The sequence below is a fragment of the Protobothrops mucrosquamatus genome, unplaced genomic scaffold (assembly GCF_001527695.2).
Source record: "Protobothrops mucrosquamatus isolate PMUCROS unplaced genomic scaffold, P.Mucros_1.0 scaffold79, whole genome shotgun sequence".
Taxonomy (NCBI): domain Eukaryota; kingdom Metazoa; phylum Chordata; class Lepidosauria; order Squamata; family Viperidae; genus Protobothrops; species Protobothrops mucrosquamatus.
This window is the reverse complement of record NW_015386456.1, coordinates 1,255,966-1,328,054: the sequence shown is the minus strand read 5'-3', so window position 1 is coordinate 1,328,054 and position 72,089 is coordinate 1,255,966. Positions and strand designations below refer to the sequence as shown.

The window sequence follows — 72,089 nt, the reverse complement described above, 5'->3', positions numbered from 1 at the left end:
GTGTTCCAATATCTCAGGGGCTGCCACAAAGAAGAGGGAGTCAAGCTATTCTCCAAAGCCCCTGAAGGCAGGACAAGAAGCAACAGATGGAAACTAAACAAGGAGAGAAGCAACCTAGAACTAAGGAGAAACTTCCTGACAATTAGAACAATTAATCAGTGGAACAACCTGCCTCCAGAAGCGGTGAATGCTCCAACACTGGAAGTTTTTAAGAAGAGACTGGACAGCCATTTGTCTGAAATGGTATAGGGTTACCTGCCTGAGCAGGGGGTTGGACGATGACCTCCAAGATCCCTTCCAACTTTATTATTATTATTATTATTATTATTATTATTATTATTATTATTATTGTTGTTGTTGTTGTTGTTGTTGTTATTATTATTGTTATTATTATTATTATTATTATTATTATTGTCAAGAACTATGACCACAGAAATCGGAGTCAGAAATAATATATAATTTGCAACTGCTACATTTCATTTAAGAAAAATGAAGAAAAATTTCATGATAATAAGACATCAGGGGAATATCATACTTAGAGCGATTGTGGGTTTTCCATATCCCTCTCCATTTAAGAGAGGCTGGACAACCACCACTCATGGATGATTTAACTGATTCTCCTGCACACTGCAGAAAGTTAGACCAAATTATCTTCGTGGTGTCTTCTAATTCTATAGTTCCATGATTCTGTGATTAACAATATTTTCCAAAGAATGAGTCCTTTTGTGTTGCCTGAACCTGATGGGCTGCAATTTTAGGAATTGTGAAAAGTGGACTTCTTAATTTACAATGACCTTTAGTATCACGTTTTGAGTTCCATGAACTTCAAATGCTGATAACTAGAACTGGGATATTTTCTATGATTAAAAATCTGCCTACATATGACAGACTGTACTCTCTGTACTCTTTCTAGAGTCTCAACATCTTTTTTACATCGTGGTGACCAAAACTGGATGCAGTATTCCTAGTGTGGCCTTACCAAGGCATTGTAAAGTGGTATTAATACTTCACGTGATCTTGATTCTATCCCTCTGTTAATGCAGCCCAGCACTGTGTTAGCTTTTTTGGCAGCTGCAGCACACTGCTGGCTCATATTTAAGTGATTGTCCACTAGGATTCCGAGATCCCTCTCACAGTTACTACTATTGAGCAAAGTACCCCCTATACTATACTATACCTGTACATTTGGTTTTTCTTGCCTAAATGTAGAACCTTCCTTGTAGCTTCCCTCATTGGATCAGAATAAAGCTATAATGCCTCCCTTCAGTTTTTATTTCCTCAGACTGAACATCTCAAATTCCTCAAAGGTTATGCTTTCTAGTCCAGCAGTCCCTAATCTTTCTGACTCCACAGACCAGCAATGGTGGTGGTTGGAGGGGAGGGGATGGTTTTGCACATGCAACCTAATCCCGCGCATGCAGAGATGGAACTTCGTGCACTTGATCACCACTTGCGTGGCCCGATTCCCAATGGGCTGCAGACCGGTACCAGTCTGCAAACCCGGGATTGGGGACTCCTGCTCTAGTCCTCGATTATCTGCACTGCTCTCCTTGGAACCCTCACTAAAATGTCAATAACCTTTTTAAAATGTAATGTCCAGAATTGTACACAATATTTCAGATGTGATCTCACTAGTGCCATATAAAAAGAAATAAAATGACTTCATATGTCTATGATACATGGTTTCTTCTAATCCTGCCCAAAACAGCATTAGCCCTTCCACCAGCTAACTGAAATTAATGACACATGTTTGTTGTTAGCTTGTCAATTATCACATCCAAAGCCTTCTCAGATGTGTGTCTCTGAGTCATGGAGTTTTATTCCTGTATGCATATCTTATATTTTGTGGCTAGCTAGCCAATTTTAGATCCATCTTATTGTAATGCTATCCAAACCACACTTTAACTGCTTATCATGTGTAACTTGGTTAATATCAAAGTAGATTATCTGCAGTGTTTACTTTCTTCACTAGAATGGTTACCCTGTCCCAGAAGGTGACAAAATTTGCCTCGTGTTCTATTTTTGCCAAAGACATGTTGACTCTTAGCAATCAGGTTATTTTAAGATAGCCTGGTCTAATATCATCCCAGATATCTATATCAGGCTGACTGAGCTATAATTACTGGGAATTTCTTTTATGAGGGGTCAGTATTTGCTGTTCTCTACATGTGTGTGTGTGTGTGTGTGTGTGTTTATATACATGTATGTATACATACATACATACATACATACATACATACATAAACAGGCATTGATGCTCCTAGGGCCCTCTATTGCAGTTGTTTCTCATATATGACAGTCAGCCAGAGGAAACAGGAAGGGTAAGGAGTTAAGAAATGTCATTCTTCTTCATTTCAATTGTAAACATGATGAGCCATGGTCCCAAAGAATTGCTGAAATATAAATGTGAGCAGAATCAATCAGTATGCCAAATGATAACAGAGGCTAAGCCCTGTTATTTAGCAACATCTGGATCACCTGTCATCACTCTGGGAAATGAAGTTGCCTTTTAAAATAAACCACTTCCCTTGTCTATCATCAACCCAATCCCACCTCTTTCTCCTTCTCTTTCTTCTTCTTTTTTCTAAATAACTTCTGAGACTTGTTAGTTTTGATGGGTCTACCTTTCTTTTTTGTATGACTGGAATCATTATCTCTTTCTCGTGGAACTGAAAAGAAATCCCTCAAATATAGTGTTCTCTCAGATGAAGCTTTTATGATAGAATTACACTGTCTTATACACAAAATTGTGTAGGGGAGCCAAATAAAATCTTACTTTATTTATAACACTCCCTTGTTTTCCAATTAATACTTCTGATTTAACATAGTCTGGCTGTACAATATGTGTCAGTAAAAGTTTTCCATCTGGAAATACCCTTTCAATTTTTATTTTTATACATTCAAAAAGAAGGAAGAAAGTAATCTTTGCAAGCCAACCAACAAAGTGTGTCATTTTAAATATCATAACATTACCTTGGACTTCACTTGCTAACATTCTTACACAGCCTGTTTTGTTTCCCTTGCCAATCCATAGATGATATTTTTCATTCTCATGAACAATGTCTGTTTACAGCCCAGTATTTTCTGGGCATGTACAGTTAAATTTTCAATCTAGCCTCAGTACAACCTATTCACACTGAAGTCCTAAATTGATGTTTTCAGGGCTTGCAAAGATTTTGATTCTATGATTATCTGAGAACATTTGCTGCAGCAAGCAACATCTGAAAAAGTGGTTTTTAAAGGTCGTTAGCTGCCTGTACATCAAAACAAATAAACAAACAAACTTGAATATTGAATACAATATATTAAATATTGAAAAAGCCTTCACATATTTGAGGCATTTAAATTGACCTAATATCGTCATTGCCTCTAATGGTTTTGGGAAAGCTTATTTTTAAGTAGCTTATATTTTTAAATAGTTAATGTTCACGGGTTGACATAATGTACCCTTTTTTAAAAAAACAAAATCTCACTTAAATTTGAATGGTGATATTTTTAAAAATGTTGTAAATGTTGAAGATTTAATTTTATCAGAACCATTTTAATAATCTGATTCTCATGTAAAACCTGTAAATATATTGAATTGGATCTTATCACTATTTGTTTAACAGTTAAAATTCTATTTGGAGTTATGTTTCCTAATATTACTCTTTTGTAGAGTTGGTTTGTGTAGTTAGTAAATTATAGTGTGTCATTTACATGACAGCTATGTTTTTTTAACAATACACATTAAAATAGAAATCTGTCTGTTTTTAGAGTTAGCAATTCGCCCACTAGGTGGAGAACTTGCATTAAGTTACATCCAACACATGTAATATAATGATATTAAATAGTTTACATAACAAATGAATTTTCTCAGATTTTTTTTTAATCTGTGTATCAGAGTTGTAATGAGATTCTGGTACTTGCTAAACTTAATTACTGAATAGTATATTATTCATTAAAAATAACATCTATTAACTGGAAAGAGTAAGCAATATCCAGTTAATATAAAACTTTTTAAATATTATTGATTTAAATGAAACTTTTTAACCTATATTTAACATTCATATTGTAATAAGTGGACTTAAAAATTCTTTGCTTTGACTAGATCATATCAATTGTTTGTAGGTGATCAATTAGCAGAATTCTAATTATGAAGCATTCTTCTACTAGTCTCCTCCATTTTAATATTCAGATTTAGTACCAAATATTTTTAAGAGTTCGCAAATAATTTTATGATCTTCCATATAACATTTTTCATGTGCTAGAATCTTTGGACTATATCAGTTAGCATACACTTGTTTCCATTTTAGCCTGTTGGCTGTTGCAGAATCTGAATCATCTAAAAAAATAATTCTGAGGGTACCTAGTTTGCCCCATGTCCTTAGACCAATTAGTAATAGAAGACAACACCATAGGCTTTCTCTGAAGTGAGATAGTCTCACCCAGGTTCTTCCTACAATGATATGAGCATGCAACCCAAAGGATATCAGAATTATGCCCTAAAGACCTAAAGCATGTAAATGTCATACACAATAAAGCAAAATGAAACAAGAAAGAGTTTTGATCTTTTGATAAAAGCCCCTTTGAATGACATTTATGCTAATAAGAATCTCTGTCATGGATAAATTATGTATCGTCAGCACTGGTCTTGGGTGAAAGCTTTCTTAAACCTTGTATGTTGAAATTTCAATTTCTACAATTTGCTAATTGGTTGAAAATTCTGAGAAATGTATTCTGAAATCACTTGGAAAAATAGGAGAAGAAAATTGACAAGATTTTTTTTTGTTTACTAGGTTTTTTGTTGTTTTAAAAGGAATACGTTTTAACAGATAAGACTGAGACTTAATTAAATGTGGATTTAAAAATAACAGGTTATAAGAATGATTTGGAAAAAAGATTCTACACTCTGTACAAATGAAACTGGCTGATGCTTTAACAATTATAGTAAAAGGAATAATACAAATAATAAATCAAAAAAGTGACTTGGATAACTTTTCTATATTGGATTTACCAAAAGAAACTTCTTAAAATTCTGAAAGCTTTTGTGAACAGGGACAATGAAAAAATAAAAAGAAATCAAATTACAAATGAAGACCAATATATGTGTCTCAGGATAATGATACAAAGTTGAATCTGGGTCAGTCATCGGGACCAGAGATTTACTCTTCCGAGCTTTCAGTTTTTGAGAAATTAAATTCTAGGATATTATTTGAAGGGATTAAAGATTAAGATTGTTAAAATTAAAAGGAAGGGATATAAAATTGGTTTATTTGATCAAGATTAAAATAGATATGCAGTTATCTCTGGCAATCACTCTCAACATTCAATCCTTAATCCCTAGATGGAGGGAAGTGGGTTTCCACAAGGTCCTGTTTTGGCTCCAGTGTTCTTCAACATATTCATAAGTGACCTAGATCAGGGGGTTGAAGGGGCACTCATCAAATTTGCAAATGACACAAAGCTGGGGGAATTGCTAATACTTCAGTAGACTCAAGTTTTATAAGGATCTTGACAGATTTGAGCATTGGGCCCTATCTGACAAAATATAGTTTAGTGGCAAGAAACATAAGGTCCTATATTATCTACAGAAAAAACAAACAAACAAAACAGATGCACTGGTATGGGATAGGCATTCCTGGCTCAAAAGTAGTGCCTATGTGAAACATGTAGATATCCTAGTAAACCACTGCTTAAATATGAGTCAGCAGTGTGCTGCAGTTGCCAAAACAAAAAACAAAAACCAATGCAGTGCTGGGCTGCATCAATGGTGGGATAATATCATGTTCAGGTTAAATGATAATACTGCTATATGCTACACTGGAAAGACCACATTTGGAACACTACATCCAGTTGTAGTCATCACAATACAAAAAGGATGCTGAGGCCCTGGAAAGAGTGCAGAGAAGAGCAACAAACATGATAAGGGTCTGGAGGCTAAATCCTATGAAAATGGCTAAAGGAACTAGGTATGTTTAGCTTAATGAAGAGAAGAGTGAGGGGAAATATGATAGCATCTAATATTTAAAAGGAATGCTATAGGGAAGAGAGCATCAATTTATTCTCCAAAACAGCTGAGAGTAGGACTAGAAGCAATGAGTGTATACTTGTCAGAGGAAAATCTAACCTGAAAATAAAGAGGAATTTCCTAACAATGAGAACTGTTAAGTGGAATAGCTTGCCTCCTGGAATTGTGAGTGCTCCATCATTGATCCAATATGGTATGAGGACTCCTGCCTTGGGTAGAGGATTGTACTAGAAGATATGCACGTCCCTTCCAACCCTATGATTCTATGATCCCTTAATGGACTTTTGTTGATGAAAGATGAGCCTTTAAGGATTTCTAGATAGATGAGAAATGTGATATGGGTTGTATTTTAACAGATGGTCATAAGTTACTAAAATTGTTTACAGGCTGGCTTATGACTAGTTACTTAGCAACCATTATGAAGTGTCATAATGGGAGTACGTATGACCTGGTTCCAAAGTGCTGATGGCAACCGTCCCATGGTCACATGACCACATTTGAAGCACTTGGCAACTGGCCTGATTTTATGGCTGTTTGAAGAGTCCTATGGTCATGTAACCATATTTTGCCAAAAATTGCATTTACTTCCAGTTTTCAGCAAAACCAGCCTATAGTGAACCATTGCAGCTTAACAACTATCATGACTTATCGCCATGATGGGGAGGTTTCATTATGACTGTAAGTTGAGGACTACCAATATACTTGTGATGAAAAGTCATTTTTATATATTTCTTTTTTTTTACCATATAATCTTTCGTTTCTATTTTCCTTTCTACTTTTCTTCTTTTCTGCATTATTTTTTTCTTTTTCTTTTATTTTTTAGTTTGTATTAATTCTTATTTTTTAATTATAATGTTTAATAAAATTATCATACAAAAAAGATTTGCAGTTTGTTTTTGAGCATCATACCTATATGTTTTTCTTGATGGTTTGGCAGGTTCTGTATATTGCTACTTTTACAATTTAGTCTACATTTTAAAACTAGCTTCTCTTAGCATCACCAATTTGATTAACTTGTATTTCTGTACAGTTGGAATTATTTTAACGTGCAGTGCAATTCCTTCTCCCTTTCTATTTTTTTGTAGTCTTTTGAACAAGTTATCTCATTAAAGTGCTTTATTCCAGTCATGAGAATCACCTTAACAGTCAACTCGGTTTCATATAAAAGAATTATGACTTAATTCCTTTCTTTCTGATACTTTGAGCATTAGAATACAGACATCGGAGGTTATAGCCCTCATTAAAATTCTTCCTAATTTTTTTGAGTGTTTTAATAGGGTCCAATTCAATTATTCTCTTTTGAAATGCATAAGGCCCTCTCTGAAATTTTAATTTCTGGATTTCTGTCTTCAGCTTCCACACATTTCAACCTGAAGCCCTCCTGACTGAGATCAGAGTGCTGTAGCACAACATACTATTTTCAGTTTGTGAAAGTTTGTGAGAGATAATATCAGAAGAGTAAACGATGGCTTAATTAGGTAATTTGTTCTTTTTGGTAATGCAAGAAATGTTAACAATGGAGAAGGCTGTTACAGAATGTAGCAATCTAGTCCTAGAATTTAAACATTACATTTTACACAATAATTGAAACAGAGCCTTCCAAATTATGTCATAAATATAGGGTTTGGTCTGAGATGACACGCTGAGGACAGGCAATGGTTTCAGAAGATCAGTCAAATAAACAGATGGACTATCTTAGCAGTGGAGGGAAGGTCATGGTAAGAGATAAAATTAGCCATTTTAAAGAAAGGTCAGTTTTATCAGAATGCATCTATGCCTATGATCTGCTACACTACACTACCAATAAAGTCCAAAGAAATTGTTTTTCAAAGCCACTGTAGGGAGTTGATGCAGCAGTCATGGATGCTGGATAGTCAGAAAATATGTGTAGCAACACATATGTCTGCTTTTACACAAGGCCAGGAAGTGGGTTGTTTTAAATTACGGATAGTCCTCGAGAGACGCCAGGTCACTTAACAATGGTACAAAGTTACAACTGATACCTCAAAACTACATACGACTGACTCTGTTTCAAAGTTCTAACAGCTGCAGTGGTCCCACAGCCTCCTAAGCATCCCTCTCAATGTGGATTCCCTATTTTGTGCTTGCTTACTCTCTTGTAATCTTTCCCTCCAGTGAATATAAACACTATTTTTCCTTTATCAATAATCCCAGAATCGAGGTGGAATTCCAAAGAGTGGTGAAGTAGCGAAAAAGGGTTATAAAATTCATTCCTTTTTCCCAGCTTCTCATGAGTTATGTTCTGGAAATCTTCCCCACAATTTGGAACCCTAGCTCTTTTGGAGTTGTATTCTTCCTATGCAGCAAGTACTATATGTTCAGGGGAAATTTCTTAATGTTTTTCAAGATTTAGTTCCATACTGGCATATCCCTTAATGTTCTTGTATTTGATATTTGTCCTGCAAATTCTAAATTAACCATCAATGCACAGTTTAAAGGCAACATGCTCACATTCGGAACCTCTCATTACCGTTGATTCTTTTTCATTTTTTATCATAAATATTTTAGATTTGTATTCAGTCTTTATTTTATTGATTAAATTTTTACGCTGCCCATCTCCCCTACAAGGTGACATGATGCTCATGTGAATACCCTTATACTTAAACCTCATATTCTTTTTTATAAAGAGATATTCATTTTTGCATCTCCAAATGGCCAAATTGTTTTTTCTATACTCTCTTGCCTTATTCCTGCCGATCCATTCATGTTATTTAATATAATTTTCCCCCTAAAACATATTCATTTAGAATTCATGCACAATTTCCCCCACAACTAATTTATGGTTATTCCATTATCACTGTTCACTGAGGCATAACTGAAGAATGAATTTCCAGCTTTACAAGATTTAAAGAACTGTTACATAAACAACCATTTGCAAACTTCACCATCTTTGAAAAGATAAACCCCTCAGAAATTCATGAAAAAAATAGTTTAAAAAGAACCAGAAAATCTCTGCTGTAATGTATAAGGAAATATAATAGTTCTGAACTGAAACTAGTTCAGTTGCTGGAACGCTTTTCAATCCTTTTGTTCGTAATTACATTTTCATTCTTCTCTCAGCTGGTACTAGGATTAGAAGCCCTGCAGGCAGTGATTCAAAGACATAACTAGGTAAGCTAAGTTTACTGAAAACAAGGAAAGCTGCAAAGAAGAAATCCAGTAATTACTGAATGTAAAATGCAAGCCATATTTATCGTGAAAACAGCATGCAAACTGTCCACTCTTCCATACTTGTATTATAGTGAGCTAAATGCTTTGGAGCATTTGTTTCTTTTCATTCATTCATTCATGCATTCATTCATTCATTCATTCATTGTTATTGTCCTGTTCCAATCTGGTAGACTTGAAATTTAGGACATAAACCAAAAGCATTACAAAGATGAACATGATATTCGCTACCTAATGGTCATGTTGAGTTATGGATGTTTTCCATGATAATTTCTTCCTTATCTTTCAACTAACTCTGTGCAAAGATTTTTGCTCTTTTAATTCATCAAACACTTGTTTAAATGAAAATAGTAGTGTTGTTTTTCTTGGACTCATATTTTGCACAAAATGTTCTTCCATTGCAATTGTGTTTGTGTGTGTATTCAAAAACAAGTCAATTTGATAAGGTGCACAATATGAGAATTACATTTTGTATTTTGTATATCTATCCAAGGAAATCCTCTTTATATTCACATATGAATGTTTTTATGGGATGGAGAATGGCACTGCATGTAAACTATTCCTCCAATTGTTCTCTTGACTGTGCAAGGAATAGACTTATAAAAACTTTTTCAAAGATAATCTAAAGCTAAATATGCTAAAGATATGCCTCAAATAAAGATCTAACTGTAATACAGCTTTGGGGTTATTGTGGAATAGCCATTTCTGTCAAATGGAGATAGGAAATCACAATCCTTGGATATTAGCCTTTCATCTTTCTTCTGAAGGATCAGATATTTTTATTTGTTCATTATCCTTTAGAGGCCATTGTAGCCCTATGCAATCACATCTCCTTTAATTGGTTCTTTGCACATTCCTCAACATGTTACAGGTTATAGCGACATCATTTATAAGGAGACTTTATGCCTTCTATTCATGACCTGTATTTGTTTGCCTACAGCACTTGCTATGCTCCAGCCAAGTTCCCTTTGCTGCCCCATTACAGTCTTGTGAGGTGAAGGATGAGTGATTCTTTTGTAATGTTGCTCCAAAAAAAAAAAGTCTCAATGTCAACTGTGTGCATGATGTTTGTACTCAAACAATTCTAAGCACAAATATTTAAATAAGCAATATAAACTGAGTTGGCATGACATTTTATGGAACAATATTCCTGAATAGGAATTTTACCAGAGAGTTTACATGTGGGAAAGACAGAAAGACTGACGGATAGACAGACAGACAGATCTCAGATGTGCCAATCTATATCTATATATCTCAAATGTAAATGCACAGAGATATGTGTGCATGCAATCATATACATGTACACAACACATGCCCCAATCACACATCTTCTTAAGTACGAGACTTAATCTCATACTTTCCATTTCATTCTTTTCTAAATATACTGGGCTGTAATAATTTTTATTCAAGCATTGCACGTCTTTCTTGATTCTGCAGTTTCTCTCATATATGTACAATTTTTCAAAGGTAACAACAATTAAAGTCAAATGAGTGAATTAATTTCCCCAATTTTTCAGGAATCCCATCTGGTCTTTGAATTAATTCAATTAGGTTGATGATCTTCCATTGTCTCATGATGACAGTTTCATTTTGGTAAATCTTGATTTATTTATGTTTTTCCGTTTTACCTTCCTCTATAATTTGTTCTCCTACCCTATAAAGATATTGTTTTGTAGACCTTCTGTCACTTCATATCTTTCATTATTGTCCTTTACATCATTGATTCAGCATTCTGAGGATCTCATCACTTTTGGTCTTTTCTTTCTTTTTTTTAAAAAACAGTCCTATCTCACTATATCTCTTGCCAAAATAAATTTGCCATAATGATGCCTTTGGGTTTTTTTCCCCCTTCCATCCATATATATATATGTCTTTGTTTGAGTTTCAAATTGCACCAAGAAAGACTTCATCACTATTTACAAATGTATTAATGGAAAGTATTAAAGAAAAGTATCTGGGTTAACGTTAAGACCTGGCCCTGCCAACTTGCATGGGGATTGAAAAGTGATATACAATCTAGGGGATAGTTGGTGATGTGTGGATGTTCTCTCCCCTCTTTTTAAAGTCTTTAACTTTTAATATTTCAACCCTAATCTTTTTTAATTTGGTTTTTAACTTTGTTCTTATTTATGTTTTTACATTATATTTTCTTAATTGTAAACTGCCCAGAATCACTTAGATGAGAGGGTGGTGTAGAAATGTTATGAATAAATAAAAAATAAAGACTACAGTTTGATTTTTACATGAAAGCACTGCTCCTGCTTGCAATGGATAGGAGTTGAGGTTGCTACTATGTTAGGGATGAACCAGATTAGCACATTGTAATTACACTAGATTGTGTTAGCTCACTTTATGACTTTCTTGGTCTTGTGCAAGTTTGAAAACATGCCTATAGTGAAATGACTGGAAAAAGGCCTAAATAAAAATATTTTCTCCCAAAAGTTATTGATTGTGTGATTCAGATCCCTGTGTGGATCCTTTTTTAAATACATACATAAATAAATAAACACCTTTTACCAAATTTGCGTCTTGACAGAATGGATAGGACAGGGGCACCACAGCCATCATTAGCTGGATGGGATCATGTTAGAGAGAGAGAAAGTTCCAAAGCCAGACAATTAAACCAATTGTTTTGCCTTTTTGCAGCGACTGAGAGAAGATACAATAGAAAAAAGGATAGAGAATGCTGATATTTTTTTATGACGACTCAGGGATGAACAGATAGCACTTCTATGAAGTATTGGTAGTCCTTGTTTAGTCACAATTAGAACTGGCAACCTGGTCATTAGCAAAGCATTCACTAAGTGAAAAATCACATGACTGCAACTGCTTACAATTTTATTTTAGTTTTCCTTTCCTTTATAGCAGGGGTGTCAAACAGGCGGCCTGAGGGCCAGATGTGTCATGCATAGGGTACGCCCACCCCAGCTCCGCAAAGGCAAAAAATGTCACGATACATCACGATACGTCACATGATGCGATCGACTTTGACAGCCGTGCTTTATAGCTTCCGAAGGCTATGACACCAAACAGTCTGGTGAGCCCAGTGTGAAAGGTCTCTGGAATTTTACTCCTGAGGAAGCCAGATAAAAGGATAATTCTAGTAGTCCTTCTCCCCCCTCCTTGGCCACCCTTGGGAATGCTCAACCTGGTTTTGGTGATAATTAGTACAGGTAGTCTTTGACTTGTGACCATAATTGAGCCCATAATTTCTGTTGTTGTGAGATAGTTTTGCCCCATTTTATGACTTTTCTTGCCATAGTTGTTAAGAGAAACACTTTAGGTGTTAAATTAGTAACACAGTTAAGTGAATCTGGCTTCCCCATTGACTTTGCTTGTCAGAAGGTTACAAAAGATGATCACATGCCTTTGGGACACCGCAACCGTTATAAATATGAACCAATTGCCAAGCATCTGAATTTTGATCATGTAACCATGGGGATGCTGCAATGGTCGTAAGTGTGAAAAATGGTCATAAGCCACTTTTTCAGTGCCATTGTAACTTCGAACAGTCACTAAACAGATCTTACAGGTCAACGATTACCTGTAAGAAGAGAATTGTTGTTTTATATTCATTGGAAAGGAAGGTATTATAAGAGGAGCAAGCAGGCACACAATGGGGGAACACACATGGAAAGGAATATATTAGCGCCAGATGTTTACATAGCAAGTGGTTTGGAAGACAAAAACCTTTAGTATGAAATTGATTAGGGTCTTGTCAGTGTCAGGCAGATGTGCCAGTTGGCTGGAGGATTCTAATCAAGTCATTAAGTCATAGAACTGAGTTTGTTAACTTGGAATAGCATATTAGGGAGGAAGGCAATTCAGGATGAGCTAGGTCAGTGATGGAGAACCTTTTAGAGACCGAGTGCCCAAAAACTGGCCCTGCCACTGCTCCACCCCCTGCCCTGCCCCCACCCCGCTTGCCTGCAGGGCCACTCACTGCCTCCAGGCCTACCACAGATTGCCCAGGCAGCCCAGCAGTGCCATGGTGGCCACACCCTCTGCCTGTGCCCCGCAGCATCAACTGTGTGTGATGGGGCATGAGGGCAGTCTTGTCTATGCTGCCTGGCTGCCATGTCCTTGGCTGTGCTGCTCCACATGGGCCACACTTGGGAGCGACTCTCCTCCAGGGGGGCTGTTGGTGAGGAGGGGGCCGCGGGGGAAGGCAAGGCTGGGGCAACAGCATGTGTGCCCACAGAGAGGGCTCCAAGTGCCGCCTCTGGCACCCATGCTATAGGTTCGCCACCACTGAGATAGGTTGTTTAGGTAATCTTTCCACTCAGAGAGGTATGGGGGGGGGCAGAAGAAAAAAAATCAGGTCAGGAACAGGAATATGTGGTGATAGAAAATTTATACTTTTCGCATAAATATGAAAAACAAAATTTGTGATTCATAGCTTTCATTATTAGACAGGATTTATGGCTTTGATTAGTAGAATAGATTATAGACAGAAATTATGATGTACCTTTAAAGAGAGAGTTAAAATATAATTGTACTTATAACTGCTGTTTTATAATCTCTTTGTATCTTTTTTCTTTTCTATTTTTCTTCACATTTTTTCTTGCACTTTTTGCTTCTCATATGCACATTCTTTAGTTAACTTTTGCACAAGAGTGGAATGTTTGGGGACAACATATTTTAAAATCCTCTTCAAATTCAGTTCCTGGACTGTGTGTGAGAGCAACAGTATGTTTCTCAGCTTAAAAATATATCAGCTCCATTCAATAAACCATGCTTAATCTTATTCAATTAGTCCATTGTCCTGGTTTAGATGACACACTGCTATGTGCTGGATTAGCATAAAATTATTAAAATAAGGTTGGCTAGCTACTAGTAGTTTATGTTGTGAACACAACCTTTAGGATCTTTATAAGTATATAGGTAACAAACTGCATAGAAAAGCCTTTGCAGGTCTCAGATGATTATGTACTATCAAGTTGGTGTCGACTTTTAGTGACCTCATAGATGATCTGTCCCTAACTTAGTCTCTCAAGACTTCCAATGGTGCACCTATTGCTACTATAACTGAATTTGTTTGCCTTAATATCAGCCTTATCTTTTTTTCCTTCCACTTTTTCCAGTGCTGGAGCCTTTTCTAGGTAACTAGAATTATGTAACTAACATAATAGTCCAAAGTAGGATAATTTGAGCCCAGTCATTTGTGCCCCAAGTGGGAATTCTGGGTTTAGTTGCACAATGAACCATTTGTTGGCTCTCCTGGTATTCACAGGAGTCTTCTCCAACACCATCCAATGTGGATTAGGTAATCCTAAACATTATTTTGTTAGCAGGGGAAGGGCTCAGATGAAGACATGACAAAAAAAATAATTCTCCTGCATGAAGATAATAATGATGATGATGATGATGATGTTGTTGTTGTTGGAAGGGACCTGGGAGGTCATCTAGTCCAACCCCCTGCTCAGGCAGGAAACCCTATACCATTTCAGACAAATGGCTGTCCAGTCTCTTCTTAAAAACTTCCAGTCTTGGAGCATTCACCGCTTCTGGGGAGACTGATAGAAGCTGGCCGTCAATTTGTGATGAGAATAGGTACTGGCTGCATCTCCATTATACACTGAACTACAAGTACAGATAGTCCTAGATTTATGACCACAATTGACCCAACATTTCTATTGCTAAGCAAGATAGTTGTTAAGTGAGTTTTGCCCCATGCAACCTTTCTTGCCACAGTTAAGTAAAACACTGCAGTTGTTATTTTAATAACACAGTTGTTACATTAATCTGGCTTCCCCATTGACTTTGCCTGTCAGAATTTTGCAAAAGGTGATCATGTGATGCTGGGACACTGCAACCGTCATAAATATGAACCAGTTTCCAAGTGTTGGAATTTTGATCATGTGACCATGGGGATGCTGTAACGGTCATAAGTGTGAAAAACAGTCATAAATCACTTTTTTCAATGCCATTGTAGCTTTGAACAGTCACTAAACAAAAGGTTGTAAGTTACCTGTATCTCAGTTACAAAGAATGAATGTGCTTGAATTTGCTAAGATTTAATGTAGTTTTTGCCAGAGTAATGTTATGCTTAATATGCTTTATTAAGAGTGAATAAGCCACTTTGAAGACAAATTATTTGCAGCAGTTAAATATTACTTTGTATTTTACATTTCATCAAACCCTAGTACTGATTCATCCTTCCTTGTAGCTTGTCAGACAAACCTGATAAAAATTCTTCCATTCTGAAACTTTTAGAAACAAAAAATGAATCTTCCTAGGAGGTTTAAAGGAGGGAAAGTGAGAATAAACATTGATACCAAATGTTGCTTTTCAGTTTATTTGTTTATATAGATCAGTAGTGGCGAACTTATGGCACGGGTGCCAGAGACGGCACTCAGAGCCCTCTCTATGGGCACGCGCGCCATTGCCCCAGTCCTAGGCCTTCAGTGGGTTTTATAAAACCTTTTCACTTTAGGCCTCCGCCGCCATGTGCAAAAAAAAAAGAAAAAAGGTTCAATCAATCAGTCAGTTTCAACTTCTCACGGGAAAAAAAGATCCTGGAAAGTTGGAATTGATTGATTGAACTTTTTAGTCCCACCCAGTCTGCCGTTACCACTGCCCACCCGATTGGCCATACCCAGCCAATGGGCCACACCCACCTGGGCCCCCAGCGATGCATAAGTGGGTTTTGGGTTGCAGTTTGGGCACTCGGTCTCTAAAAGGTTCGCCATCACTGATATAGATGGATAGATAGTCTGGAAAACTGATTTGTCAGTGACATTTTAGATCACTTTTATAATTTTTAATTTACTGTCAGTGTTTAAGTGTATTCATTTAAGCTTCTCAGAAACATCTTGTCAATTCCGCAAAGCAATATAAAAAGAAAACTCCCCTCTAATAAGGCAGTTGTATCTATGTTTTTCCTGCCACTATAAACTCGTTCAGGAATGAGAGGAAGGTGAGGGATTAGGTTAACCACATTTTAGTCTAGAACAGTGTTTCTCAACCTTGACAATTTTAAGGCATGTGGACTTCAACTCCCAGAATTCCACAGCCAGCATTGCTGGCTGTGGAATTCTGGGAGTTGAAGTCCACATGCCTTAAAATTGTCAAGGTTGAGAAACACTAGAATATTGCATAAATCTAGCACGATATGGTTTCTGATATCATGCAAACACATAAATGTGGCTTGAGAAAATAGTGTTAATCATGGCTAAGCAAATGAGCCACAGGGATTGGGAAGCCCAAACTCTGTAAACAAGCTGGTTGTCTGAAACAATATAGCGCAATATTAGATAATTACAGGCCCTTGGCATGAGTATTCCTGACAACTGAAATTAGGATTGAAGATAGTCTATACTTTAAGAGATTGTTGATTTAGAAATAGATGCACATTTAGTAATACAGCGTTTGAAAAAACAACTTTCCTTTATTACAATTTAAGTGTCACTATAAACATTCCTGAAATGGGGTAGACCAAGGGGAAAGCAAGGAGGGTTATAAACTCTAGTTAATTCCCTACTGATCCAGGCCACGCTTCCCAACCTCTTTTTCACCACATTTTCTAGACTGCATCGCCTTACCCTCTCGACCTTCTGACATGGACGTTTCTTTCCTTAACACCGTTAACCTAAGCAACGCAGCTAGTTGCGCACAAGCACAAACCGCCCCGTCTCAAGAGAGGCACCGCCTTCTGAACACGTGTCTCTTTGCAGCCAAGTTGCCTGTCTTCACACAGTCCCAACCTAGCAGTTCGCAAAGAAAGCGCCGGCTCCTATTTTCAGTTCAGGCACACAACCAGGCGGAGAGCAAACTTCCGCGCGGGGTTTTTGCCGGGAGCGCCCGCGAAGCGCGGAAAAAGCTGGCAGCTTCATGGAGGAATCGGGGCAAGTCGCCGAGAGAGAGGAGAGTGTGGATTGGGGCTACGAAGAAGGTAAGCAGGCGGCGGCCGGGGCGGGGGAGGGGGGCTGGGTAGAGTTTGTGAGCTGCGACCAGTCGGAGGAATGGGAGGGAGTGGGAGAAGACGGAAAGTAAAGCCCACGCTGGCTCTTGTCCCCATCAATATGTGCAGGTAATACTTGCCTTGGTTATCAGATTCTGTCTGGGGTGTTCAGTAAAGCAATTTTCTGCCGACGAAAATGAAAGGTTGCCAGGTGAAGCCAGCTGCATCCAAAAGTGAGAGATTTGTTTGGAAGTAAAACAAAAAACAAAAAGCTTCAGAGTCGCTTTAACAACACACTGCCGTGGGGCGTTCAAAACTCTTACACTGAGGAATTGGAGTGACCGAGTCCCTACTTACAACTGCTGTGGCCCCTGGAAGGGATTTTTAATCTCTTGGGGTTTTTCTTTTTTCTTTTTATCACCTGTGGCATTCCTTTCAAGGCAGCATGGAGCCAGAGTTGTAGATGAGATGTTGTGTACACAGTGATCACGTGATCTAGGACTAAGAAAACAAAATTGCAGGTAGTGTGGATTTGTTAGGGACTCAGATTCTTCAGGCTATTAAATGAAAATTAAGTGATATTAAATGAAAAATTGCATGTGCATGCAGGAATGGATGCTGTTCCTGTGTTTGGGGTGAAAAATTAAAAATGTACATTTTCTGAGATGACGGGAAGGAAGCATTATACAAAACTAGAAAAGTTAGATTTTATTTGGTGAAATCAAGACATTAAACATCTATGAAAAGTCTCAATCATCCAGATCATGGATGTCCCAAAAGTTCTTTTCAAAAGGCAACTGGACTTTCTTGGTTTTTTCCTTGAAAAACTGAAGAAGCTTCTTAGATGAGAAGCAAAATATTTTCATGGGGAACCCCCCCCCCAAGAATATCTAGTTGCCTTTTGAAAAACACCTTTGAGAAGATGTTAAACAGGAATTCAATTCTTTCCTTTAACCTAAAAAGAGTTTTAATCAACTTAAAAGTATTCCCTGCTTTGTGATGTTTCATGACCTTTACTCAGGCTAAGCAAACTTTCTCTTAAAATCCTGACTTCCAGTTTTTATACCTGAAGGATATTTTTATGGCTTAAAGATAGTAGGAATTAGTAGCTCATGTGTTATTAAAATGTTAATTTACAGATTCTTTGGCTGTCTTCTGTTTAACATACCTGCTGGAATTTTACTTGTAGATCCCTGTCAGGTTATTGCATGTCAGAAATGACACTGTTCTATAGTTAGTTTATTCTGTGTTCATCAAATGACGATCACTTCAATTCTGTGTTCATCAAATGATGGTCTTGGCAATCTAAAGTAGTCTTTGACTTGTCCTTAAATCAACCTGAATATATATTTTTTTATTTCTGATCAATGATTGTGATAATAGGAATTGAAAATGAGAACAGGAGCTGTTTTGTCACGTAGTTTTATTTTCCCTAAATAAATCATTGGCATTTGTATTTTATATTATGGTACTTTAAATGTTCTTCAGAAGAAATCTTTGGCATGACCTGCTGGCCATGAGAGATTAAATGCATCTTTGCACTTGACAAGCATTTTTGAAAAAGCACCCTCTCAAACATGTGGGTATATATTGTTCATTCCTGGCATTAAGCAGGTGGAAAACACAATCTTTCTAAATGTTGTAGCTCTTATACAAACTATAACTTTGAAGCTGCTATTTGCATACAAAGAAGCAGTCCTCTGGATAAACGTTCATTGAATAGTTAATACTTTGACCCTGTTTTGGTCTTGAAATATGATACATATAAATAATTTTGGTTCATTTTCCTAGGGATTTTTGTCCCACTTCTCTTGATAATGTGAGCTAGAAAAAGCAGAAGCTAGTGGTGCTATTATAAAAGAAATCCAGTGACTGCTATGCTTCAAATGGAAGCCCTGTTAATGAAATCAAGGTTAAATTCTTGTGTTGCTCCCTTTTGCCTCTGTGGCCTAACTAATTTAACTACTCTCAATTGGATGGGGGGGACAGTTTCCACCTGCCTCTTGTTTGGACTAATCTGATGTCAGATTTTTTACTTCTGATCTATCTTCAATAGACTTGGAAAAATGTATAGCAGAACAGGATAAATCTTGTTACAGTCCATTTTTCTAAGAGCATATAGAAAAACTGTTAACTTTCATTTCAATGAAACGTGTTATTCTCTTTTTTCAGGTGTTGAGTGGGGGCTAATCTTTCCTGATGCAAATGGGGAATATCAATCTCCCATTAACTTGAACTCAAGAGAGGCCAAATATGACCCATTGTTACTGGAAGTATGCTTATCACCAAATTATGTTGTATGCCGTGATTGTGAGATCATCAATGATGGACACGTAGTTCAGATCCTCTTAAAGACTAAATCAAGTATGCTTTCTTCACTACTTACTTCCTTTGTTTGCTTTATGATAAGCTAATACCAGCATCCATTGTTTCATTTTAAAATTATGTTACTTATCATTAGTATCAATAGTAGCAACATATTCAGAAATATTCTATTTGAATTGGAGAACTGAATGGGGCTATTTAGGCATTAGGTCCAATCTGCTGCTCATGGTAGTAATTTAAAATAACAAATTTCTGTCAGAGAACTATCTGGGCTTTCCTTGAATCCATCCTAGGAAGTAGAGGACACTCCTGATAATTGGTTCCACTGTCAAATTGTTCTTAACTGGGAGGAAATTTATCCTAACATTCACCCAGTATCTGTTTTTCTTTAACTCAAATGAATTTCATCATCTGCATTCTGAGAGATTGGAGCCTTTGTCTGTACAAAATCCCTTTATGTATATGAACAGTGTCATAAAATTCTCCCTCTGTTTTCTTATTGCTGTAAGGTATACGTTTTTCTCATTTTTTCTTTGTGCTCTTCAGCTTTATTGTTCTCTGAACTTGCTCCAGTTTATCTGAATCCTCTTTCATTTACATTAATTCAATCAATTCAATTCAATAGTACATTTATGAGGAGACTGAGCCAAGGTCTGTGATCTGATGTCTGAACTGAACTGAATCAGAGCTGAAATCTTATGGCTGTGCATTACAAAGTATAAGAGTGAAGGAAAATGATGTTCCATGTATTAAATAACTGGTTGACTAGAGCTTTCTTGATTATCAGAACTCTTAATTTATTTCATTTTAATTCTCACTGTCAAACTGGGGCACAGGAAATGCAGTACTTCAGTTACCCTTCAAATTGATGGCCTCTAAATATTGTTGAACTTAAATCCTTTGATTTTTTTTATCAGTTCAGCTTTTGGACATACTTTTCAGCATCATGAACAATAGTTCAATATATCAGTAGAATGTCTGCTTAGAGAATATTGAATTCCTACTTCTCTGCTTTCATGTACATAAGCTATGTTTGATCAGTATGGAAAAGGCATCCTGTAAACCTCATGGAGACATTAGTTACGTATTGTTGTAACTCAAAGGTCGCTTGGAAAAGCAGATGGCTGATTGCTGGGAGTAAAAGGAATGAGCCCTCACTCCACCAGGAAACATACATGTAATGTGTGTGCAAATAGGAGATATGAATATACAACTCTTATATCTCTTTCAAATAGAAAAGAGCTCAGAAATTACCCTCTCTAGTATACATTTTAAACAAACATTTCCTTTGCCAGCATTCAGAGTTGATTATTTATAATATTCCCGGCAATGTTCTAAATGATATGAGGCAGCTAGGGTTAGACAAAAAGAAATCTCATTATGATTAGAAGAAATACTGCCCTGGTAACTTGCAGCTTTGAGTCAGGAAGGTTTTTAAGTCCACTTTAGATATTCTCCAAAATTACAAACAGAAATCAGGAAAAAAGTATGCCCACCATATCTCACCCAATTGCTAATTGGAGCGAGGCATATGTTGCATACGTACTGATACAGGATTTGTGTCAAAAGTGGGTATGTCTAGCCTACTGCAGCATAGAGATGAAGGCATTTCCCTTAGTTTCTTCCAGAGCAGACACATACTTTGGGGTGGCTTTTTGGCAGGAAAGGAACATTGGAATTTAGGATTTCATCCACCTCCCTGTTTTTTAAAACGTGGCCTTATTATTCTGTATATGCAGTAAAAATGTTGATCTCAAAATTCAGAGTTTCCCTTTTAATTTACCAGTCTGGTTTTTTGTTGTTGTTGTTAAATTATCAAGGGAAAAAGAGCCTTAACTATCTGCCTTATCTGTTTTTATGTACCAGATCCAAGGCTGACTGATGTTTTGCTTTGGCCATGACACTTCTCTTTTGCAGGCTGCAATAAGATTACAAAGTTCAACACTTTCTATCTAAATCTATCAAACAATCTTTCCTTCTCAGACAATTATTTTGTTTTTAGTTATGCAGAATATAATAAGCAAAACTCCACAAGCTTAAAATAAAAAATGCTTATAAATAATGTGTGTGTATGTGTAATCTTCTCAGAAAACTTCAGAATATACTGTTATAATGTCAGTATCATTTTTCATCCACAATATTTCTGAAAAAATGGTTTTAAAAAAATCACTTTCCAAACTTTCAATGAGAACTTGAGCAATGTAATAACTTTCTGAGCCTGGCTGGAAGGAAGTAATTGAAGACTATAATGTATATTTTGTAACATTGGCATGCATTTATTAATGTATAGTTTTAACACAGGAGAAACATACAACTTAAAATTTTCAATATATCCCCCAAATATATTTGTATGAATTGTCTAGGGAGAAAGACATCATCCAAAATGGTTTCTCATTTGCTGGTGTCTTCTAACATCTAACAAACCCATATACAATTTTGTAGAATCTGTGCATCTGAGGTTTACTTGCCTCCTGTTGCTGCTCTCTATCAAATTGTTTTGACTAGCTGATCATTCTTCATTATTACACATTAGCAGGGCTCACACATGGAGCTCAAGTTTTATCTACAGTTAGTTGAATAAGCCTCAATAGCTGAAATCAGACAATATGTGAAGCTGCAGCCAAATAAATCACATTGTGGGTTACAGCAATGTGTGTGTTCAGCCACTGCTTGTTCCTGCTTATTTCTTTCTTGTATTCAAATGGCCAAATATAGTCTCAAGGCAACTGTCACATTGTAAAACATGGACCTCCTATACAGTATAGTTTGTTTTCATAAACACGGCTCAGCATATATTTTTCACTAAGAAACTGTGACATTGCATAAATAAAAGAATGCAACCGAATACTATTTGCATAGTATAACCATGAAGTATACAGTATTGCTCTACCAACGGTGTTAATTGTGAACTCCACTGCAGCTTTCATATTTGACCTTTGCCCAAAGAGAAACAATTTTCCAACTGTTTGTTCAGAGTGGTTTTAGAACATTGCTAGCCATGAATATCACTTGCAATAATTTGTATTGTGCTCTTTTCCAGTGTTAGTGGGAGGCCCATTACCTCGGGGCCATGAATTTGAACTTCACAATGTTCGATTTCACTGGGGCAGAGAAAATCAACGTGGCTCAGAACACACAGTTAATTTTAAGGCATTTCCCATGGAGGTAAGAGTGGTCTCACCTTACATAGCCATAGAATTTATTCTCTTAATGTGAAATCATTACCTCAGTACCAGTTGGTTTCATTTTAACCCAGCATCTTATTGATTTATAGCAACAATTAAAGGCTGTCATTTGAGGTGGGCACTGAGAATTTAAATTTATATGCATAGGATTGTGCCTCTGGTGAAAATTCTGTGTGATTAATTGGTCATAAAATTAACACACAATACTATAAACTTTGGCGTTAATAATATTCTAAAAAAATACCTGCCACAATAGCAATTTCTGGGTCACCTTGAGTAGCAAGTTGTTTTGCTTCCTTTTCTTTAACTGCATTGTTGCCCATCTTGTGGTTTGAGGTGACTCTGATCAGTTTTTAATGTGATAAAACATGCAGATATCAAAATAATTAAGAATATAAAACCTTAAAACTACAAAACATTAAAACAAACTAAAAATAATCACAGGTTTGGAGTAGAGAAGTGGTGATGCCTCCTCTGTTACTGCACCAACCACCTCCTGCTAACAGCTCCTTCCGGGCCTCATGGCAGCCAGCTAGCCAAGCTTTAAGACTTTTCCTGAAGCCTTAAAAAAGATGGGGGCGGATTTCACCTCCTGGGGCAAGGTGTCTCAAAGGGTGGGGGCCGTGGCAGAAAAGGCTTTTACCCTGGATTCCATTAGCTGAAATTCCTTGGCTGATGGGGTTCACACAAGGCCTTCTGCCAGCACAAGCGGGCGGGGCATCAGTTGCATTGCGGAAAGATGGTTCCACAGATATCTTGGACCCATGCCACAGAGGGTTTTAAAAGTGATAACCAATACCTTGAATTGGACCCAGACACAATTCGGTAACCAGTGCAGCTCACATAACAGTGGTGTTATATGTGCCACCCTGTCCGCACTGCTGCATTCTGGACCAGTTGTGGTTTCTGAATACTCTTCAAGCGTATCCCCACGTAGAGTGCATTGCAATAATCCAACACAAGATGACCAGGGCATGGGTGACTGAGTGCCAGACCACACGATCCAGAAAAGGGCAAAGTTGGCACACAACACAATCATGATGCCATCTGAGCAAGAGTCATGAGTATAGGGGAATCCCCAATTGCATACCAGGTGTGTCTGTGGTAGAATCCGGAATTAATGATGATAATGGATCCTGAAGCTCTGCATATCTACAGCCACTTTGTGTTACCAAGAGTCAGATGAAACCTGTTTTCCCTCATCTATGTCCCCACAGCTTCCAGGCATCGTGAGAGGGCAGCCACTGGGAGGGATCTGTAACATTTTTAAAAAAGAAAATAATGCATGCATTTTTTCATAGATGATTTCCAGTTTTTAATGAAATGCAACATCTAGAACAGTGTTTCTTAAAAGTTTTGCTCTCAGGACCGCTTTCCACTTTTTAAACCACAGAGGATCCCAAAAGAGCTTTTTTTAAAAATAAAAAATATATTTATTGATATTCATATTAAAAATTAAAAATAATGCATTCATAGAATATGTATTTTTTGAATCATACATGATATTATTTTAAATTTTGCAAGTATTTTCAATGTCTGGCAAATAATTTTGATTACAGAGACCTCTGATATGGTCTTGGGAGATCCCCAGGGGTTCTATGATCATATATTAAGAAGCCTAGAACTTGCATTGAATCTTCATAGTGCTTTATCTGAGTAGATGGAATATCTCAAGCCTGTGTTTGTCTCTGTGATGCTGGTTGCAATATTTAAGTGTTTCCTCATGCATTTAAGTTGTTTTTTTATATATTTAAAACTCTTTCAGTACATTTTTGTTTGGCTTTAAATATTGTGCTATTTTATTTTCATCCATTTATAAGTTTAAAAACAGCACATTTTTCTTTTTTTATCTATTTTTTGTGGAATATATTATTTTGCTAAAAAAATTCTACTTAGAAATGGCATGATTTGTAAGTTGGGGGTGGGGCTAAATAGTTTAAAATCTTCCTTCCCACACCTAAGATGAGAAATATAGATTTCTTAATTTGATTTATTTTGTTTCATAATAGCTTTCTTCTTGGCATTACTTGGTTGTGTATAGTATGCTGACTGGGTGGGTCAGTTTGTTATCAACAATTAAACTATTAACTATACCAATACATGAATAAACAATATGGAGTATGAAATTTCTGTTTAAAGGTGCAAAACTCTCTGCTTATCTACAGAATTTCTTATCTTAAAAGCTCCCGTATTCCTGGATGCATATCCCTTTCCTTTCTTCTGTTTCCTGTCATTCAATTCTCTTTGTCTTCACACTTTTCTCTTTGGGTTCTCGTAGCTTTCTGCAGGGCGCAGCAAAAAAAAACAAAAACAAGATGGTGGCTGTGACTGAATGATCAAAGATCTGCTTGTATTAAAAGGTGTAACAATATACATTAAAAAGGGGGCAGGTCTTCAATTACATGGCCATATTGACCTTTTGGAAGCCCTCTTGGTTGGCTCTGTGCCAAAATAATTTGGGATCAAATTCATGCTTGCAGAATTAGTTCCACTTTATCCTTAAAAACAAAGAATAGACAGGTAAGAAAAACTGAAACAGGGAAATGCCAATTAGATTCCTTTAAATTTTAAGGACCTTCTTCATCGTTAGTCAACCATATAACAAAAATATACACTGTAATATTAATATTAAAGAAGCTGCTCTACAAGCACCGGTAATATACATGCCGCTGTACAGTCACTGCTTTTATAATGAGTGAATCAGCCTTCCAATAAATCTCTTTGTCTTATTTAGTGTAACAAAGAGTCTACAGTTAAACTATTAAAACCTCTAGCTAAGTGTAGAATCAACAGTATAGCATATTGTTACAATATATTTCTAAAATACATATTTTCTCTTTAGAACCTGGAATATGTTTTAAAGGCTTAATAATAACGTGAGAAAATTTCATGGAGAAGATTAACTATGTGGTAAAAAAAGAGGTTAAAGTAATCTGTGAATGGCCATAAAATGAAAATTTACAGATTTAGTTGATGAACAATGTTAATAAATATTTACATTTTTTGAAAGCAATAAACCAAGAATGAATCCGTGACAATCTGGTTGGCACATTTAGCTTGCTTTTTGCATTTATTATATTTTTCAGATGTTTTCAAACAACTAAAGTATATCTGTACAGAAATCTTTACAAACAGATTTTTGATACTTTTTTAAAAAACACTTTTTAAAGTTCTGTTTTTAAAGGTTTAGTTTTATAGAACATTTGTTCCTTTTGTTACAGGAAGAAACAGCCTCCTGTATTTTAAAACAAGACAATGATTAATGTACACTCCTGGCAAATCTTGAAAATCTTTACTTGAAATGTGTGATTTAGTATTTTAGGATTAGAATCTGAAATGAATACACAGTAGAATTACAGATAGTCCTCATTTAATCAGTTCAGTAACCATTCAAAGTTATGATGGTGCTGAACGAGTGGTACGCATGATTGGTCCTTGCCGTTCCAGTCATCACAGCATCTCTGGCTTGGCAACTGGCTTGCATTTAGAATGGTTGCCGAATCCCATGGTCACACAGTCACCAATTGCAACTTTCCCTGCCAGCTCCCAACAAGTGAAGTTAAAGGGGAAGCTGGCAGGGAAAGTTACAAGTTGTTCTGGTAAGTTGTTTACATTCCAGTGGCTTTTTCTCCTGAGGAGTCTGGCTACCTAAGTCATCCCCTGCCCATGGCAGCTACCTGCATACCCTGAGATGCCTGGCAGCAGTCATGCTGTGGCACCTCCCCCACCCAGCAGCAGCTCCTTACTTACCTGCCAACCTGCTTGCAAGCTGACTGGTTCCCCATTGACTGTAAATTGCACAACCCCTTCAGCCAAGCCCTTACTATATTTCAGGAACAATCAGCAAAACTTAAGGAAAGTTTTTGGCTTAGTTTCCCTTCCCATCAAGCATCACCTGTGGGAGGGAAAACATCTTATGTATTCTGAATTATGATAGAAAAAATACCAACAAATAAGCATATCTGTGCTCTGAATAATGTGATACCTATTGACTGAAATGTGTAAGAGGCTGACTGCAGGTAGGGAAATTCTGCATACTGCATGTCCTCCAGGAAACAGCAGAAGCTGGTCCTCCAGTTTAGATGAGGAATATGACAAGGGCAAGGGGACCATATTCTCTCTCCAATATATAACACCTCATGTATTCAAAAACACAGACCCACAGATTTAGTAACATAATGTCTCGATCCTTAGAACAATAGTGGTTGCTGAATGAGAAAGTGCCCTATAGCAGATATTTTTTTTCAGTTTGAATTAGCTGTTGCTAATATAATATTTGCAGTCTGTACAGATTAGTAAGATTGTTTGCTTTATAAAATTGAAATTTACCATTAACCTTAAGCAACAGAATAAAAAAGAAAAACGTCAACCGATACGATCTTTAAGTACAAAACTGGTACATTAAAGCTTCACAAATGTGGTATTATTTTCCACTGATAAATTGTTGAGAGAATTAGGTTTTAATTTGTCTGGTTTGTTTTACACAAATGTTCTATTCACAGGACCTTGACTGCTTTATATGATGTGCTCTTAGAGATCTTAGTTGTGGTTGGCTATGGCAAGAGCTATGTGTGCTGGCACCATTTTGCTGCCCTCTGGTGTGGCAAAAAATGCTGCCCCTTCCCATTGTTCAAATAAGGTTCAACTAGCACAGGAGTAGGTGGACTAGAGAGAAGCTGCCATTTTGTTCTTTGCCTCAACCCAATGCAGAATAAACTGACCTGCTTTCTGAAAAAGGCAGCTGAGGAAGGGGCCCAGTCCATATAATAGGAAACATTACTAAAAGTATTTAGTATTTATTGCTGTGTAAAAAGTATTTAGAAAGCCATTTTGGCTTGGTAGTTAAGGCATCAGGTTAAAAATGGGGAGAATGTGAGTTCTACTCCTGCCTGAGGGACAGAGTCAACTGAGTGACCTTGGCTTCCTCTCAGCCCTAGGAAGGGGGCAATGTCAAACCACTTCTGAAAAACTGCAGGGATTTGTCCAGGGAGTCTCTGAGAATCAAATATAACTAATAGGAAAAAAATGATTTGGCATTACTGCTAAAAAAGGAGGGAGATATTATCAAAAGCAAGCTAAAGCTTGTTGTAATCTGATGTAAAGTCCTTTGTTCTGCTTATAGGTAAATAAATATATCCTCCACTTTGGAAAACAGTAAGCATAGCTAGCTAGAGACTTCTGAATTTTCCTAGATTATATAGCAAGAATGCAGACTGCACTTTGCATAGAATCAAATAATTGGTTATTGGAGAAGGGACAATAGCTCAGGGGCATAGTACTGATAGTCCTTGACTTACAACAGTTCATTTGGTGACCAAAGTTACAACGGCACTGAAAAAAGTGACTTTTGACCGTTTTTCACACTTACGACCATTGCAGCCTCCCCATGGTTACGTGTTTTACATTTGGATGCTTGACAACTGGTTCTTACTTATGACGGTTGCAGTGTCCCAGGGTCATGTGATCATCTTTTGGGACCTTCTGACAAGCAAAGTCAATGGGGAAGCCAGATTCACTTAACAACCGTGTTATTAACTTAACAATTGCAATGATTCATTTAACAACAGTGGCAAGAAAAGTAAAAAAATAGGGTAAACTCACTTAACAAATGTTTCACTTAGTAATATAAATTTTGGGCTCAATTGTGGTCGTAACTCGAGGACTACCTGTACACCCTTTGCATACAAAAGTTTCCAAACTCATTCTCCAGTTAAAAAAAAGTAAATAACAAATATCATGAAAAACCTCTGCCATGGAAAAGTGTTGCCAACTAGATCAGACAATAAGAACTTAATGGATAAATTACCTAACCAATGATATTGGTTACATGTAAATATCTGATCTCATGAAACATCTCCCTTTGTAGTATATTCTATTCGATAATAAGGTTATTACATGTTGTTAGGATGAATCTTTTTTTTCTTTTTCATAACTTTTCCCCCGAGTGATAAAATCACAGATAAGCTCTTAGTATCGACCCTCAATACAGAGATCCAAATCCATTTAACATGGAAGGAAGTTTCATTGATTTCACAGCCTGGCAGTCTGATTTAATGCTGCCATGTCAGCTGCAACAGTACAAGAAGTACTTTGTCCCATGGCAACCAATGTAGCATTCTATCTAATGTGTTGGGCAGATAGCCATGCAGTTCTTTTTCACTTTTGTCTTAAAAATTCAGTGCTATTATGTCCTTGAATTTGTAAGATGCACAAAAGTTGCCCTGCAACAATTATGTATCATACCTACAAGAATAAAGAAGGCACCTGTAGAAGGCTAATTATCTTTGCTCAGTTATAGAAGTGATTGGCCATTTTAATCCTCAAAAAGTACTTGTGGGGAAGTGTGGGAAACAGACATATAGCACTGTCTGCTCATTTCAAAGCAGCCATGCCCTACTTGCATGATCCCAGGAAAAGATGCAGCTGCTTTAAGATGTTGCAGAGAAGTGCTTCCTTTGTGCTCCCAAGTGTTCTGAAAAACTTTTCAAAATGATCATCACTACATCGGGTGGCGGTGAATTCTATAGTTGAACTATACATTGTGTCCTATCCTTGATGTTGACCCATTACAGTCAGGATAGTGCTTACAAAGGGAAGAATGGGTTTTGCTAAGAATTCCAGGAGTTGGAAGGTTCACACATTTGGAAAGTTGCATTAAGACAAGACAGCTTGAATTATACAGTCTTCTACCACTAGCTACCATATCCAGAAGCTGTCCTATACCTCAGTGCCCATTTCATGGAGAGGTTTTGGAAGGACTTCTGCACAGACACAACTCTCGATTCTCAGAATCTTCCCAGACAAGTCCCCACAGTTTTCTTCACAAGGTGTTTCAGAAGTGATGTGCAATTGTCTCCTTCCTAGGCTGAATGAAAGTGGCTGGCCCAAATTCACCCAACTGGCTTTGTGCCTAAGGAAAGAGTCACAGTCTCTTGGATTCTCACCTGATGCCTTAACTCCTATTGGCTCTCATTTATTTACAATAATCTTCTATTAAACCCATGCTGGTGAGGAGTTCAGGAGAATTTTAAAGTTTGCACATATTTCTGTTAATGTTTGATAGTTGCAAAAAGATTATTGCCCACCCACATGGTGGCATTAGCTTATATTGGCTTATCTCAAAAAAACAAAAAAAACAAAACCCAAGCAGGGTTTGACCTAATAAGTACTTGGATTAGTGACCACCAGGAAATAGTAGGGCTGAAGGCTAGCTTGGGAAGTAAGAAATGGCAAATCTCTTCCACATTTGGGCAAATTATATCTAGGAATCTATAAGGTCAGCGGGAAATGAGCTCAACTTAAATGAGACTTAACTTAAAATAAGAATGCAAAAAAGGAATAGGGTTTGACATTTATCCTAGTAGTATATTTGGTTTTATTTTACTTTGTATTGTATTTATCAAGGTTGCTCTTTGATGGCCAGTGAATGGCTAATACCGGTACCTGCCTTTCTTCCTTTGCTTTGCTATTTAATGCAAAGTCTCTTTGTGTTAGATATTAAGACAAACCAGGAGGTTATTTTCTTAAGGAGCACATACACTAATTCTATAGATGTTTATGCCTTTTTTGATTTTTAGTGGCTTATAGCTGGCATACATTATTTTAAATCACCTTAATTGAGACTGAATATTCCAGTTTCACATCACAAAGTGACTCCCTGTGTAGACATGTAGTAGCTTCATTATCATTTCACTGTTCTTACTTCAGCAGTACTGACTCAAGGGATTTAGAATAAATGTTCAGCTCACTACACAGACTGTAGATAATAGATACCACTTTCATTTGAGAAAAGAGAATACTTCCAACTTAAACTTGGATAAATTGTTAAATTGGTTATAACGGAAGCCAATTCAAATATTTATTAAATGAAATAGCAATGTCTATTTAGAAACAGGAAAAGACTCTTCAAATCATTTTGCTTTAGTACAGTTTTATACTTTCAGGAGGAAATTAAACATTATGCTTATTATATTATATGTAATTTCTATTTTACCTTCCATATTTTTTTCTTTCTTTAGTCATGCAGTAAGAATAATTATTTAGTGTTTGCCTTTGTTTCTAATAAACAATGGGCCTGGAAGGAAAGGTTAGATTTGTCTCTTCTTTGCACTTAGATGTCCTCCATTCAGGTCATGCCATATACTTGCAATCAAGTAAATAAAATCACAATACCTCAAGAGAAATGTGTAAGAAATACTTAAGCGCTTTGAATTGAATTTGAAGAAAAAAATCATTTTAGGGGATTAAAAACTTTTGAAAAGTTGCAAAGCAGATTTCACCATTAGTTCTAGTCATAACAGTCCTCCTAACCACAGGAAATCCATAGGTTTGAAAGACCTGCAGAAATTTCATGTCCCTGAGTGTTCTTTTTGTCTCACTTGTATAGATGATTTTTCCTCCGCTCAGTTTTAAGCCGCTTTTCAGAAGTGTTGCAAGAGGAAACAAACTGTGATTTTGTCACTGGAGCCTTGCTGCATGTAGATTTGTCACAGGGCAGGCTGTTTTCTGAGTGGCAGAAGGAAATGAGAAAGGCGTTGTGTCTGTCCCTGTTCTTTAGAAGGTGTGGTCAGTAAGGCACCTTTAGAGGAAGAAGAGGTTACATGACAATCTTGATTTTGTATAACTGGATGTCTAGGTTCAAGCATGTGACCCAATATAGCATTTCCTGCTTAAATTTCTCCCTGTGTCTGCTGGTAACAGGCTAGAAAGTCTGGCCCCGGGATTTAATATAATGCTTTTGTTTGATGAATTCTCGCCCTTTGGAAACATGGCCGAAAAACAGTAAATTACAAAAATGTTCTTGTAAACAAAGAGTTTTCTAACTTTGTTCTTTAGTTTGAATGAGAAAACTAACTTCCAAATACAAATAAACCTATCAAATACAAACTTCCAAATACAAATAAACCAAATACAAATAAACCTTTTGAGTATCTACGTATTTCTATTTGGAAAAATAGAAATCAGCAGTAGAAGGAAACAGCAGAGCAAAATGTTTTGCAAATTCATCTTCACTTATTTTGGAGTAGTTTTAAAAACAGTGGAATTTATTTTCTAAAAAAAATATGAGCCAGATTAAATTGTACAGCACTAATTTGGGCAAGTTGCATATACAAATTTTGCTCAAATAAGATTTGAAGTCTATAGGAGCTGCCAAAGTCTCATTCCATGCTAATCTATTATGTGTTGATTCACGGAGGGCCTCTTTGAAAAACTAATTTTTGTGGGGAGATGGACCATTTATTTTCTTCCAAATTAATGTTCCTCAAGATGAATCCAAGCACAAGTACCTACATATCTGTTTTTCTCAAATATGATTACGATGTGATATAAAGGTTCTGTATTCATCAAAATGCAATCATCAATGAGTATAATAACTACAGGGCTTTCTATGTGTGTTTTTATTTCATAATGATCATAAATCAAAGTCTTAATATTAAACAATTTGTACAAAGCCTTTAGTTGCTTTCCTGGTACCTTTGGTTTGTTTTAACCGCGTGAATAATGCATGACTAAGTGAAACATAATGGCAATATGTGTTTCATTCTGGGAATATGAGTTTGTTCTTTGAAAGAATATGTATTTCTCAGATCAGTGAGAAATACATATTCACTTTGTTTCACTTACTACCCATCTATATGCTTGCATTGAATCAGAGTTTTATAAAAGTATAGATTTCAAACAAAATTATCTTCATACAGTATGAGGTGACTAAACAACTGATGATTCCATCTTTTTCTCTATTAAGGAATACTAAATATATAGAACAAAGTTAAATATGACTTTAAATAATTCATGAGTTATGCTACTTAAGTTATGAAACAGTATTAATCTCTAATAAGAAGCATTAAGAAGATAATGTTGGTTTATCTCAAGATAATTACTTGAAATATCTCTAAATTGGATATGTATTTCAGAAATAATATGCTAAATATTTAGCAAATTTATATGGCCTCCCATTTCACCAGATGTGATTCTGAGCAGTGTACAACTAACACTTAAACAAGGTCACAACCATTAAAACACTTACAACAATAAACATAAAAATAAATAAAAAGCATGATTACAGGAGAAAAACTATTTGGGCACAATACAACCTACTCATAGGCTGCCCACAGGATCCCCAAAGTTTCTGGATAAACCATGTTCTAAAAACTTTCTGAAAGGCTAATCTCACCTTGGGGTGAATGATGTTCCAAAGAGCAGGAGCCACAGCCAAAAAGGCATGCCATCTGGGTCCTGCCAGATAGAACTCCTTGGTAGATGAGACCCACAGCATACCTCTCCTGCTCAACCTGATGCGATGGGAAGATGTCATTGGGAAGAAGTGGTCCCTTAGATAACGTGGGCTTAAAGGTCAAAAACAGCACCTTGAATTGTATTCAGAAACAAACCAGCAGCCAGTGCAGCTTGTGGAACAAAGGTATTAGTGTGTCATCCTAACATGCACGTAATTGTCCATGCAGCCACACACTGTACCAGTTGATGCTTCCAGATGCTTTTCAAGGGCAGCTCCATGTAGAGCACATTCATACAGTCGGAATGAATGACTATGAGCAGAGCATTGTAGTCCAGGAAGGGGTGCAACTGGCATGCAACACAAAGCTGTGCAAAGGCCTTCCTAACCAAGACTGTCACTTGTTCCTCTTACAGGAGCTGAGTTTAGAAAGGCCCCTAGATTGCACATGGGGTCTGTCTGAAGTAGTGCAACCCTATTCATGCCAAAGGTGGTAAAATCTCAGGTAAAAAAAGCCCCCAAAGCCAAAGCCACTCAGTCTTGTCGAGGTTCAGTTAAAGCCCATTCAGACCCCTGCAGCCTTCAGGCACTTGAACAAGACATTAATATCATTGCTTAGTTCACCAGGGATGGAAATGTATAATTTGGTATTATCAGTGTGATAACTCATCCCATGGCAAGAAATGACGTTACTCATTAACTTCATGTAGATGATAAAATAGGAGCAGAGAGATTACTGAACTTTGCAGCATCCCACATAATAGGAATTGCAGGTGGGACCTCATTCCTGGTCAACACCAACTGGACTGCTCCATAGGAAGGAAGAAAACCAGCCAAATACTGTGCTACTGACTCCCATCCCACAGAACTGATCCAGAAGGATATCATGCTTGATGCTATCAGAGGCCGCTGAAAGCTGAAGGAGAGCAAAGCTAGATAAGCTACCAACCAGAAATCATCTCAAAGTGACCAATTCTGTTTCCATCCCATGCCCAGGTCTGAGTTCTGACTGAAAGGGGTTGCAGTAATCCATTTCATCCAGGGCCCACTGGTCATGCAATTCAGATAGATGTTCATCTGTTGATTCCTTATGTGAGAGTTCAAACTGGAACTAAGTTGGATTTAAAACAGAGATGTGAACTGGAATAGTCCTATAGGATGCAAGAATCACTTGGGCAATTAGGAACTTTTTCTGGAAGCAAAGCCACAATATTTTAGTACAGTGTGGGGTTTAGGGGAGACATAGTCAAGGACATCTTGATCATATTAAATATTTTTTTCAGAGTTGCTCAAGATACTTTATAACTTCATAGAAACCCTATATGTTAGGCTTGGCTGAATTCTAATCCAAGGTTACCTAATGCAGAGGTCACCAACCTTGTGGGCACCAGGGACTAGTTCTGTGGAGAGAGGTTTTTCCGCGGACTGGAATGCGCATGGTCTTGTGTGCTGCCTGCATCCTGTGGATGGGGTTTTGCTTGTTTGTGCGGACCAATTGCTGGCATGCCGCGGACCAGTATTGGTCCACGGACCAGGGGTTGGGGACCCCTGACCTAATGGGTTTTATATATAAGTGGGTATTTGAACTAAGATCTCCCAGGTCAAAGTCTAACATACAAACCATCTGATAATCATCACAATTGACAATGCAACCTTTGCTAGTTTAATAATGGTCCTCATTATGTTCTGTGGTTTACAAGAATACTTAGAGCAGGGGTGTCAAACTGCTGGCCTGCGGGCCAGATGCATCATCCGGAAGCCGCGCCCACCCCATTGCTGGCAATGGCAAAACTGTCCTGATACATTGCACGACGTCACGTGGCGTCACGAGTTTGGCATGTCTGACTTAGAGGAAAGAATAACATGAGAAAGCTATGAATCTTTTGACAGTGAGCTCTATCCCTAAAGAATGTGGCATTGCATAATGCTCCTTTCAGTGGCAGTAACATATGAAGGGACAACAAACTAGCCAGTGTTTCCTCAACCTTGACAATTTTAAGGCATGTGGACTTCAACTCCCAGAATTCCACAGCAAGCAATGCTGGCTGTGGAATTCTGGGAGTTGAAGTCCACATGCCTTAAAATTGTCAAGGTTGAGAAACACTGAACTAGACTGCTGTGATGGAGGAGAAAAGAGGATGCTGGCTCACCTATGATCCAGAACTATAGGAAGTGCTCAAACGCCACACACAGCAGGAAGCAATTGCCAGAATTAGGGAAGCAACTTCTTGAATCTTGGCCAGGTATTGCAAATCCTTCCCAGGATGTAACTTGGCACCAACAGCTGCTGAAAATATACAAGACTATGTTGATTCCTGGACTCATCACATATCCGGAGGTAATTCTAGATCGAGAAGAAAACACAGCTTCATGCCTGATCGGGATTAAAAACTATATAAATGTCTGAAAGGTTCAGTTCTGCAGCCCTTGGGCTACTGAACTAGTCATCATACAGCACTTTTGATTAAGTGAGTATGGGATCTTTGACTTCTATAGAAATAGAACATTTTAAAAACACCAAATGACTTTTCTTGTGCCTGGGTTCATACTACATTAAGTGAAAGTGACTGAGTTCATACATAACCAATCAAAACAGGCCCCATTATGGCTTTCTGTGATACGTGAACCAAGCCACTGCCTCAAAATGTTTCTGATTTAAAATAGAAAAGTCAGAGGGTTGAATAGAGTGAGGGTGGAAATGTTTTTATAAGTTCAGCAGGTAAGCTCACCGGGTTGTGTTTTTTTCTTTAAGAAGTAATCAGAGTGGCCTTGTTTTTTTTATTTTTCTCACCAATATAAATCTACTGTAGTCCATGACTCAGTTAGAACATGGGCTGCAGTCAAAAAGTACTTATTTTTTTTCCTGGAAGTTTCTTGTTTTGAGGAGTAAGTTTCCAAAAGTTTACTGGAAAAACATACATTCATCATGTTTTTTTAGGATAATGGATCTAGTAAAGTATACTTGGGGGTGATTGGGTACCATCAGTCATAAACTGAATCTGAAAAAAATTGTTATGCATTTTGTTTTAAAAATACATTGTAATTCTTGTCTCAATTTGACAAAAATAGCTCTTTTTAAAATAAATACATGACATTTCCCTATTATTAAAAATGAGGTTTTTACTTCACTTTTCCTTTTAATCCTTTACAATTCTTTACAAGCAGTATTTTTCTATTTGAGAGAGAAAAAGATCCTTTGCAGCAATTTACCTCTGTGAATTTGATAATAACTCTCTTCATGGCTTTATCCACTTACATATATAAAATCACCCGTGTAAACTTGACTATTCTCTTTCATGACATTGTTACAACTTTCTTTGCAGTAAAGTATATGTTGACATTAAAAAGATAACGGTTGGAGTCACATAGAGAGCATTGTTTTCATAGTATTTGTGTCTAGACCCTTAACTCTTTAATCAAGAATTTTCTTTCTGTAGATCAGTCTGTAATCAAAGGAAAGAAATAACTTTTTCTTTGTTTTGTTCTCCTTTTTTATTTAATGTGATAGTCATCAGAGAGCACGAGTGCCCTCTAGTGAGGATAATGAGAAATGCTAATCTAATAAAAAAAGTATGCTTAAGACATGATTATTATGGTTTTTTTTACTAGCATAATACTAAAAAGAAATGGAGACTGAAATGTCAACACATGATTTGGTTTTTAAATGAATCATTTAACATTTAGAGAAGGAAAATATTCATAGTTTTAAAATGGACAAATAATTGAAAAGAACGAAGTCAAACAATATATTTTGATTCTTTAAATTCACCAAACACATTAACACATTCTGAATGCCAAGCTGTGATAAGCACCTTCTGAAACATTTTATATTGTGTAATATGAATATTTCTCTTTTATTTCTAAAACTATATTGATGCTATAAGAAACTGTACAATGAATATGACCCAATAATGTTCATTCTCAAACATCCAGCTAGATGGTAGTGAAGATTTTTGAAATAAACATCCCATTCTGAAAGGCTGAATTTTGCAGTTCATTTTTGCTTTTAGAATATGCGTTTGATTAAAATTCTTTTAATATTATTACTTTATTATCTATGCCAGCGTTTCTCAACCTTGACAATTTTAAGGCATGTGGACTTCAACTCCCAGAATTCCACAGCCAGCAATGCTGGCTGTGGAATTCTGGGAGTTGAAGTCCACATGCCTTAAAATTGTCAAGGTTGAGAAACACTGATCTATGCTAACTTGACTTGCAAATTATCGAAGGAGGTTTTTAAATGCATCTGTTAGCAGATGGGGCAGTGTGTTGGCTTAGCTGTTAAGAGGCTAGGCTTGTCAGTTGGAAACCTGATAACCCAAGTTTGAGACCCAACCACCACGTGATAGGGTGAGCTGCCGTTCTTGCCCCAGATCTGACCAACCTAGCAGTTTGAAAGCATGCAAATGCAATTAGATAAATAGGCACTACTTCGGTGGGAAGGTAACAGTGCTCTGTGATGTCATGCTGGCCACATATCTGCAGAAACGTCTTCACACAATGCTGGCTCAATGGCCTTGAAATGGAGATGAGCACCACCCTCTACAGTTAGCAATGACTAGCAGAATAAAATCCGCAGGGGTATATGCAAATGTTAAAACTACAAATAATTGAAGATAAAGTGAGGGAATATTAGACATAACAGCAGCATTCCAATCCATTTTGGAATGATGTCCCCTCTGAATATCCCCATCAAGCTCCCAGCCTGATGATGTTCTCTCAGGCCTTGGAGTACGACAGATGGGACTTTCCTGGGTGTGATGCTTTTGTAATAATTGTGTAGGTTTGTTTGCTTATTTTTGTAATTTCTTTCTTATTTTGTAATTTATTTTGTAATTTCCACTTTATTGTTTTTTGTTGCTTTTCATTTTTATGAGCTGCCCATACTCAGTTGGGGTCACACTGCATCAACATTGAATAAATGAAATCAATAACATATTTCTTAATGTCTAATTTTAAGTAGTCATTTTAAACTCTGAAGAACAGCATATATCTATATGAGCCTATCTAAATATTGATTTCATTGGAAGAATCAGGTAGTAGTTCCTGGAAAATACCATTTCTGTTGACGTCCCATCAAATTGGAATGTGTTCCTCTGGGAAATCTACCTTGTATTCCACAGGTTTCCCTCAACTGCTCCGTGAAAACATTAATAAATGCCTTTACTGTGCTAAGTGTGCTACAGCTACTAGGTTGTTGTTTTAATTGTAGTTCACTTGTTTTTAGGATGTTTGACAATGCTTTACAATTTTTGTTTAATTGTTTTCATTAAAATGTTAAATGATCTTAGGTCATTGTGTGGAAAGACAGAATAGAAACATTTCAAAAAACAGTTTATTTTTTATTTATTCATTAAATTTTTATGCTGCCCATAAAAACAGTCTTTGCACGGACTTCTAATCAACGACTGCTAGGAAATTTCTTATCCATGCAATGTCTTTTTGCTACAAGTGATCTCTGTCTCTCTCCCCTCTCCCCTTTTTGTCTGTCTGTCTCTCTTTCTTTCTCTCTCCAGCTCCATCTGATCCATTGGAACACTACCATGTATCACAGTATTGATGAGGCAGTCGGAAAGAAGAATGGTATAGTCATTATTGCCTTATTTGTGCAGGTAATTTTCCTTCTCTTTGCCATGATCATTTATTGTCTCTTAATTGCAGTTTCATTGCAATACTGCCATGATGGGTGAAACTATGGATCTCAATGCCTCTGTTCCACAACTATTACAAAAACAGAAGCAGACTGGCATTGTGTCTGTTCAGAAGAAAGTCATACTTTATGTCTTTTGGCAATACAAGCCCCTTTCATTCAAGCTGCAGATGACATTTAAGTTTGTGTTTACCAAGTGAATAAACTGAACTTATAGAAGTTGAACTGTGTTGAACTGAACTTATTATTCCTCTTCAAGCTTTTGGAACAAATATATGAAGGGCTTCTGAGTCTCACTAATTATACCTTTGTTTCAAAAATATTGAATACCTCATGAGGACTTGATTCTTGGTCAATATCCCTGTGGAGGGAGCCTGCATACCTACAGTTGTGTTTTAAGCCTGGTGTCCTTCAATTTGATATTTACCATGCACCAATCAAGATATAGCCAATCCTGGCAGTGGTCTAAGGAGTGAGCAAGGTGGCAGTTTTCACAGTCTCGTAGAGTAGAAAGTACTGTATTCTTTTTTGAAAAGATTATGATTTTACTTTTGTGGTAGATTTTGTAACTTGCACTGTGGCCTTTGGAAATAATCATAATGTTTACTTTCCCTCACACAAACACTAGGTGGAAGCAAAAAGTTAGACTTTTTTGTATCTCTTTGGTGCCATCTTGTGGTCATCTTGATTTGTGTAGCCCATGCACAGTTGCCATGATGCACTCTAGATCAGGGGTCCCCAACCCCCGGTCCGTGGATTGGTAACGGGCCGCAGCATGTCAGCAACTGGGCTGCACAAACAAGCAAAGCCCCATCCGCAGGATGCAGGCAGCACAAAAAACCACACCCCCTCTGGTCTGCGGAAAAACCTCTTGTCATGTAACTGGTCCTTGGTACCCAAAAGGTTGGGGACCTCTGCTCCAGATAATCTATATTGCATTCATTTTTGTGTTAGATTTATATCCTGTATTTTGTCCAGAAGCACAGAGTTGTTTACATACATAAATAAAATTAAGAAACAGTATAACTTACTCCCATTTTTCCTCAACAACCTTGTGAGGTAAGTTGGGCTGAGAGAGACTAACAGGTTTGAGCTTTGATGATTGAGGATAGACTAGTTAAGGCACCAGGCTAAAAACTGGAAGACCATGAGATGTAGTCCCATCTTAGGCATGTAAGCCTGCTTGGGTGAATTTGAGCTATTCATTCTCTCTCAGCCCAACCCACCTCACAAGGATGTTGTAGGGAAAATAGGAGGAAAAAAGAGTATTAGATATGTTTGCCATTTTGAGTTATTTATAAAAAAATAATAAAGGTGGGATAATAAATAACTTTTGATGCTATGCAGATGAACCAGGATGGGGTTTCTAAAGTTGGGGTAGTTTGGGACCTTTATTCAAGAAAAGGTTTATTATGTTTTCAAATTATCTGTTTTGTTTCTTCTGCCAAAAAATTAAACTAACATTTTTCAGCAGCAGTTTCATTATGGAGGCTCTCTTGGACCCCAAAAAGGTTTCTTAAAGTAGTTTTTGGGCTCTGTGTTGCTCCCCAGCTTAGAAGAGAAATATAGTAGAAGAAATTTGGAAGAGTGAAAGGATCAAGGACCATGTCATGTCTGGAACTGCTGTGAACTGCCAAGTAATAGGATACAGGTAGTCCTTGACTTAAGGACATTCATTTAATTATGGTTCAAAGCTATGATGGCCTTGGAAAAAGTAACTCATGATCTATATTTGCACTTTCAACCATTGCACCACCCCCAAGGCCACGTGAACACAATTCACAGTTGCTTGACAACTGGCTTATATTTATGATGGTTTGTAGAGCCCTGTAGTCATGATTTGCAACATTTCAATGCCAATTTCTGGCAAAGAAACCCATGGGGAAGTTGGATTTGCTTAATGACCTGGCAATTTGCTTAATGCCCACTGAAAAATTGTTGTAAAAATGGGTCTGACTCAACTTACGACTGCAATGATTTATAAGAAAAATTCCAGTCCCAATTAATAATAATAATAATAATAACAACAACAACAATAATAACAGTAACAGTAACAACAACAACAATAATAATAATGTTGGAAGGGACCTTGGGGGTCATCTAGTCCAACCTCCTGTTTAGGCAGGAAACCCTATACTATTTCAGACAAATGGCTGTCCAGTCTCTTCTTAAAAACTTCCAGTGTTGGAGCATTCACAATTTCTGGAGGCAGGTTGTTCCACTGATTAATTGTTCTATCAGGAAATTTCTCCTTAGTTCTAGATTGCTTCTCTCCTTGATTAGTTTCCATCCGTTGCTGGCTGTAAGTGGTTGTAAGTCAAGGAATACCTACAGTAGAATAGTGAATGGCAAATAGAAATGTTTCTTCTTGAACCATATTTGAATGGTTTTTTGTAGACTTCTATTTCTCGTCTTAAATTCCTTGCAGACTTTGGTGTTTGATTGGAAAGATGTATGGCTCTAGTGCAGAGAAGACTGCTAAAAATAATGAAAACTTGGTCTCCTAAAGGACTTTATAATTGCTTTGGAAGCTGTTATCCAGTTTCTTCAAACCTAACCTTGGAATTAATCAGAAAGTTAAATTAAATTGTTAAATAAATCTCTTTAACTTATTACTCCATCTCATTCTCGATTCAATGTACTCTTTTTTTGGCAGGAAAGTAGGTATTTTGAAAATATCTCTTCACCTGATCCTTAAGTGCTGTATGTCCTATGATTAAGAACCAATTGGGTGGATGCCAAATTCATTTCATGGAAAACACATACACTTATAAAGTACATGTTATATAATTACAAGCATCTAGGTACAAATAACAATTGACTATCTAGGATGAGGTACATATTTCCACTTCTGTCAATATGTTAAGTCAGGAGTTCCCATAAAGACCACTTGCACAGCTCCAAAATAGAGGAAATGTACTATCACTTCCATTGACAACAGCAACAGATAAAAGAGCACAGTGATTTTGTATCTCATTTTATTTATATGAATTGATGCAGCAGAACTGTGTCTGCATCAGCAGGGATGCTCTCTGCTGGTAGAACAAAACAATTAATTCCCATTTTCCCATGGCCTCCTCCACATCATTAAAATTTGCTCAGATGGAACAGTTTTTTAATGGTGTTGAGGAAATTTTAAGTACTCTTCGATAGGTGGACTTTTAAAGAAATCTTCAATCAGCTAAAGGATATGCCTATGCAGTCTGCTGCCCAGGTGCCAATTATTAACAAGCAACTTTCTCCTCTTATGGCGCTGTGTATTTTAATGAGGATCTGCATAGCCCTTCGAGCAAATGATAATTCACCGTCATAGCTGCCAGAGTTCTGCATGAGCATATGGAGTTGTCTATGTCTGTGGGATATTTAAGAGTTGTAGATATTAAATAGCTTTTTTCCAAGGTTTGAGTCAAAACAGCCCAATTAGATTTTATGCTGATTAATAAAAACAGTGTTGATCAATGGTTTCTATTTATTGGCCTCTCCAGTATCTATCATTGTCATATTGTGACTTAGACTCAGAATGCAAATTTCTTTCTTATGAATGAATTGCTGTCCACATTTTAGAGTTGCTTCTGCTCCATAATCACTTGAGTGTATTTGTAGCTCAATTAATTACCTGCTTCTAGTATTTTATTCTTATGGCCAAAACAAACAAAATCCAATTAAACTGAGTGTAGCAAATGTGTAAGATGTTGATGAAGGTTGTTTAACTCATGAAAATGTTTCCTACCCAGTTATTACACTTTAAATCAACTTTCAAAGTATGCCATATTTTCATTTTTTGAAATCCAAAAGTACATTTTTAGAACAATCTTAATTTTGTGCAATAATCTGATCAAGTTTTGAATGTTCTCTCATTTCCCTTCCCAGAGACTTCACCCTTTAACCTGAAAAGAATAGAAACTTAATTTCTGAACTCATCCAACCAAAGGGAAGTGATCACTATTCTGTGTAATTGGTTCCATAGGCAAACTGTCTTTTGTATAATAGAGGTTTTATTTTCAGTTGGATTGTGCTCTTCTGTCATTGTAATCTGCTACTCTATATCCACTACCTTTGTTTTTTTTTTAAAAAAATATTTTATTAATTAAGTATAATATAAATAAATCCAAACTCAACCCCCAAAACTCCACTATTCACCAAGAATTCCATTTATTCTCATGTGTGCTTTATTACTATTATACATTTCTATAGAGCATCATATATCTGCACAGATCCAGAAGAAGTATACTTTCAGTCCCCTTTATCTTCACTTTTTTCTGATAACTCTTAGAAGCTGTTCTGTTATGTACCTGATCCTTATTCCTGGCATACACCACAATTCATCAGCATTTAAGTTCTTTATAACAGTGAATTATCAGTTTCTCTTTGTCTTTTATAGAGCAAAGTTGTATCTGATGCTGTCTCTGATTCTGCAGTATCTGTTTTTTTTCTTTGAATAGTCTGCTTGATCTTCAAGGATCTAAAACCTGTTGTTGTTTTTTTGTTACAGCAGTGTAGAATGCCTTTTCTGTCTTTTGCTATTGGTTGTTACTCTAATCCACTGTCCCTGTTTCTCTTCCCCCCCTTTATTGAGAGTTTCTCCTATTATGTGTTTCTGTTGGGGGGATTCATTTTCTTGAATGGATACATCTTTTCATTCAAAAAAGGCAGGCATAGCCACACTCCTCTGTGCATGAATAATTCACCTGTTGACATGGTTACCAGCATCAAATTCCTGAGTGTGCAGTTAACAAGTAGGGTGGCTTGGTAGCTCAACAGCGAGAATCTGGTGAAGCGGGCACAGCAGCACCTGCGTTTTCTGTGTCGCATGAGAAAAGCACATCTTCCTTCCCCTGTCCTTACCACTTTCTACAGAGGGAAGATCGAGAGCATCCTATCATACAGCATCACAGTCTGGAAGCATCACTGCTTCAGACAGGAAGGCAGTGCAGAGAGTGGTGAGGATGGCTGAAAAGATTATTGGCAGTTCCCTCCCATCCAGGACATAGCATATAAATGTTGCTTGAGCTGGATTTGCAAGATTGTCCGGGACACTACACATTCTCTTCACGACCTGTTTTCTTTGTTACCTTCGTGGTATCCGAAGCAGAACATTCAGATTCAGTCAAATTTTGTTCCATACAGTATTAACCTTGTGAACTCTAAAGCTTCCTCCTTCCGTTATGTATTCAAGATAGACAGTGATTAATATTTATATATTACTTATATGTAAAGGTGTAGGTCTATACATATGTTGCATATAATACGTTTAAATGTGTGTTGTGTACACTTAGCAAGCAATTAAATTTCATTTTTAATGTGTGCCATTGCGCCCACAGTAAAAATGACAATAAAGGTTATCTATCTATCTATCTATCTATCTATCTATCTATCTATCTATCTATCTATCTATCTATCTATCTATCTATCTATCTATCTATCTATCTATCTATCTATCTATCTATCTATCCATCCATCCATCCATCCATCCATCCATCCATCCATCCATCCATCCATCCATCCATCCATCTATCTATCTATCTATCTTTCAAAGTATGGCCATTTGCTATCCTAAACCATTGGTTTTTCTTCAAGGACTGCTATGAACTTGCTTTTGCTGCAAATACTATTTTCAGGCAGGAAGATAAGCATGCCACAAGCATTGTGGGTCTTAATAGCATATAGTTATTTATTAATCTTCATTTTTGCTTCTTTAAATACCATTCATATTAAAGCTTTTACTCGTTCTTTTTCCCTTCTTGGTGTCTCACATTAGCGAAGTTGAACATGAGTTATTAGCATTCCCTCTAATTCATTCTTGGAACCTTATATTCTCCATGTCCCTGCCAACATTTATTTGTTCATTCAATTTCATTCAATTCATTCAAAATTTGTCAAGTCTGGCACACTAACAAAGGACCATAGGTCTGGAGTAATAGAAGGATTAATTAAACCAGCTGATTTTTTTTAATCCGTGGGATAGTTTTTTCTTAATTCACACACATGTACATTCTTGCAATTAATATATTGTGAAATAACATAAATATACACATGACATACATTTTATATACATTTATGTAAAAAGGTGGGATTAAAAAAATCTAATCATCATGATTAACTACCTGTATAGAATTCAGATATAAACAATATCTGTTTGGAATCTGGCCTTCAACTGCTAATTATGCAGTTACTTTATGGCCTGTATTGCTATATAGATAAGAAGTCCATGGCAGTTCATTCATTACTCGGTAAAGAATTATGCAAGGTGTTCTTGGATAATTAAATTACTCTTTCTTAGCCTTCTAGACCAGGGCTTTTCAACCTTTTCACCCATTGTACCACTTTTAGGATATGACGACATTTGAGTACCACCTAGCAAGGTGTCAAAAACTTGCTGACCAAAAAAAAAGGAAAAAAGTGATAAAGTACAGGCAGTCCTCGACAGTTCACTTAGTGACTGTTCGAAGTTACAATGGCACTGAAAAAAGTGCCCCCCAAGCCACAGCTGAGCAAGACACCTGCCTGTCCGCCCGGCTGCGCTCTTCCTCCTGTCCGAGGTTTTCATTGTTGTGAGCATTTCTGTTGAGGATTGGCAATAGAGGTGGGGTAGGGGGGTGTTTGGTTTTTACTCCCCCCGTCTGCTGGGTGGTTGCAGCAGATTTTGGTCACTTCACATGATCCTGGGACACTGACTGTCATAAATATGAGTCAGTTGCCAAGCATCTGAATGTAAATCACAAGACCCTGGAGATGCTGCAATATTCCAGCTGATCGGCGCTTCTTCTGGGCTCAGCAGAAGCACCAGGATCAGCATCGAGCTCCAGCTGGAGCCTGGCGCTGATCCTGGTGCTTCCCCTGAGCCCTGACAGCCCCGAAAAAGCGCCGATCAGCTGGAAAGCGGCACGACAGCCCTGCAGCTCCAGCCATCTCTCGCTCAGGCTTGTGCGGTGCTGCCACCGGTTCAGCTCATTCCCTTCCCCCGCTACCACTTTTCTAGGATGGTTGCGTACCACTTGCCAGGTGCCAATGTACCACAGGTTGTACCTGTACCACTGGTTGAAAAGCCCTGTTCTAGACCCACTGAGTTTTATTTGCTTTTTTCTCTGTTTTGTCCTTTCATAACATATGTAAGTTAAGTTAGGAAAGAACAAAACAGAGAAGAAAGGAAATGAGACACAGTGTAGCAAGAATAGTGCAGCCTAGGACCTTGAAGATCCAAGTTTAAATCCAAGTGCACTGTAAAGTACTCTGGATAAGTCTAGCTAGTTACTTTCTTGCAACCTGTCACATAGCATTCTTGTTGTGAGATTATAACAGAGGTAAGTTCTCTTGAACGCTTTAGAAGGAAGATGGTTTTTAATGTAAGAAACAACAACATAAATGTCATGAATTTCACATAGGAATGATAACATATATACATAATGAATAATATTACTTTTTTTTAGTTTGATATAACAAAGTGTCAGAGAATAATGTGTTGTTAAACCTATTTCAGAAAAAGAGTAACCTGTATTGTATTTCAGTATTTATTTATTGTTGGTTTTATTTCAGATAGGAAAGGAACATTCAGGCCTAAAGGCTGTGACTGAGATTCTGCAAGACATTCAGTATAAGGTGAAATATCTTCATTATATAATTGGGGATCAGGTACTTAATATGATCTGAATTTCTGGAGAAATGGAATATACAGCAGTCATTTATTTAATATACTTATACTCCTCTTTTCTCCTCAACTAAATATCCAAAATATTGAAATATCAATTGCAATTCTATATTAAAAATCACATTTGACATTAACATTCATTAGCAAAAAAGAGAACCATCTTTATAATCAAAACAAGATGTAGCCAAAAGGTAAACTTTAATTTGACAGCCAATGTGAACCTGTGCTTGATTCGCAAATATGCTTCTAGTTCAGAAGCCATGAACAGCTTTAGATGTTTTGATGTTTTTTTAGTGTTTTAATGGTTTTCACAGTTTTTAATATTTTAAACTGTTTTTAAGATTTTAATTGTAATATATGTTTCTGAATTGTGAGCTGCCCAGAGTTGCTTGCTGAGATGGGCAGCTATAGAAACCAATCAGTCAAACAAACAAACAAAACAGCTAAAAATCTATAAGCACTCCAAATTAGAGATCTGCTTTTACAGTTGTAGGAAAACCTCATCCAAAAATAAGCTGGCCTACAATTCTCTAGCCAGTTTACTAAGAACACTTCTATCTTATCTGGATTTAACTTTAATTTGTTCTGTGTCCTCTAGTGATTATTGAACTTAGGCAATTATAAATGGTACTAGCATTGTTGGATTTGGATTCTAATGTTCTATAGGCTTACTGATGACACCCAGTCCAAAAACATGAATGACCCTCCATCTCCCCCCCCAAAAAAAATATTGAACAGAAGGAAGGCAAAATGAAATCAGATGGCTCATCATACCTCAGTATCAACATACCTTTGGAGCTTGGCTTAAGAGAAAGGAACAGAATTGCAAAATAGTGACTCTAAAGACCAATACCTCCAGACAGTCCAGAAGGATACCATTCACTGTAGCCTTGTGTAGGACTTTCAGATACTGAACCTGCAGTAAACATTTACAGTGGGGCAGCTTTTCCAGATGCTTTGTAACCTATATTGGTTTTCATGTTGCTGGAATTGGGATTATGTGAAACATTTAATTCTATGTGTTGAAGGTTCCACATTTCTAGTATTCAAATAGTCCTCTCTAGATTAAGTCATTATTTTCAATTAAGAGTATAACAAATTCCAATCACTTTGATATTTTCAGAGATTGATAGAACTCTTAAGGGCAACCAAGTCCATCCAGAAAAATGATGTGACATTTTGAATATTTCTTTTTAAAAAATATTCATATTTCTGGATAGCATTCACCCATTCATCCCATTCACCCATTCATCCCACTTTTATATAAAGTTGACTTGGCATGGGTGCTTGCATCATCATTTATCAATGCCAATGTAAGTCAAACTGATCTTATCTGCTACAAGCCTACACAATAGGTTATGAGAGGTAAACTAAGATTGATTTCTGGGAGACCATTATAATTACATCATTTTCCTTCCTTTCCTTTTGAAATACTGCATAAATTACAGTCCACTTTTTCCTAAATCCACATATTTTTTTTGCTTAAGAACTAAAACCAATCTGGATTCCGTTAACTTTTCAGGGTAACTCCAAGACAATACCTTGCTTCAATCCTAACACGTTATTACCAGGTGAGTACTTATTTTTGTGCCACAAAATTTTTGTGCACACTAAACATTTGCTTTTTAGTTGTTAACAGTTAGAGTCTTTGCATACAAATGGGACATGAATCAAATAAAAAAAAACATTGCTATCAAGTTATCAGCTTCGACTAACAGTTTTAATTTAATTGAATTGCTAACAAACATAGCTCTGAACACAATACATTCCAGTGTTCTGTAACCTAGTTATACTCTAGCTTCATTGAGGCTACAGCTTCAGCTAGACATTCTCAGAAATGTAAATTCATTTTCATTAAGAGATCATCAGGATGAGAATACTGGTATAGCCCATTGTAACAAAAGTCTTGACCAAAACACTATGTGTGGAATACTCACCAGGTAGCATTTCTATTTTTTACAGGACTGAATCATAGTTTTCAAAATATTTGTACTTGTATTACATTAAAGTATAATACCAATAGAATTCAGACAGGTAATATCTCAATTGGCAATTATATCTTAATATATAATATTTACACAGTACATTTATTGTGAAAAGTATTTCATATTTTGTAACTTGTTTTTTAGATTGGAAATACAATAAGTTACTATTTGGAATCTATGAGTTTTTTTCCCTTTTGCCTAGGACTTCTTATCTATTAGAATGTAATAGAGGTTCTGGGTTTTACACTTATATTTTCCATGCACTGTAAATGAGAAATACATGCTTACAGAGAACTAACCTGACTCACAGAATATTGTGAGGTCTTGGGAGTCTTCTTGTCTAAGTATTGTTGATATTTAAATAAATATATATTTCTTAACACAATAAATAGTTGAGAATAGTTTCATTAATTAAAAAAAATCTCAAATAATATAGGTAAATATGTTGTAATAGAAAGGTTTGCTGTTTGGAGAAATTATAAAACATCATAATACCCCTTAGCATTGTTTACCATTATTAAAATTAAGAGAAAAAGACATAAAAGAGGCACATAATTGAAACAAAAAGTTTCTTATTAGTTATCTAATACCTAGACAGGTAGTATTCTTGAGTGACTCCTTTTTTCATTTCCAAGGACAAAATACATTTTTGATATTTTACCAGTTGCCATTCATTAAATGTATATTCACTTGGTTTGAGAAATCTGTGACTATAATGGATGCAATTATGGATAGAATGGATAGAATTCTAAGCAAATTCAACTGGGATAAAATAAAGGGTCGCAAAGGAATTAAATTTGATAAAGTCAATATATTCCATCAACCTCTAGATAACTCTGGATCCAATTTGGTTCTTTTGGACTTTAACTAACTGATATACGTGCATGTGTGATGAAATATTGAGAGATAATAAAATACTGTTAGATTTTGATATTATTTCTAGGCATTTCATAGCATTTAAGAAAAGAATGCAAACATTTCATGAATTTTGGCTATTATACAAGTTTTCAGCAATAACAACTACAACAACAGTAATAGCGCTAAGAGAGGCGAACAAGGGAAATAATGAGATTGAAAACAGAATATTGAAAGGAAACAATTGAGCATTGAGTTTCTAACTGGAAAAAGAAGCCTATGCACAGTCAATACCTGAAGGACATTGAAGGAAAGGCAGATACAAAATGGAGCTGGTTGAGATTAGAGGTACTGAAGAAAGAAATTGAAGGCTTCATTTTGGCGGCTAAAGAACAAGACTTGCAGACTAATTCCATGAAAGCAAAAATTCAACACATAAGTAACAACAGCAAATGTTGCTTATGCAATGAGAAAGATGAAATAGTGGATCATCTTATCAGTGGCTGCAGCAACATTTCACAGACTGATTATCTACAATGTTATGATCTAATTGCCAAAAACATACATTGGAAACTTTGCCAGAAGTTTGGTTTGAATGCAGTAAAAATCACCGGGAATACCAAGTTGACAAAATTCTTAAAATGAATAGGTCAAGATCCTGTGGAACTTTTGGATCCAAACAAATTCTGGCCCACAACACTCCTGACATCACTATTGTGGAAAAGAAATAAAACTTATTTCTTTTGCAATACCACGTGATGCATGAATTGAAGAGAAACAGCTAGAAAAAATAATGAAATATTGTGATTTGCAAATTGTAGTTGATTTATTGTGGAAGAAGAAATCAATGGTTGCACTGATATAATAGGAGCCCTTGGAGCAATACCCAAAGGGCTACCAAGATACATGGAAATTTTGAACTTATTAGACCTGAATATTCTGACTTTGCAAAAAAAATGCCTATATACTCAAAAGTTACCTTAACAGCTCTTAGGTCTTTGGTTAGAATTTGAACCAGTGGTGGGATTCAGCCAGTTCGCACCACTTCGGCAGAACCGGTAGCTAATTTTTTGTTGCCCAGGCCCAGAATGGACTTCCAGAAGTAACATCCACATAGAGAACCAGTTGTTCATATATTTGAATCCCACCACTGTTTTGAACTGTTAAGTTTTTACCAGTCCCAGACTGAATCGAATTGAAGATTAAATCTTAAATAATAATAATATTGAACAATACCTAATGTCTGACTATTAGATGTTCCTTTGGACTTAAATAACATATTTTTTACTTAAAGCTACAGGATAGATGGTAAAATTGGCTGAAAAATTCCAACCCCAGTTTTCATCTGACTTTACACTTTTTTTAATTTTCTAATTTCTACAGTAGCAACCACCATTGTAGTTGCCATGCTTTCAATTTCAATTTGAATTGTTTCTAATGGAAAGGACTGCTTTTATAAGACTATCCTGAGAAGCATATCACCATTTTTTCTATTGCATTGTGCTAGAAAATTAGTCTACACAAACCTCTCTGTGCTGTAAAATGATCTAGGGATAAAATTCTGCAAGTTGCCTTTTATGAAATACTTTCTAGGGACTCTTGTTTGACAGCTGTAGATCGCATACAGAAAAAGTTTGATGATTTCATTTCTTCAACTATGTTTACATTATTGCTTTCAAACCAAGGTATCCATTCAATTTCAGATCCACTGCTAAGAGACTATTGGGTGTATGAAGGCTCTCTCACGGTCCCACCCTGCAGTGAAGGTGTTACATGGATCTTATTTAGATATCCTTTAACTGTATCCCAAATTCAGGTAATGGTTGTGCTTATGACCACAGCCTGAAATTCTCAGTGAAAGGTTACAACATGCAGACATATTGCAAGGCATTATACTTGTTCTTTCCTGGAAATCTCATTAAATTGACCCATTTATGGCTTTTAAAATAAAGGTTAAATCATTTGTGTTATTAAAATGGAAAGGTCAGAAATGAAGAACTGTTGTTACTATTTTTCTCGTATATTATAAAAATAAAAACTTAACATGAAAAAAAGAAAGAAAAGTAAAGGAGAAAAGAGAAATAAATAAATGCCCAGCAATTTTCTTTAAAAAAAAACTTAAAACGAGCAATAGCAGATGTTTGAACAGATGTGCCAAATAGCCTTGTTTGTGTGCTCGAGGACCTAATGCAATGCTATCCAGCAGTTGCTAGCTAGTTTTACTTTCCAGAGCCATTTCAACCAGTGCCAGCATGTTCCATAGCTGACACAGAATTCACATGAGTCTAGGGCAGTGGTTCTCAACCTTTTTAATGCCATGATCCCCAACCGGTCGTAAGTCGAGGACTAAACCGGTCGTAAGTCGAGGACTAAACCGGTCGTAAGTCGAGGACTACCCAACCGGTCGTAAGTCGAGGACTTTCCCTGCCTGGGAGCGCCGCGCATGCGTGGTTCCGCCCCCTGTGCCGGCCGAGGCGTAGCTGGCAAGCGGCAGAGACGGAGCAGGCCGACCACCAGCTGGCCCAGCTCAAGGGAGGTAAGGCACCCGCCAGAAAAGGGGAAAAAAATGGCGGACAGCCTTGCTTGGCGACCCCCGTGAAATGGTCGATCGACCCCAAATGGGATCGCGACCCATAGGTTGAGAACCGCTGATCTAGGGGACAATTATAGATAACGTGAAATTCTCTCTTCATGGGAAACTTTGGTTTCTGCCACTCAGAAAGGACTTTTTTTGAATGATATATGCTTCCTTCTTGCTACTATCCATGTTTGACAAAAGGACATGATTACAGTATTGCAAGCAAGGCCAGCAGGTAACAGACAGTTAAGGGCACATGCAGGTCACCTGCTATTTTTCTTTTAAATAGAAGTGTACAGGCTACTGAACCAGATCAGATTAATAGTGTTTTCCCCCTCAAAACCCCTGACTTATTTCATTTTTATTGGTGGCAAGCAACTGTGTGTCAAACTAATTCGCATTTTTATTTTATTAGTTTGTTTTAACTCTCAGAGGATTCTTGTGTTGTTTTTGTTACAAAAGACTAACCTCTCAAAATTGCTGCAGTGGTAGACTCTAGCTATATGGAGTGGAAATCCATCAGCTTCACAGATATTCCCACTCAGATAAAGACAGATACTATACTTTTAATGAAATGTGAACTACAGGACATTATTTCTAAGTGGCTGCAGATGAAAATCTACTACAGTGTGCCTACTATATGTACATGCCAAAGTGAACTGAAGCATCTGATCAGCATATTTTAAAGCAAAGAGTGCCCCAGTATCAACATTTATGTACATGTTTGGCTTTGGTATTATTTATCATAAATGCCCCATCATACTCCATACTAGAGATACTAATAGTTTCTATGCAAAATAAATATCCAATAGGTTGTAGGAAAATAATTCATTACCATGCATACTCAGTCACTAACCTCAATGCTTTTTTATAAAATACCGTATATACTCGAGTATAGGTCGACCTGAATATAAGCCGAGGGACCGATTTTCCCACAAAGAACTGGGAAAAATTGGTGACCCGCTTATAAGCCGAGGGGGCATTTTGACTGTTCCTCCCTGGCCGTCTCGGCCTCTCTAGCCCTGTCGGTGAGCGCCCGTTAGGGCGCAGCGTCGCCAGGCCTCCCCCCTTCGCGTGAGGCGTCTGGCGTTCCCCCTCGCGCTTGGCTGTGGCGGCCCGGGGTATTCCGTCCCGGCCTTGACACGCAGCGCCGCAGGGAACGGAAGGTAAGGGGGGAGGGCCGTACCTGGAGCATCACAGGCCGGGGCGACGCCGGGAACGAGCTGGGTGGCCGCGGTGGCGGCNGGAGGGGGAGCGAGCGGCGAGCCGCCGTGGCTTGCCTGGCGGCGGCGGCGGCAGCAGCAGCTGCTTCAAGACGTTGACTCGAGTATAAGCCGAGGGGGGCATTTTTCAGCCCCAAAAATGGGCTGAAAAACTCGGCTTATACTCGAGTATATACGGTATATCCTATTTAAAGAAGTCAAGTTTTGATGCATTAAATTATGTGCTTAGACATTCCAGACTTCTTGCAACAAAACATAATATGCTGATGAATATATACTTTATACTATAGAGCTTTTATACATGCTAAAATAATTAGGATATGCAGACAGCAGCACTTTTGTCACTTAAGATAAAGAAGATTTAGAAGATCTCATTAGGAACATAAAATAAAAGTGAAAAATCTAGGATAATGTTACATATTAGGAAGACAAAAGTGATGTCAACAAGCTTGGCAAAGATGATTCCGTTTTCTTGGCCTAAAGAATAGGTAAAAGTGGAAGAGGGGATTAATCCTAGGGAAAAGATCCTGAAAGTTAAGAATATTACTGTGATCAGAAAGATCAGAATAGTTAAAGCAATAGATTTCATAGTAGCGATGTATGGACATTAAAAAAGAAGATAAAAGAATAATATTGCTGAGAATTATGAATATATAGGTAACTATTAAGTGTACCATAGATGCAAGAAGAACTTGTTCATTTTGCACAAAATAAAGCCTGACCTATTTGGGACATGTGATGTACATAGGTAATACACTAGACAAAAAATTACAAGGATGGGACAGGATTGAGGGTAGTAAAGGCAACAGGTAAGATGAATAGATGGGATCAAAAATATTACAGGGCTGTCTTGGAAGACCTACAAAATATTGCTGAAGATAGTTATGATAACAAGCATTTGTCCATGCAGTCACCAGAAGAGAATATTCAATATATATTTATTCATTGCTGTTTCTCCTCTTCACTCATTCATTCTGCTGCTGCTACCACTACTACAACTATCACCACCAATACTATTAACTTTACAGTATTCTGCTTTTTTTCAGAAAGAAATCTCTCTGTTTTACATAAGATCATTTCTAACAATAGTACATATACTGTTTACAGATATTAACAATAAGGGCAGATCTTTCCTTCTTTGTTTTTTGCTTATAGATCAGTTGATTATAATTTATTCTTGGTGAGAAGTGGGACAATTCCTGCTTGGCTAAATATTTTTTCTCTCTCCTATGTTTATGACACTTTCTATGACCCCTGTAATCATTTGCTTACATTGTCCCAATGATTCATTTTAAAAGCGTATTGTTCTCTGGAATAGTTAGTTTTGCCTACTCTCTCATAAACCCTTATTTTCTGTTTTTAAAAGGTTAATTTTGTCCTGATTTTCCAACAATTGGGTTGTCTCCTTGTGAAATACAAGGCTCATGTTACAATTAAGCAAGAATAGGTTGTCAAAGCTTTATAATAAAGAAATGAATCGACAACAGTTAGAATAGCCAGGTGGCTTTGATGTTGTTGATTCATTTCAGCCTTGTAATCATGTCATAATAAAACAGAGGAATGGAAATGTGTTGAAATGTTGGCACATTCCCAAGTTCATACTGGATTTTTTCACTTCTATTTTAATCCAATTTCTGTTTGTAATGATCATTACTTTGACATAGTAAAGTCTATAATACCTCAAAAGCCTTCTTCACAATGTTCCAAAAGATGTAAGAAACTGTAAATTTTAATGCGAGAAGAGGGGAAATGAATTAATGCATGGGAGTATCCGATACACTTTCTTTAATTTATTTTATTTAATTTTAATTCAGTTTAAATTTACTCTTGGTTACATATTTTTTAAAAAGCTTTGTATGCCATAACAATTGAGTGGTGGGATGTATATTAAATAAAGAGAGAAAAAATAACTTATATATATATATATATATATATATATATATATATATATATATATATATATATATATATATATATACACACACACACACACTTTTACAGTGTAACTACTAATTGAGGGAGTCAAATGTCCATTTCCTTGTTTTATTAGATAGAAGAGTTTCGAGGACTGAGGACTCATATTAAAGGAGCAGAGCTCCTAGAAGGTTGCGATGGAAACTTAGGAGATAATTTTAGACCAACACAGCCACTTAATGACAGAGTCATAAGGGCTGCTTTCCAGTAGCAGAGACAAATGATTAAAAAAAGAAAAAGAAATATAGTCAAAATATAGGTAAGTGAAAAATCAAAATACTGACTTGTGTAAAATATGACTTCTGTGCTAATTTCAGCATAATGCATTAAAGACATATTCATTTCTTTTGGAGAAGCAGAACTGTATAATATCTGTACATTGTGTTTTGACCAGATTTTAAATATATGAAGTCATTTTTAGACTCAACCACAGAGTTGAAAGAGGACATTTATGCCTTTAAATCCAATCTTGCATTGTGCAAAAGTCTTAATATAGGATTCCCTGGCAAATAGCAATTCAGTCCCTTTGTTTTAATACTACCATTGAAAAGTAGCTCACCTCTTTGACTAATTGTTTCCATTTTGTCAAATTGTTTTTATTTTATTTATTTTATTATATTTTTTCCTAATATTCATACTTACTAATATTTTTCCCAATATTAGGAAAATATTTCTTAATATTTTCCTTTAATTTAAATCCATTATTCTGTGTTCTGGAATGGCAGAAAATAAACCTTAACCTTTGTCCGATGCTCTTTTCAGAAATTTGAGGAATGTTCCATAACTGCCAATAGTCTTCTCTTGTTAAGGCTGAACATTTCTAATTACTGTTGTTGATGGTTTTCCTAACTTTTAGGACAGGTCCTTACAATTTAGCTTATACAGGTAGTTCATGATTTAACAACCATCACTTAACAATTGCTGTATTCGCTCAACAACCATGGATTCACTTAACAGCAATGGCAACAGATGCTAACAATGACCACAAAAAAAGTAAAATCAAATCCGGTCAGATGGGTGCTTTGACTTATGACCGTAATAATTTACAACAAGAAATTTACTCCCAGTTGTGGTCATAAATTGAGGACTACTTTAACTAAAAATCTAAAAGTAATGAATTTTATTGTTTAATAGGATCACATAACATTTTAACTATCTCAGAGTTTTAAGTTGGGAGAAATAAAACAGCCCTTATAGCATGCTTAGCTGAAAGCTAAGAGGTTAAGACAGTTGTTTTATAGGAGCAGGGCCCTCAGCTAAATGAATTGCCTTGTGCCCAATTTTATGATAGGCCAAGCAGCAGGGATCTCAAATTGGAATGACAGTAATTACAAAATGCTGGTCTTATAAATGGTATCATAATTCATACAGTTTTTACTCTTATAATGGACAAAATAACAGGGGTAGCTGAACTATTAAATTCTACAAGATCCCTTTCCTTAATCTTGTTTCTTCAGTAATTCTGGGTGCAATAAGATGAGATGGTGGCACTCCATTGTTGGATCATTTTTTTAAATTGTGTGGAAAGCAGCTTCAGGATTCCTGAAATGGATCGGGAGCATAATACTGAGAAAGATGGGAAGTAATGTTTTGCCCACTGCACCATTTTTAAATGTAAATCCTCTCAGTTGTTGCTGTTTATTAGGGAACAAATGTTTCTCAGTGTTTCCCCTAATGAGGGAAATAGTGCTGAAAATCGGGAAAACCGCCACATAGGAAAATTTGAAAGAAAAATTTTAAATTTTTTATTCTGGCCAAAGAGTCAGTTCAACATAGGATATTCAACAGTTGATTTTGAAAAAAACGAGGAAGCTGATTTTGGATCTCCAACATATCATTTAGCTTGTTTTTGTCTCAGAATAAATGAAGGCTGCAGTTTTTAAAATAACTTGCAATTTTAGAAGCTAAAAATAGAATTGAACATGGAATATATTAATATTCATGGAAGGGGATATTAAATTAGAATTGTAGAATGTGAATATCAGGTTTGTCATATTATTTTATCCCAAGCTGGTTCAAACATTTAACCTCATACCAAATAACCTCATACCAAATTATATTTAGTGATTTTGCATTATTTTGTATTTTAGATGCCGATCATAAAAATGCTAGAGAAAATTACAGGGTAATGGGGTTTCTGCAGTATTTGGTTGCAAATCTCTGGTTGCAAATTAATCTAAGAATTCATTTGGACATCACACTAAGCCATAACAAGGCAGTAAATCTGGTGCATGACATTAAAATCATGTTCTTTGCTTACTTTCATGAATGGATTTCCATCTGTAGCTTGCTAACTGCATTGCAAAACCATGAACTTTAACTTACAACTTTGGCTTGCTCAAACAGGAATTTTAATTACACAGTGAATACAGTAAAAAAATATATTAACAATGATATACTATGTTCTTTTTCATCTCCCAGACCCTTGATTCTGATTTGAGCCAGTTGATCTTGTCTGAAGATTTTGTAGTCTTTGGACCTGCCTAAAAGGGATTTAAAAGAGTCACCCTAGAAATCTTTCTGAATAATGGATCACATTGCTGGATACTTTACTGAAGATAATGAACTGAATTTTCCTAGCAAGGAGTATGAACTCCCCTTTGAACTGAAATATTGACTTGATATGATTTGCTTCAGTAGAGATGGCTGAAGATATAATGTGGAACCATTCATCAATTACACAGCACAAGGATATAATCTTGAAGCCTGTTTCTTTCAGCTTTATCTAAAGGCTAACAATAGTTTTGAGACTGCATTATCATTTAAGAGCTTACATAATTTTGGGTTTTTATTGGAATAAAGATCTGTGATATTGCCCAAGGACCTCTAAGGATCTCACATTTTTTTAGCCTTGATTCTCATTCTACTACTTGCTTTTTGGCATCTATAGTTTTCCAAATGCTTCAAGTCAATTCCAATACTCTGCATTAATTGAATGTATATTCACTTGGTGTAGGACTGCTTGTGACTGAGTGTAGTATATGTGCACATTAATGTTGTTATATGAAAACTGAATTTAATGGCTTTCTATAAAGGAGAAATGATTGAACCTATTTCTGTTATGAGCCCTTTTATGTTCTATCTTAGAAGCAAAGCACATAGCAGTGGAATTCAAGATAATTTGATGTGTCCAGTGAGAAACAGCAGAGCAATGACTTCATCCTGGAAGTGCTGGGAAGCTAGTGTTTGTCATATTGTCACAAATTGTCACATAAAGGCGTGATGTGAGAAACTTATTTTGTTAGTTTGTTAGTAATTGATGATTGTAGAATCTGTTGTGTTAAATTTCTCATTCTTAAAACACTTCAAAGTGTTTTAATACTTAATTCCTTTTCTACCTTCCACCCAAAATAAGATATGTGGGACGTTCATATTTATGCTGTGATATGGAGAAAAGATGAAAAGGGATACTTCAAATGACTTAAATTTACAGAGTACCTTCTTTTAAATATGTATGTATTTTCATGCTTATATCATTCTGACCCCATATAAATTATTCACAGTAATAACTTAACACAATAACACACAGAGGATTTTGCAGATTGCAGTTACTGAACATGCAGTTACACAGGGGTATTTGATATAATTTATGAAAGAAAGCATAACCATGAAGAAACAACAACAACAACAACAACAACACCATGTTGGAAAATGGCTGTCCAGTCTCTTCTTAAAAACTTCCAGTGTTGGAGCATTCACCGCTTCTGGAGGCAGGTTGTTCCACTGGTTAATTGTTCTAACTGTCAGGAAGTTTCTCCTTAGTTTTAGGTTGCTTCTCTCCTTGTTTAGTTTCCATCCGTTGCTTCTTGTCCTGCCTTCAGGCACTTTGGAGAATAGCTTGACTCCCTCTTCTTTGTGGCAGCCCCTGAGATATTGGAAGACTGCTATCATGTCCACCCTCGTCCTTCTCTTCGTTAAACTAGACATACCCAATTCCAGCAACCGTTCCTTATATGTTTTAGCCTCCAGTCCCCTAATCATCTTTGTTGCTCTTCTCTGTACTCTTTCTAGAGTCTCAACAGCTTTTTTACATTGTGGTGACCAAAACTGGATGCAGTATTCCAAGTGTGGCCTTACCAAGGCATTGTAAAGTGGTATTATTCAATTATTTTGAGTTTTTTCTGGATCTAAAGTAGTTCCTTCTTCTTTAAAGACTGCCCTGAAAAGAAATTTAGCCAAGGAATTTACTCTTTAAGGAAAAGATAAAAAGTTGAACTTAGACACTTCTTGAATAAAGATGAATAGAGATTAATCTAGGGTTTCGGATTAATCCAAAGATCGTTAGAGGAACTGAAAATCTTGTCCAATAAAGAAACAAAACTGGAAAATAGAACTAAAGATGCAAGAGAGCAGGATGGGGGGAAAATTTTCCAGAATCTAGAAATAAATTTGCAGTTAGTTCTGATTTAACAGCAGTAATAAGGTTTGGAATTTCCATTGCTAAGCAATGTGTTCATAATCATATGACTGCATTGCTTAGTGATGACAATTCTGATAGTCCCTATTGCTGTTGTTAAATGAAGATCATGAGTGGTGAACTGACAAGACTGAGTAACTCACAAGCTGGCCAGAAGTTGGCTAAGTGGCTGGTGTGGTGCATTGCGAGCATGATCATGTGGGGGGTGGCTGCTGCCAAGGCACCCAGGTGATTGCCATGGCACAACAGAAGGGGGGGGAGGGCTGTTGCCTGACACAGAAGTGTGCACATCTGGCTAATACTTTATAGCCAGGCTCCTCAGGAGAAAAAGCAGTGAGAGTGGTAGTGACTTACAGGAGTGACTTATGACCATTGACTTTGCTTGTAGAAAGCTGGCAAGGAAGGTTGCAAATGAGGATCAGGTGACCACAGGACACTGCAACTGTTGTGTGGGCCAGTTGCCAGCAGCCTAAATTGTGATCGCATGATGGAGGGAGGCTGACCAGAAGTTTGAAGACCAGTCATAAGTACCACTTGTTCAGCACCATCATAACTTTGAGTGGTTGCTTAATGAGTGATTGTTAATTGAAGCATCAAAAAAAGTCACTGTAGAGAACTGCAGTGCATTGAGACTAGAGTCATTAAATGGAAAGAAATGGAAACTTCTGCAGTGAAAAGTGTTGGTGTAACTGGATGGATATACCCCTATTAGATTTTATTTTCCATTTGGGGAGGATTTTTGAGGCAATTTCTGAAAAACCTTTGGTCTTCTCTTGCAAGTGACATTTTTACTGATTCTATGAGACAGAATAATGGGACAGATTAGCAAGGTAGAAATATACTGTTTTCTTGATAGATATCAATATCATATGTACAAAAGAGGACTGGGGAGCACAATTATGCCAGGATTTTCATCATGCATAGTTGTGGACTTCAACTCCCAGAATTCCCCAGCCAGTATGGAATTGAAATCCAGATCTCTTAAAAGTTGTGAAGTTTGAAAAACACTGCTTTAGACTTTAAAGGTAAAGTTAATGACGTATTTGAATGCTATGTTACACCAGCCTATTAGAATTGCAGGTTGATTTAGTTTGAAGGAGTTTCAACTGAATTACCTCTACAAAATCAACTTTCATATTATTACAAGGTTTTAAGTGGAGAAACTTCTGAAGAACCGAAGAAGCTTCTTGGATGAGAAGCAAAATGTTTTCAAAGGAAAATAAAAAAAAAATCCAGTTTCCTTTTGGAAAAAGCACTTTGGGTGAACTTATACATTACGTTTGCTCTGTCAAATCTCCTTTATTTGGTACTGGTGTGTAGATTGACTTTTTCCAACCAGCTGACAATTATGTTATTCCTCAGATTTTCTGATATATTTTAGCTAGACCCTTTACAGATTCTTCTTCTGTTGCTTGTCACATTTCTGCAGAAATTATATCTATTCCTGTAGCTTTCTGACTTGGTACTAACTGGAGTGCTGATCTAGCTTTATATTATAGTATCAGATATTCTTGTAAAAAGAGAATATATTTTAAGGTATCTTAGATATTAATACTTCTGTCATGCAGAATTTCATCATACACCTGCCATCTTTCTTAGATGCTCTTTCAATCAGTTATTATCTGCCTACTGCTGTTCTTTACATACCAGTTCAAGATTGGAGCCTCTTTCTGAGTTTAGAGATCTTTGGAAGGCTTTTCTTGTTTTTTTCCCCTGTCTGTTTTAATTTTTGATGCCTTTGCAGATGTCATTATAATTTCTAACAGCTCTCTGAAATTCTTTGTTAAATTCCTTCCCTAAATCTTTGTCTTTCTTGGCCTTGGATTTCTCTTCCTGGCAATTTCCATCATTTATTCTTGGTCTTTGGCAGTCTCTTTTCATATTCATTGTTAACAACTTCTTTGATTTCTTTCTGGTTTTCTTCTAGTTCCCTGTTGACGAGGTTCAAGAATTCCAAGTGACTCCTGGTATTTTTCTTGAAAATGGTGGGTATCAGGAATATACCATGTCCAATTCTAATGTAGCACATTGATCATGTATCATTCTAAACCTCATCAAATGCAAAAGTGTATAATGTAAAAATTGCCAGATATGAATTAAAGCAAGTTTACTAGAATAATAAGAATATAGGAAAAACCAATACGATTTCAAATGTAAAAGCAATATATTGTTAGCAAAATGCAGTTATATAACTCTAAAAAAAGAAAATGTGACTGCTCCCTAAAGTGTTGTTTTTTATATGTTAATACAATCAGAGTTTAATTTTTAAGGAAGACTAAAGGAACATAACATTGATATAAATTTTAAATCGGGCCAAGTAATTTGTGTTACTTCATGTTCTATATATCTATACTACTTTTAATAAAATTCATTTTTTATCAATACTTTACAGACATGTTTCATTTCTTTAATACTGGGAGTATATCTCTTATATCATTCCAGCTCAGTTTCATTTAGTTTTATTTTGGAAGGAGTGCTCAGCTTGAACAAGTATATAATGTTTAAATACAATTATGGACTAATTAGCTACTCAATCACTCTTACATCACACACTAGAGACTGGCAAGAAATAATGGAACTATTGTACACAAGTATATAAGAGAGCTGTGTTAATTAGTTTAGTGCTAATTGAGGCCGAGAAAGTATATGCTTGTCCTAAGAGATTTCAGCAAAAGCCATTATAATTGCAGTGCTGCAGCTTAACTTTTTATTTCTTGACATTGAACTTGCACCCTGGGCCATGTTCCAAATTAAGTGATATATTTCTGTTTCCTTGTAAGTACTTAGTTAATATTTTCTCAGAAGTTTGTTCAATGCTCTCGGGCATTAAAGGTCTTCTACAATCAATAGTCAAATAATGTGCCAAAGAATCCAAAAAAGTGATGATTTAAAAAGCACAATAATTTAAGTGATCAGGAATTTCCAGAGTAGGAATTATTATAGGAAGTCATGTGTAGAAGATACAAAGGACAAATATCATCCCATCCAACTACAGGCATGGTCAAACAGACAATGAAAACGTGTGTTGTCTAATGACAATGAAGTCTTTATAAAGTCTTAATAAAATGTGTGGAGTGTTTTGCTTCACTGGACTACATTCATTTCACCAAATGGAAAACTGATAAGACTGGAAAATTAGTAATTTGATCAAGAAACAAAATCTTTCATGGTAGAGAGAAAGGCATCTGTAAGACATTTAGTCTTTTGCAGGAATTGTTTACCCCATTTCCTAAGAGTCCAAGCTTTAATTTAAAAACTTTTTGGAAAATGGCTGCCCTGAAGAGTTACTGCCAAAGGTTGTATGTATGTCCATTCTAGAAGATTCTGAAAATTTTGCTCTTTTGCCTAATGGCAACCTGATTCCACGTGAGTATGTGTCAGAGAGGAAAGTAAGTTGGTGCTTTTTGTAGATTTCCTTGTCACATTCATCCTATTTACCCTCTTGCTATCACCTCTGTCGGTCTTCTCATTCAGTTCATATGAATCTTCTTTACCTGAGTAACTCTTCTTAGATATGTGTACAGTTTCTCTGCTGCATGCTGCCACTCTGTCGTCTTGCTGCTAGTGTTTCTCTTCATTCAATTTTCCTTCATTATTGTTCTCCATCCTCATCTTTTCCTCATCCTCTACTTCTTTCTGCATGTGTTGTTTCATTCTTCTTCATCCTTATCCCACGTTCTCTGCACTTCACTTTCCTCTCTGTCCTCAGCCATAGAAATCAGTGGTTGTTCAGAGTCAGTCATAGAATTGGAAGTGAGGGACAACCATTCTTTGAACCACATTGTGCTCCTGGGCTGTGACTTCATGGGGCTGCCATTGAGGGCAACTGGCAATTTAGAATTGAGCCCAACTGATTCTCCCCAGTAATAACAGGCTGCAGAATATTTTGAGGGCTGAAATTAAATTGATCAATAGTTTGTGCTATGATAAAAAAAAAATCAGGTATTCAAAGGGAAAAAAATGAGAATCATTGGGCAAAATTAAATACAAGAAAATAGAATACTAGGATCACATTCAACTTTCATTTACACAAGTGGCTTAATGATATTAAAATTATGACAGCCAATCTACAGACCAACCCCTGCACTGCATTCCTATGAATGTTTACTTAAATATCTCTATCTATCTATCTATCTATCTATCTATCTATCTATCTATCTATCTATCTATCTATCTATCTATCTATCTATCTANTCTCTGCCCCTGCCTGGCTCACAACCGCGGCCATAGGGAGGCTCGGTCGGCGCGCCCCTGGCCCGTTTCCTAGGCGACCCTGCCCGAGCAAGAAGCGGCAGAGAATCCAGAGGCTCTCACGCCGGCGCCCTCAAAGCCAAACGCGCGCGGCTTCTCAGAGCAAAAGCTGAAGGCGGAGAAGAGGACGCTGGCCAACATGGTGCCGTTCGGGCGCCAATCAGCAGGCGGACTGGAGCAGAGGAGGGCGGGGTTTCCCACCAAGCGCGGGAAATAGGCTAAGGTTCGGAGGGCGTGGCCAGGTTTGGGTGGGGGCGTGGCCAGGGGAGGGAGGGAGGGAAAAATAATTATTGTTAAAATAGATTGATGTAATCTATAAAGCATAAAGTTGAGCTGGGAAGTGGCAGAGCAAATCTGGGTGATGATATATTAAAGATGAAAGTCTGAGTAATATGGGGACCTGATGACTCTCAGTATTATTACACAAACTAAATTAATAATCCCCAGTGGAAATCTTGCATAATACTTCACTTTTTAATCCCAGACACAGAACTCATTTTCCAATTTTATATAAAATATTTCAGTGATATGGACAATCCATAACAGTTCTGTATTCCATTCAAAAGGTAGTTATTTCATTTTTCTGTTTCTCTTCAAAATGGAGACTTGAGATTGCACTTGGAAAGATGGTCTGGAATAAAAATCGCTAGCCAAAGAAGAAATTCTGCAAAAATTCCCAAATGAAAAGGTTCTGCTACAAAAGTCAGGAATACATGAAATCTGTTCATACATGTTCTAACCCATTTCCATCTGTAGATTTTCTTCTGACTTTCACTGTTGTGAGATAGGACCATCGGATCTGCCATGCCACAGAAGAATCTATGTCAAACTTTCCTATCCTGCTGTCACGAAACTCTTTTCAGTCTTTACTGTCTCCCTGCCTGGACATAAACAGTCTTTCAAACTCACTATGGAATTTCACTAACATAATTGTTCCATTCTCTTCTCAGAGAGGGGGAAGACAGTGCTGCCACAGTGCCCTTGAATGAGAAGTGGAAACGCTGGAGGCTCCTGCTTTGGTTTCCTCACAAAGACTGCTTTGTCTGCCTTCAGCTAATTCAGGATTGATAGACAGCTGTGACAGTTGGCCTGTCCAAATGGTCCAGTGAAATTCTGGGAATGAGCTTTATGTTACAAGATGAAAACACATTAAACCGTCCAACATGCTTTCTTAACTTTTTATTGCTCACGAGGCTCTAGTTTTGTCCAGCACTCCTGTGTTGTGCCCTATACTTTTCAGCATGTTTGATGGAAAAATAATGAACAGCAGGTATATCAGATGTATCAGTTACTTTTTTAAAAAGCAGTTTTGAATGTTGAAATCACTTCTTTTTCTCCAGAACATGTAATTAAAAAATGGATTCCCTATCAATTAATAGCTGATGAAGAAAATAAGTTATTATTTTTTACAAATAAAAATAGACTACTTTACCAAAAGGTGAACATCTTCTGATAAAATATCTAGAAGACAATTATGCTATTTCAATTAATTTTGAGTATATAATATGTGCTAAATATATGTATTAAATATATTGCCTATTTATATTTTTCCTCCATGAATAGAATGAAAATTAGTTTCAGAGAAGTGCACCCAGAAAACTACAACTTTTATTCTGTGAATGGAAGTTTGTTCTTTCTTTGAATCGAGCAAAACTGTAATATCCAAATCAACAAAATGGCTTGATTTTTGCATTCCGTGAAAATTAATATTGGATTCACAGCAGCTTGGGAAGATTCAAAATTTAACATAGAAGCCACTATATCAACTCATATTGTTTATTCATTGAGTGTAATAATGTCTTGCAGCGCTCATTAAGATACTGCTTGCCAAACTTGGGTAAATTCCCCAAAATTGGGTAAAAGTATTTTTTTCTTTGGGTAATGACACATGAATCCATTACCCAATCACAGCAGGGAGATTTAAATAAGAACAAAACTGATTAGCAGTTTGAAAAGCATTACCTTAAGGCTTTTTCCTGGCAATTGCAGTTGCTCAATATTTTGAGCCTAAAAACCTAGTGGTTGACGCTTTGGATTTCTGGAGCTGTCTTGCAAAACTCAGAAGAGAGGACTTTACAATTTAAGCTTTGTCTCATAATTTTTCCTCTATCAGGAGCTAGAAAAAAATTGCCTGAGTATACTTCCCCATATTATATTAATAGCCCAATCCTATGAGGATGAAGCTGATATTGTCATGGCTGGTATTTTTAGAAATCTGAGATCCAGCAACCATAGCTTGTACAAAAGACATACACTACAACTAAAGCAACTCAAGAACTTGGTGTGAATGTCGTTGTCTCTCTGTAAGTCTTTCCTTACCCATTAACCATCTTTTGTTCTCCTTTCTTCATTTCAGCAGTATATTTATCATGAAGGCTGGGTCTTCTATCATCACTGCTATACTACTCTAATGTAAAATATGACTGAGACATAGACCATCTCTACTGAGAAGCAAGATTAATGAGAAATAAAATGATGTATAAAGCCAAAAAAACCTAAAGTCATCAATCTGTTTTTCTTAAGGGGAACCCTTAAGAGAATTTACTTAGGAAAAAGGAGCCATTACTCGTTTCATTTCAGCATGCTTTCAATAATTTCAGAACATTTTGGGGCTAAATGCAGTAGTCATATGAAGTCTGCATTTTTTCTAGTTTTTCTTATACTTATTATGATTTATAGCCTGGGACATTTAAAAAAAATCTGTGCCTTCATAAATGCAAATAATATAGTGAAGGTTACTGAGGGGCTACATAGGGCCAGGGGCAGAGTGATGGCTGAATTCCTGCTGGTTGGGGGTTATTTGATTATATGTTGTTTTGGGGACCATTCATGCTCCCTCTACATTATTTAAATATAAAATAAATAAGTAAATAAACTGAAAAGTGGCTGCATTGGTGGGTGTGATCAAGGGTGGGTGTGGTTCATTTGATTTTCTGGGAAGCACAATGGTGACATTGGACTGTTTCCTCTGGCCTCTCAGGATACTCCCTGTAATTGCAGTTTGATTTATTTTCCTTGGACAGATCCATTCCTAGGTAACCCTGGCTTGCAAATACCCACTTCTTTTCTTATCGGTAGAGATAATTCCAGCATTTAAGCCTCAAATTTATTTATGTATTTTTCAAATTAGAAGCATTTTTTAAACATTAAGAGATGAACAGGGACACTAAGAGAAAGTCTGCAGGCCCACTGAGGCCCACAGGCTTAATGGATGACCTTAGGGATGTTGCTGTGGTCATTTTAAAGTAAACATTCCATTTTAAAAAACACATAAAATCAGGTTTGATAGATTTATTGCAAACCTGAGGAAATCTTTGTTCTTTTATTTATATGCAGGAGAAAATTAAATGAACACGTATTTTATAGTTTTTAAAAAAATCTGTTATTTTAAATGAATTCTAGTATCCTGAAAAGTTTTCATGGGTGGTTGGGATATGAATGCACTGTCTGGGCCACATTAAACTGGACTAATTATGCCCCTGATTCAAAGGGAAAGATTCATAGTTATCTCGGGGCTCTTTGTGGTTGCACATGACAAAGTTTGGCTCCAGAGCTGGACCAAAGTGCTCAGGGATCATGCTTGGGTAACATTTACTGATAGAAAAAGTGAATTTGAAGGTTTCTCCCCCTTCAGGAATCTCAGTATCATTAAAATGCTGAAGGATAGATACCACCCTTTTTTCAGTTTGCTTTATAGCTTTGGGGATTACAGTGTTAAAGTAATAACAGAAATTTCAGTAAACACAGGAAAAGAGCACAGGAAAGGAAAATAATGGTTTCTTTAAAAGAGAGACATTACGTCATTTGCTCAGAAACTCATTCCCCCCTTTCACAGTCAAGATACTATAGGCAGTCCTAGATAAGGAACATGTTTTATTTGGAGAACAAATATAACTCAGATTCTAGCAGAAAACTGGCTATGCTATTGCTTGTGCCTGCCTCCTTGATCTATGACAACCTTTTCTAACCTGTTGTTTTCCAAGTTTATTGACCTTGGAGCCCCTAGTATTTTGGGGAGGCATGCCTTGTCCTTTTGGTAGAAGTAATTGGAAGGCGAAGTAGGCGAAGAGAGGCATAATTGTCCATTTGGGTGCAAGCAATTCTAGAGAGGTAAACTTACAGATTTATATAGACATCAAAATCAGATACAATAAATTGTGTGATTGTCAGATAAATACATGGATTATTTTTAGATGTTTCAGATGATATCTAATTTTCTCTTCCTACATGTAAATTTAAACACTGAGCTGAAATGATATAGGATTTTCTGCTCGAGCAGGGGGTTGGACTAGAAGACCTCCGAGGTCCCTTCTAACTCTATTATTCTATGTTCTACATGCTTCTGCTTGTGTTCAGGACACACATTTATCCTGCATTAGCAGTCCATAGAGTACTATTTAGCAAATACTGTATAATGGAAACTATTTGAAAGGGAAAATAAAAAAATCTTCTGATGCAAATATGACAATTATTTTGTACTGTTTGGAATCTTGTTTGTCATGAACTGCACAATTCTTTCAACCTTTTTGCCACTTTCTCTGGACTGACATCCAAATATTTTTCATTGCAACTCCCAGTATTCTATGAGCAAAGGACATTGGAGTCTCTAAGTACCTGAAGGATAGCAGGAATAGTGTCTTGAACTAATAATTTGTGTTTGAGGATGTTCACAACTTTGGAAGATAGTAGAGAAGGAAAAAGGACCTGGAAGCTGAATAATATAAATCCTTTGTGTAGATAATGTTGAACCCTTTATTTTTCTTTTAGAAGGAGGAATAATGAAGCATACTGTAGTATATTACAAGTTACAGTAGTTTTAAGAATAATCTTTGATGATGGTTTCTATACAACTCCGAAGTTCCAAAAGTGTAGGTTTGTAAAAGATGTTTCTTTAGTTTTCTTTTCCTATATCTAGTTATACATGCCAACTTTTAAATGAACCAACTTCCAGCTGATAAACTACTTCAAATTCACTGGAATTCTAACTCCACCCCAACTGAAACAAAGAAATTAATGATTAGTTCCTGATTTTGTTTGGCAACTTTCAGTTATGGAGCCCAAGAGACTAATCAGAGTTTAACAGGAAGTCACAAAACAATACATTTAATTACAGGAACAATTAGCTATAGTTATAATTAACTGCATGAAAAATTGTGCATATCTCTGTCGGTGTTACCACGTTATAAAACATAAGTGATGCATTAACTGAGTGAGCCAATTCTGAGATTGGAAGTGAAGAATGAGAGACGTTGGGAATCTTTCTATTTGCTCCTTGGCCATTTTTAAAACTGCCTTTGCAAGTGCAATGTATCAGAGGAAGAATATTTATGCCAGATAAGTGTCAAATCCCCCTACTGTGTTGCAACCATGACAAAGGGAATAGAAGGGAGAGATAGCCAAAACAATCAGCAGCTTGAGATAGGAAGAGAATTTAGTGTTCTTTCTTTTGCTCCTTTCTTTGGCATCAGCAGAAGTATAGCACATCTTTCAGACAGCTAACATCATTCAGAGGGATCCTCAGAGCAAGGCACTATAGCTGGTTATGTGACTACCTGTACAGATACTATAGTACAGCCATCGCCGTGTGCATTTCTCAAAGGCCCCTCACACATACATTTATTTGGCTCTATAGAGCTGTTCAGCTTAGATGCAAACACAGTGGATCAAGAGGTGGGGTGGAGATGGGATCCAGTTTACTATTTGTATATATCATTCTTCTACAAGTCTTTACTGATCTCATTCAAAAGAAAACTGAAACTGATAAGCGGTGTGGTCTTCAATTTTTTTCAATTTCTTTTTTCCTGAAATAAAATACATAACTCTTTGAAGTTTAGCATAAATATTGGTTTAGAATTATTCTTACTCTTCAAAACAATTTTGCAATACTAATGTAAGAAGCCCACATATAATAATAATAATAATAATAATAATAATAATAATAATAATAATAATAATAATAATAATAATAATAATAATAAAAAAAGTTGGAAGGGACATTGGAGGTCATCTAGTCCAACCCCCTGCTCAGGCAGGAAACCCTATACTATTTCAGACAAATGGCTGTCCAGTCTCTTCTTAAAAACTTCCAGTGTTGGAGCATTCACAGTTTCTGGAGGCAAGTTGTTCCACTGATTAATTGTTCTGTCAGGAATTTTCTCCTTAGTTCTAGGTTGCTTTTCTCTTTGGTTAGTTTCCATCGCTGCTTCTTTTCTTGCCTTCAGGTGCTTTGTAGAATAACTTGACACCCTCTTCTTTGTGGCAGCCCCTGAGATATTGGAACACTGCTATCATGTCACCCCTCGTCCTTCTCTTCATTAAACTAGACATACCCAATTCCAGCAACCATTCCTTTAGCCTCCAGTCCCCTAATCATCTTTGTTGCTCTTCTCTGTACTCTTTCTAGAGTCTCAACATCTTTTTTACATCGTGGTGACCAAAACTGGATGCAGTATTCCAAGTGTGGCTTTACCAAGGCATTGTAAAGTGGTATTAACACTTCACGTGATCTTGAGTCTATCCCTTTGTTAATGCAGCCTAGCACTGTGTTGGCTTTTTTGGCACCTCCAGCACGCTGCTGGCTCATATTTAAGTGATTGTCCACTAGGACTCCAAGATCCCTCTCACAGTTACTACTATTGAGCAAGGTACCACCTATACTATATCTGTGCATTTGAATTTTCTTGCCTAAATGTAGAACCTTACTTTTTTCACCATTGAATTTCATTTTGTTAGCTAGTGCCCAATGTTCAAGTCTGTCAAGATCCTTCTGTATCTTAAGCCTATCTTCTGGAGTGTTGGCTATTCCTGCCAGCTTGGTGTTGTCTGCAAATCTGATGAGTTCCCCATCTATCCCCTCATCCAAATCATTGATGAAAATGTTGAAGAACATTGGGCCCATAACAGAACCCTGGGGCACCCCACTACACACTTCCCTCCATGTAGATGCAGTTCCATTGAGGACCACATGCTGAATAGGACCAGTCAACCAGCTACGAAACCATCTGGTGGTGATGCTGTCTAATCCACATTTTTCTATCTTATCAAGTAGTAGGTTGTGGTCTACTTTATCAAAAAATGCCTTACTGAAGTCCAAGTAAATTATATCCACAGCATTCCTCTGGTCCACTAATTTTGTCACCTGGTCAAAGAATGCAATAAGATTTGTCTGGCATGATCTCTTTTTGACAAACCCCTGCTGGCTTTTGGTAATGACTTTGTTTGCCTCTAGGTGTTTGCTGATTCGTTGCTTGATTATCTTTTCCAGAATCTTCCCAGGTATTGAGATTAGGCTGATAGGTCTGTAGTTTCCTGGATCCATTTTCCCCCCTTTTTTGAAGATGGAAACTACATCAGCTCTTTTCCAGTCCTCTGGTAGTTCACCAGTGCTCCAGGATCTTTGAAAGAATATGTTTTGTTGAGATATCGTCTCAATTAATGCAAAGTATTTAATTAACACTTTCCAAATCAATATGTGAACTAAGCCAAATTAAATTCTAATTCAGTGTTCGTACATCTTCAAATTTTTTGATGCAGTTCTTAAATTCAAAAATACAGATAAAAAAATACATTCAGAAAAAAAATAATATTGCTTTAAATTAAGAGAAATTACATTTGTTTGTATATTTTCAGTTTTTTGTAATCTTCCCCAATCTATAGACTCTGAGTATTGAACAGCATGGTAATAATAATGCAAATATAGGGAGAAACCCGCACAAACCCTGATAGTCAAAAATAACCTTCAAATTCTCACCAGAACTCATCAATAGAATTTGTGTATGCTAATCAAGACTATATACAAAATGTGTATATGATGATAAAAGGAGTCCCTGAGGATTTTACTCCACTAGTTGTTGCTGACTTTAGGGGGTAGTGCTGATCTCCATTTCAAGGCCATTGAGCCAGTTCTGTCTGAAGACATTTCCATGGTCATGTGGCCAGCATGACATCATGGAGTGCTGTTATCTTCCCACTGAAGTGGTACCTATTTATATACTCACATTTGGATGCTTTTGAAGTGCTAGCTGGGCAGGAGCGAGAGTGAGGATGGGAGCTCATCTTATTGAGTGGTGCTCAGGTCTCAAACCCAGGCTGTTAGCTTTCTACTGTGCCACTCAATGATATGATGATAATAACTAAACTTAAATGAATGTGGGATTTTTGCAGACTATTGAATATAAATTATAAAGTGAAGCAGAAATAGAATAAAAGGAATATAAGATTGAAAAGAGTGAAGCCGTTCAAAACCAAAGCTGATACTCATCTCTGGATCCAGGGAGCATGATCAGCTTCTGCAGAAACACTATATTAATTTTAGTTTGCCCCATTACTATTCCACATTTACCATTGTTCAATTACTTGAATACAGAATGTTATATAGGTGATAATTATAATACTTTACATACCATATAATTTTATTTTTTCATTCAATTCTATATAGTTAGTGATATATTATAATGAAGTATACTTCTTGTTTTCACATTGAAATAATTACCCATGTTGAAGAATTAGTTATTCTCCCATTAGAGTGAAAACCTTATAATTAGTTGAAGCACATTTGTTAAACTTAATTTTAACAATTACTAGTATTCCTCAGAATTGCTTTGTGTTCTCTTTGAGGTTTTAAATGCAGTTAATCAAATTCTTGTTTCATTTCTCCTCTATCTTT

At 36.6% G+C, this 72,089-nt stretch overlaps 1 protein-coding gene across 1 annotated transcript; it reads left to right on the top strand.

The window, feature by feature from the left end:
• Positions 1–17,005: 17,005 nt before the first annotated feature.
• On the top strand, positions 17,006–50,992 carry CA8 (carbonic anhydrase 8). Its single transcript, XM_029283416.1, has 7 exons — positions 17,006–17,093; positions 19,275–19,466; positions 22,468–22,592; positions 38,363–38,458; positions 46,030–46,092; positions 47,664–47,712; positions 50,685–50,992. The coding sequence occupies exons 1-7, from the start codon at positions 17,033–17,035 to the stop codon at positions 50,825–50,827; spliced, it is 729 nt and encodes a 242-aa protein (XP_029139249.1). The 5' UTR covers positions 17,006–17,032; the 3' UTR covers positions 50,828–50,992.
• The last annotated feature ends 21,097 nt before the right edge of the window (positions 50,993–72,089 follow it).

What these genes read in the sequence shown, in the direction of transcription:
- CA8 (XM_029283416.1), top strand. Translation starts at nt 17,033, where the DNA reads ATGGAGGAATCGGGGCAAGTCGCCGAGAGAGAGGAGAGTGTGGATTGG. An exon ending in CCTCTTAAAGACTAAATCAA is followed by an intron (nt 19,467 to 22,467) that starts GTATGCTTTCTT and finishes GCTCTTTTCCAG; the next exon opens with TGTTAGTGGGAGGCCCATTA. An exon ending in TTAAGGCATTTCCCATGGAG is followed by an intron (nt 22,593 to 38,362) that starts GTAAGAGTGGTC and finishes TTCTCTCTCCAG; the next exon opens with CTCCATCTGATCCATTGGAA.